Source organism: Onychomys torridus, chromosome 10 (genome assembly GCF_903995425.1).
Source record: "Onychomys torridus chromosome 10, mOncTor1.1, whole genome shotgun sequence".
NCBI lineage: Eukaryota > Metazoa > Chordata > Mammalia > Rodentia > Cricetidae > Onychomys > Onychomys torridus.
In genome coordinates, this window is record NC_050452.1 from 64,879,686 (window position 1) to 64,940,633 (window position 60,948).

The 60,948-nt window shown below is 42.4% G+C and overlaps 1 protein-coding gene across 1 annotated transcript; it reads left to right on the forward strand.

Annotated features, from left to right (window-relative positions):
- Positions 1-616: 616 nt before the first annotated feature.
- Tapt1 (transmembrane anterior posterior transformation 1) lies at positions 617-53,856 on the forward strand. The gene is made up of 14 exons (XM_036201150.1): positions 617-851; positions 8,670-8,800; positions 22,007-22,125; positions 31,090-31,252; positions 31,988-32,123; positions 33,015-33,112; positions 33,280-33,349; positions 40,616-40,696; positions 43,437-43,546; positions 45,010-45,069; positions 45,384-45,452; positions 47,067-47,143; positions 50,081-50,241; positions 51,815-53,856. The coding sequence occupies exons 1-14, from the start codon at positions 662-664 to the stop codon at positions 52,042-52,044; spliced, it is 1,695 nt and encodes a 564-aa protein (XP_036057043.1). The 5' UTR covers positions 617-661; the 3' UTR covers positions 52,045-53,856.
- The last annotated feature ends 7,092 nt before the right edge of the window (positions 53,857-60,948 follow it).

The window sequence follows — 60,948 nt, forward strand, 5'->3', positions numbered from 1 at the left end:
CTGCCACCGCCGTCACACAACCCTATTCCCGAAAGGCAGCCCAGAATGTCCGCGGCGCGTTAGGCGCATCCCGCACACTGCCCGTCGGGCCGAGTCCCCCACCTGTTGGCACGCTCCCCCGAGCTAGTCTTTGGACACTGTCCACGGACAGGGAATGTGACAGACGATCATAAATATGCAGGAGAGATGCAGCCAAGCCAGCAGAGCCACCGGGCCGGCGGCGGCGGGAGCCACGGAGCTGGAGCCCGGCCTCAGTCGCCGCGCTGCCAAAGCCAGGCGGGTCGCGCCGGCGCACTCGGGCCACCGCAGTGGCCCCAGGGGCTCGGACCGCGCGGACAGCCACGCCGAGCCCCGCCGCCGCCCGCCGTCCCCCAGCGCGCAAGCCGGCGGCAGCATGGAGCCCGGCGCGGCGGCCCGACCCGCGGAGCCCGCCGCGCGCCACGGCGACAGCAGGAAGAAGATGGCGGCGGCCGTAGCGGCGGCCACCGCGGCCTCCCACGCGCCGCTGACGCCAATGGCGCGCGCCGGCCGGCGGGCTGCGGATGGCGGCGGCCCGGGCTCGGGCGAGGGGCGGGGCGAGGCGGCGAGGGGGCCGGCGGGAGGCGGAGGCCGGGCGGGCGGCTGGAGGGAGGTGGCGGGGACAGTGTGTGGCGCTCGGAACATGGCGGGCGTCTGCGACGCGGCCGCCCCGGGAGAAGGCGGCGGCGGCGGCGCGGACAGCACCGAGCGGACGGGCCGCGGCGAGGCGGAGCAGCCGGGCGGTGGCGGCCACGGGCCCGCGCCTCAGCACACCGAGACGCTGGGCTTCTACGAGAGCGACCGGCGGCGGGAAAAGCGCCGCGGCCGCGCAGGTGAGGCGGGCGGGCGGGCGAGCGAGCGGGCGGGCGGGTGGCGCTAGGCCGCGGCCGGCTGCCCAGGGGCCGACGCGGGATTGAGGTGGCGGGGACGCCGCAGTCTCCAGTCCGCGCGCGGAGCGGCCGCGGCTCCTGTGGCTCCCAAGTCCCCGCGGCCGGTGACAGCTCCCCCGGCGGCTGGTGCGCGCGGCCCGACGCTCCCGCGGCCATCCCCGAGCCAGGTGCGCCCTGGAGCTCCACTGTCCCTGGTCACCGACTGCTCCCGGCCGGTCTCAATAGTGACAGGCTTCTCCCACCTCCGAAAGAGGTCAAAAATGGGAAGCGCTGGGCTTTCTAGATGATGTCCATGACAAGGTGACTTTTCCCCTCCCTGTGTTTTATGCGAAGTTGAGCCTCGGAAACCTGTTAACTTGCCCTCCGAGTACATTTTTCATAGACTCAGCTGACAGTGTAGCCGTGACCGTGAAGTTTAGTAGTTTTCTCCCGCTCAGAGATGTGCGGGGTCCCTTAAAATGTTACATGGGGACTTTTCCTAAAACTGAAACTTAAGCCAGAAGAAATAGTTTTGCCACACAAGAAAAAATGCCCCACTTTTGAGTCCCACCGTCCATAAACTTTAAAGCGTACTGTTAAAGTATTAGGAATCCTGTGTGTTCTTTGGTCTTACTATTTTAAAAGAATTTTTAATAGCTTTGGTGTTCATACTGAAGCTTCGTAGTAAGCCCAGAAGAAAAAGGAAGATTTTGATGTGTCTGTTTCAATGGGTATATGAATGATTACATTTTAATTCTTACATAGTAAGTCCAAGATCTTGGACAGCAACGTGATGGCATTTCTTCCAACTTTATTCCAGTGGAATAAAGGCTGTATTAGCCTCTAGGTCTTGCAGCTTATATAAACATACATTCAAGTTACCATTCACTGTGGGTGTTGAAATTATAGGAATACCAAAAGATTGGTGGATAGATCCTGATAGAGTTGCTGCTTCTCAGAATTGGATGTAGAGTTTTGCATGGGTCTCCATGTCTTTGAAAACTTGAGTGCAAGCTGTGCCTTGTTTGGTCTTTTTTGATTAGCCACTTAAAATTTTTCCAGCCTTCTTTATTTGGTTTAGTTGTCAGTTAAACACCGGCCTGCAAGAGTATTTGCTTTCTGAATTGGCAGGACCTAAGTAAGACAGAGTCTTCCATCTCTCAGCTGCTTGTTTACTAAGACTACTTAGTACTGCAAGCAAATATGACCAGGTTTCAGGACAGTTTCTTTGAAATAGTTTTGAGCTCCGAGAAAGCCGTTACTATTGAAACCTTACATTGTTTGCATGAAGAAAAAAAAAAAAAAAAAAACTGAGAAAGAGCCTTTGGTGAACACAGACCTTGAACCTCTGAAGAAGTGGACTTTTCTGGGATGGAGCTGGATACTTAAACTTGGACTTACATAAGCTTAACATCATAGCAAGGTGGTACCCTGAGCAGAGTGTATATTTAACGGGTTAAAAGCTGGCGTTTTCAACCTCTAATGCAGAAAGTCCTTACTAGGGAGACACACAGCCTTAACTATTGGGATGGCCCTTCTTCTCCCCCAGTCCCATCAGTCTTGTATAAGGGAAGAGATGGTGATTACTCCTGTTTTGGTAGGTGACATTAGGGATCTAGGCAAGCATCCCAGGAACATTTTCAGTTAGAGACACCAGCCAGTGGTTTTCCTGTGTGGGTTCTGTGTGAACCACCCTCTTCTGTCCTCTGGTGTCTGTGTTCTGAGATTCAAACAGCCCTCACTGTTGCTGATGCCTGCCCACCTGTGACTGGTGCTTCTTTTGGCGACGGCATCGCCACTAGAGTAGAAATCTAGGCATTCTTTCTTTGTTCACCTCCAGCGCTCCTTTCTTCCACTGCTGTTATCTTTTTTTGCCTCCTTTCCAAAATATAGGAAACTTACTGGCTAGGCTAGAGGGCACCACCTAGTGTCAAGCTGGAAACATCTCTCTCCAAGTCAGTTTCCTAAGACTGGGTGCTCACGCTGAAAGCATTACTTACCCATTCTCTGGAAAGGTTCCTGTGGACTTGCTCTGTCTGTCCTCTGCAAGCCAGGGAAGTCTTTGCTGTTCCTTTTGAAAGTCATAATCTTGGGGTCTTGATGGCCCCAACCATTACTTAGTTCCAATGTCCCCTTTATCATTTTCCCCAAGGAATTCGGTTCTTCTTTATAAGACATTTGTTGGTCAGTCCTAACAGTCTAGGATTCTGTTTAAATGAATATCCAGTTAAGGTGCTTATTCATACTTTGAATAAAATAAAGTGAAGTATAGTGGTCAAGGTTTGTTTTGCTGTTGTATTCCTGCCCTTCCTAATTAATTCAACATATATATATATATATATGTTGAATTAATATATATTAATAATTATATTTATATATATATAATATTCATGCATTGTCTAACAGATACTAGTACTTACACCTTAACACAGTTAGAAATGGATACCCTACTCACCCTTTCTGTATGTGGACGCTGACCTCCAACTCTGGGAATAGTGATCACCAAGAACTGCAGTGTCACTTTGTTTCTTTTTCATACTCTTAAATTATGCTATTTCATGTTATACTTTTGGACACAGACCAGATAGTAAGTAGTGCATAGTTCCTATGTTGTTCCCTGTTGGACTCATCCACAGTTCTAGATGAGAGAGAGTCTATGTAGCTGTACTTGCCCTTTTGGAATTGATGCCCAGCAAGTCAACTTTGGACTAAAAATTAGGCAATCTGTGTTCTTAGCTTGGTTCAGTTGTTGGATTGCTTTTATTTAGACGGCTTGCTTAATCCACTTGGCTGTGCTTCATCAAGCCACTACCAAATAGTATCTAACTTAGTTGTCTTGCTCTCCATGGAGACTTAACAGAAGTTTGGTGTGAGATAAACATGACACCTGCCCAGGAGCATGAAACAGTTCCCAAGAAGGCAAGTGTAGGAGGTGAGCAGATAAGCATTGCTGGTAAAGTGAGGCGCCTGCTGTCAGGTGTGGCCAGAGTGGTGTTTGCGATGGAGCAGTGCTGTGACTGCTGTTCTCTCTGTAATGGTGACTTGGGGAGCTCACCTTGTCATTGTTTCCCCTCCTCGCCTTCACACATCTTGCTGGAGCTCCACAAGAAGACAGAAAACTGAAACAGAAAAGCCAACTGGTTTTCTGTTACAGGTTTCCCACAAAGATTGTCAGTGGATCCAAACAATTCATATTCCCTGCATCCTATTGTTTGTGACCTGGAAATTTAAGCTGGCTGCAGGATTATTGATACACTTCTCACACTTTTAATCCTTTGCTTTGTTAGTGTTAAGATGTTGCTTTCATTTTTATAACTTTTTCCATCTCTAGACATATGTGGCTGCTCTTCTCCTTACTGTCCTAAATGAGATCATAAACATTTTTTAAAGGGTGGGAGGCAGAAGTAAGATCCTGAGTTCAAGTCCAGCCTGGGTTACATGGAGTACCCATGTCTTCAAAACAAACAAACAAACAAACAAACAAAAAGAACTTGAATATAGTATGCAAAATGGTTCTCTTTCTTGCATTTGACTCAGGCGGCAACACTCCTATTGTATTGTCTCCTAGAAAAGTTGATTCCTAGTTCCCCTGTACAAAAGTATGCCTGTGTTTAAGAAAAGTATGTTCAAGATTTCAGGTATGTGTTTAACTTTATAAACACTTCCTTTTCTTAAGGCTGGAGACATGCGTGTTCCATAGTTTCATAACAATCACCCAGTATTCCTTTCCAATTTGCCTTTTTCATGTGCAGTGCTATTTTAAGGAAGATATATTTAGACATATTGCTGAACATATAAATATATGTATGATTACTCATTACTTTTAATAAATACTTTTTGATCTTAGCTTCTAGTTTCTAAAGCAAGCTGTCTCTGATGAGGAAGATTAATAGTTTGTGTTTCAGGAGTGAGGAAAAGAATTTATAACATTTATTTCTCAATTTAAAGTACAGGATTACAGAGCATTTCTGTGATAGGAGGTGAATATTGATTAAAATACACTGGTGGCATTGATTTGGACTTTGGTGTTATTTTACTTTTATTAATGTTTATAATCTTCTAATATAGATACACATGATTAAATAGTAAAATAGCTCTATTTTCAAAAGACTATACTCTAAGTTATAGTACAATACAAGTAAGCTCAGATAGGTCTGTAGAACGCTAAAGAGAGTTTGGCAAAGCCACAGTGCACTAGGGTGCTGAACATCTCCAGAGAGTGAGGGGTACCAATGCAGTACAAGCAGCATGGCCAACATAACAGGTCCCTTCCTTTGTCATGGATCAAAAGCAGATTCTGGCCAGGTCTTTTTCCCTCAAATAACTGGGTGATTGAAGGTAATCATGGTGAGAAGAGAGAGCATGCTGCATTTGCAGGTCAGAGTTCTGGGCTTCGCTCTCACATATGTCCTTTAAGTGAGTCAATAGTTCTGTTAATTTTCTTAGTTTCTTCATTTGTATTATGTGGATACTGTTATCTCCCCTTTTTAGTTATAATTGTTATAAGAATTATATGAAGTGTTGAACACAAGACCTTTGTAAGCTGCCTCAGAGTGGAAGGATCCCATCCCTTTAGACAGGGTCTTATCTCTTAATTGTTGATAAGAAGGCAAGATAAGGCCTTGAAGGTATTTTATACCATGAATCTTTGGTTTTTAGTTTTTAGCGTTATTTTACTGTGCCTTGAAAACCAATCTCCATCCTATTTCATGATATATGGGTTGTGTGCAGAGACTGTTATATTTAGAACTTGCTCAGGATGGACATTAGAAAAATATGGTACACTGGCTTAGTGTAGCTGCACAGATGTGAACTTGGGTTCTGTGGACGTACAAAGAATGGGGACTGATGGGGTACTAGACTTTTCCGAAGGAGTACAGGTGTCTGTTTTAGAAAGCACTTGAGAGCTGGGCATGGTGTCTCATGTCTATAATTGTAGTAACATGGAAACAGATGCAGGAGGATCACTGCAAGTTTGAAGCCAGCCTGGTCTGTACGTGAGTTCTAGACCAGCCAGCCATAGCAAGTCCCTGTCTCTCAAGAGAGAACAGTACTGGAATGTGTAATCTAGTAGTGAAAAGTATCCACTTGGCCAGAACTCTGAATCTGGTCTGTCACTTGGTTTGGGTGTAACTTTGGAGATGTCCTTTGCTTCTCTGTGCCTTGGTTTTTTCATCTGCAAGGCAGCCATAGCTACAAAACTGCTTTTTACAGTTTTGATGCTTGTAATTAAAGTGTGTTCTTTGTTGTTTAGTGTTTTAGCATTATAGATCTAACTTGATGCTTAGCACTAAGAGTCTTGTATTTCTAGAGGTAGATTACTCACAAGTCCTCTTTTGTATTTATAATAGAGTTGAACCCTTTTTTGTTTATATCATAGCTTGTTTATGAAATCTCATTAATTTAAGTTATATTGTTTGTTAAATGTACTAGTGATACTTTTCACTATAGAACCAGGATTGCAGAAATAGCATTAGTAAATATTAGATAGCAACCATACCAGAAATGGCTAATATTACAGTTAATATATAGAAAGGAATTGTAGTTCATGACACTGCATCATGCCTTGTGGTTTTCATCTGCTTTCACACAAACACTGTCAAGTGCCTCAGAGATCTGTGTGGAAGGCAAGACAGAAACAGGTGTTACAGAGCTGGCGGTAGGCTGTTTTCTCATTGGAGAACTTGAGGTCTGTGAGTTGACTGGCATGGGCCTCAAAGGTGGGAGGGCTGGTGCTGGATCCCCTCTCCAGATGACCCCACATTCTTTTTATGGACCAGAACAAAACACTAAATGTGTCAAAAACTAGCCTCCGCAGTCACTAAGGAAGACACCACTCTGGCAGAGAATTTCCCCAATAAATAGGTATATCCAACCCTCTTTGTTTAGTTTGCTCCTTTAAAATATAAAGTATAATGACCTGTCTGTGTGTCTCTTTCACACAGATGACAGACTCCTGGTATGCCCAGCTTCTGTCTCTTGTTGGCACAGCTCTCAGGGGTTAGGCCCAGGCCCCTTAGGCTGTCATTTATAATCATGATCACTGAGGACCACAGCTGAGGCTGGAGAGCCTTTGCTCCCTGCTAACTCCCCAGTCTCAGAACAGTGCCAGCCCTAGCACCCAGCAGCCCTTCTCTTCTAGGGACTTGTATTCTCGTCTTTCCACTTCTGAGTTGGTTGTCTTTTAAAAGTGAATCATTGATATTTATTAAGTTCCACCACTGTTGAACATTTGGATCAGTCCTACTTTTGTGTTTATATGTCATCTTAAGTAAATCAGTATTAAATAAGACGAGATAGAAAGTGCCAAAGTTGGCACTGAACTCTGTATAAGCATAGCTTTACAGTGTTACATTTCTCTTGCATAGCACATAGGGCTTTCTTTTTCTCTTAAGATTTTTCTATAGTCCTAGAAAGTTTCCAGTCCACAGTTATCCTCTATGAATGAGGTTATATGGTGCCTTTAAGTCATTAACAGATGCTAATACAAACAGAAACATTGTATCTTGAGTCTGCTTCACCCTGTGACTTAACTGCAATACCCTGAGAAAGGAAAGCAGGGTGCCTGGGGTGCACAGTGACCCTGCCTGCCCTGTACCAAGCAGCTATGGGGAAATGGTGGCATTTCTCCCCATGAACTCTTAACCTCCCCCATTTCAAGCCCAGATACTTCTTGGTATATCACCAATTCTGCAAATACATTATTAGCTTTATGTTTAGAAGTATGTGTGTGTGTGTGTGTGTGTGTGTGTGTGTGTGTGTGTGTGTGTAAGCAAAACAAGCCAGGCATGTGATGTGGAACTCCTGGAGCTAGGGATTTGTTCCAGTGCTGTCAGAAGTAAGCTCTTCAAGGTGTACTGCTCAGACCCTCAGCTAGGCCTGCTTCTGTCTTTGCAGGGGCCTTTGGAGACTCAGTTGACTGTCCCCACTTGCCAGTGCTTCAGTACTACATCTGTTAGATCACAAAGTAGGCTTAGAGGTGATTTTGAAAATGTTTCCTATCCTGGAAGAAAGTTTGGCCTCCTGTAGAGTGAGACAGGGATGGTCAGGTCAGGGGTTTGGAGAGAATGTTGAGGTGCCATGGGAAGCATAGCATACCAGAAAGAATGGGGTCATGCATCTCCACCTCAACTGCTTACCTGAAATCCAGCAGAGCGGAGCATATCTCAGCTGCGTTGACCTTGCCTTCCTCTACTGCTATAAACTAGATGAATTTATGTTGGAGGAGCAAAGGAAACATGGACAAGGGAGCCAACCCTAGGAAAGGAAGGTTCCGCTTTGTGTAACTATTGACTTCAAGACAGTGGGAAGTTTTTACATAGCCTTCATGGAGAGGAGTGCTGCTGTTGGCCCGCTTCTGCAGGATCTTGGGGCTCACCTGAGCAGGAGACAGCTGACCTGGGTCTGCATGGCTGCCCTGGCATAGTGATGGGCTGATCAGTGTCATCCAGGGCTCTGGGCTACTGGAAGGCTACTCTTTCTTCTGTGTGTGCCATCCAGGCCTGTAGCACCATGAAAGCCAGGACTGGTTGGAAAGATGTTCTGACTTCTGGCTCTCAGTAACCATCCCCTCTGTGCTTCTCTGGTGTTTTCAGTGTATGCAACAGCAACCATTCCCCAACAGTACCCTCCAGTCATTTGGGTGACGCTCTTCTAGGCACAGACCATCAACTGTGGCATTCTCCTTCTGTTTTCTGTGTGTTACCTATGGCCCCAGCTCACCTGTGAGTTCCTTGATAAACACTGTTCTTTTTGTTTTGTGTCGTTTTCTTTTTTCTGTAGACCTTTCCTTACTGAGGTTCCTCAGTGCTGAACTAACAAGAGGGTACTTCCTCGAACATAACGAGGCCAAGTATACAGAGCGAAGAGAAAGAGTGTACACTTGTATGCGAATACCAAGAGAATTGGAAAAGGTACTTTTTTTCATTTCCAAACATCATTTGAAAGTTTTAATTATGAAAAAAAAATTGTGAAGAGCTTCCGTTGAGGTTTTAAAATATTGGAAGTAACATGGTAAGTAATTGAATGGGTTTGGGGATATAGAATTGCTTGTAGAGAGCAGCTTATGACAGCTGGTTGTAGTATGAGGGGATCATCACTGAATCTCTCCACACCTTCATTTTGCTAATTACTAAACTTCCCATATTTTCGTCTTGTCCAAGCAGCTGTATCCCAGGATTTACTCTTTCTCTGAGCTCTTCAGCTCCCTTCAGCTGGGTGTTTCTAGACTAGCACTTTCTTTTTTTCCACTTAAGGTATTTGATTTCAGCCTTCTCTGAGGTTCCAGTTTCTTAGAATAGCCACATGTTTGAACACAGAAGTGAGAGACCTTTGAAGGAAAAGAGGACTTGTGTAAGCCTTGTCACAGAAAGCGTCCTGTTAAAGGGCTACAGAAAAACAGCACTAAGTCTTTAGGAGCTTGTTGTGAGGTCAGGCAGAGGACAGGAAAGCCCTTTTCCTCTAATGCTGCTGGCGTTAGGAGTCCTGAGAGATTCTAGATCTTACTACAAGGCAAGATGTATGAGCTTCTTCAGGGATTTTTATAGTAACACAAGGCCTCTCGGCCTAGCTGCTTCCTCAGAACTGTGCTTCCCTGCTTGCTGGCTCTGCACACTGTGAAGCAGGAGGTGTGGCAGGCAGTGGGAAGCTACCAGCCAGCAGCTGTGGCTGGGGAGAAGCAGCCAGTGCAGACAGCCAATTTCAGCAACTTCACCTTGTATAGCTCTCGATAGAGTACCACCTGCTGAGGTTTGAGGGGGGGTCGGTCCTGGGTTAAGATCTAGAGGACTGCTGAGGAGGCAGTGGCCCTGTGCATGCCCAGTGATCAACACATTGTTGTCTTTCTAAGGAGGATGAAGGATCCCATGGAGGAGCCTGAGAGACTGGTGGATGAGGGGGAGTGGGAGGACTCTGCACCAGAGTAGCTGCGTTTTCTGTTGGGGGATTCTGCTAGAATTGTGTCTGGGGCTGGCAAGGTGAGACAGAAGAAAGTAGAACATGAAACCAGTTCTTCTTTTGGTGCCTTTTAGACCTCACTATTTCTCTTTTCCAGTGATAAACCGTGGGCTAGAAGTGTTTGGACACAGTGCAGAGGCAGAGGGAAGGCATCTGCTGACATCTGGTTTGTCTGGGATAAGACCAACATGTACTCACCTAGCTTTAGCCCTCTGTGTGGGGAAAGTTTTTCTCTCAGTGAGCAGTCCCGGACAGTTTCTCTCCAGAAAAAGCTAGGAGGGATTTATCTGCAAACACAGGCAAACCTCATAAATGCATCCACGGTCTTTCTTCCAGGGGCCTATGTCTCTGATCCCTTTGTTATAACATCCATTACTTCTTTAATTCATCAGAGCAAGCGCAGTGTACACACCATTTTCCTTCATAGCAAGCAGATGGCATGTTTCATGGTGAGGAAATGCCCACATGTGGTGATAGGTTGTGTACCCTAATAAAATTTGCCAGAAGAGATAAGACTTAATACTGTGAGACCACTGTTGGGTTAAGTAATGCATGAGTGTGTTGCCATCAGGATTTGCCTTTTTAAAGAAAGAATCTGTACCAGGAGTTAGTATTGTTCATAAAACTGCATTTATTTGTGTGAAGGTTAAATGCATAATATCCCAAACTTGAATTACCATTCATTTCTCAGTGGTTTTGCCTTCCACAAACAGGACTGCTGGCTATAGGTCATGAGGAATGCTTCAGAAGAGGGTCGTATTTTTCAGTTGAGTATACGTCTCCTTGACTGCTAATATGAAAATGGGACCTCACTTAAAGCCTGGGAGACTGCTTGGCATTCAGGTTAATCTAAATGATTTCCTCCCTTTTTGTTAATATTGTCTGTACCAACATATATTGGCCACTTTCTTGGTAAATGCTGTATTTTCCAAATAACATCTAGAAGAGATACTTTGCAATTAGAGAGCTCTGTGCTTCTCTGAAATCTGCAAGGAGTATAAAACATTACTGTTCATACTTTAAGGCCAAGGGAAATCAGCTCAGTATCTTTTACCAAACCTGTGAACTAATGTGGAACAAAATAATCCCAGAAACTGCATGATATGTCAGCAGACTGACAACTTTACACTTGACCTCCTCTGTTTCAAACCGTGCTTCCGAGTTTTCATGGGCGCTCCTTTCCAAACTCCTTCCCCGGTACACGGCCCAGACATTTTAGAGTACTTCTTGGTCTGGGTGAGGATGAATTTCTTTCTCTCTGTCTGTCTGTCTCTCACTCTGTCACTCCCCTCTCTCTCTCTCTCTCTCCCCAAGCCTCCCAGTCCTGCCCAACTTTGGGACTCTTCTGAGGTCTGCTCCTGAGTGCTTCTGGTCCACTTTGGCAGTGTTATTCTGTGTCCCATAAAACTGAGGAGTCTGGCATTCTCTGTGAGAAAACTCGCGAGGCAGAACAGAGCAGCGGCTCTCCAGCCAGGCTGCCACACTGGCTTTAGATCCCAGCCCCACAGCTTCCAGCTGTGACTCCTGGGCATTCCCTCACCTTCCTGTGCCTGGCTTTCCTCTTCTGTATCAGTGACATACTGAACCTCGTAGAATGTTTTCAGATTTTTACCAGTCCTTTCTAGGAGTGCCCTGCTGTGGAACAAGATGGATTTCTTCACCCACAGGTTTCATTCCTAAGCTTTCAGGACACAACGGGAGGTGCTGGGGAGAGGCCTGGTTCCAAGGTACCCCTGGGCCCCTCCTTTATTTCCTGCTTTGCTTTCATTAAACATGACTTTCCAACTGTGTAAGAATGATTGTCGGTCAGCCTTTCTCAGATTGCTAACCACGGATAGAAAGAGAACCTAAGGAAAGCCGGATATTCCTGCTTTCCCTTTAGCCAGGCTCTCTTGGGATAAACCTGATCTTGTTCATGAAGGATTTACCAGACAGGCACATTAGGTAACATGGCCTGTAGCTGGTTCATAGTTCACAGCTTTTGATGCAACTGGAGACTAGTTGAGGACAGAGTCCTGTGTCTTCTGCCCTATGTGGCAGTTCCTATGCTGACTTCCAAACTGAGTTCATGCACCTGTATTTTGGTAGGAGCAAGTGCTAGGGAATGATTTGCCATGAGTCACATATGCAATTATCTTTGTCCAAAGGCCAATTTTGTTGTCTCTTTGAACCTAAAATTGTAATAAATAATTTTGCAAAAATTAAAATTTGGCAAAAAATAAAATTACAAAAAAACTGTCTATCATAGCATTTTCTAAAATTCCCTGACCAATGTATATGCTAATTTAAGGAGATAAAGACCACATAGTTATTGATTAATTTGTTTTCTCTTAAATACTTATAGTATATCCTAGGCATTTGTAGCATAGAAGTAAATAGATAAATATAGAACTCATATTTTAGCATGGTGGGAAATATTGTATACAGAAGTAGTTATAATTGAAGATATAGAATGGTAAGTGCCATTAAGCTGTGTAAGTAAAATCCTGCTCCCAAGAATTTCAAGAAGAGAAAGTTTGCGTAGAAGGTGAGCTGCAGGAGACTGAGGCAGGGCCTGGGAGGGAAACTCGTGTGGCAAAGCTAGAAGAGAGAGGGGTAGATTTTGAAGGAGCATCACAGGGTCTGTGTGCACGCACCAGGTGGTCTGTGCGAAGGTGCTGCAAAGAGGCAGAGATGGGCACAGAGATGGCTGTGAACAAGGAGCCACCAAGAACTAGAAGATGGGCTTCATCTAGATTTTGCCTTAGAGTGTAGAATGTAACTTCAGGAGGAGACTGCCAGGATGCATTCCTTAGGAGTGCTCTTGCTGTGTAACAAAGTCAGGCTAGTAGAGACTTACTCGACACACTTTCTCTCCTTGCCTTTGCGCAAATGTAGTCAGAGGAGGTCTCAGTTGGTCCAGCAGGCTAGTGACCTGCCACGGCTCCGAGACCTTGTTTCACCCAGTCTTCGTTACTTAGCTTTTGATCTTCCTGCTTCCTGATTTTAAATAGAAAGTTGACAACAACACGTTATTAAATCTGCATTTTGATCAGAAGAGAAAAAAGCATGGCTGGTACTGCCTGCCCATTTTGGCGCCCTTCCTAGAGAACTAAAGCTTTCCCTGAACTCTCATCATTCCACTTGTGCCTAGTTGGCTAAATAAGCCCATGGCCACCCCCAACCGTGTGGGGACTAGGGTGATGAATGTTGGGTTTAGAAACAGAGGAAAGGATTGGGAACAGTTACTGAGTTAGCCTCAGAGCTCTGCTCCTGAAAAACTAGGACAGCAGCAGTCGGTGTAGACTGGCAGTGAGCATAGAAAGCTCACAACCCTTCCTTACGTTATAGATCTTCTATATACCATTATCTACAGTTGATTTCTCTACCTCTTATCATTTATCCCTCAAGGTGGACATATATCAGGTAAAAGTTACAATAATTATTAGTGTGAAACTTTTACAAAAATTACTTGATAATGGACCTTACCTGTTATGAAAAGTTAAACTAAAATGAAAGTATATTTTTACCTTGTAAATGCATGCTTTGGGTAGTCATTTATTTCAGTTACCATACTTTGTACATTACAGTTTTTAAATACATCTTAATGCAAACTGAGCTCCATTGTTTAGTCTTCAGTGCAGCTACTGATCTGAAGAAACCACATCAATCACTTATTTATTCATTATAATTTTTTATTTTGTTGTACCAAGGTTTAAGCAGAGAGAGGTGTGATGAGGCAAGTGCCCTACCACTGAACCACCCAGTCCTGTTTTTGCCATCTAAGAACAGATCTCACTAATGTGTAGCTAGACCCTCCTCCAAATTGAGATTTTCCTGGCTCTAGCAAATATCACAAACTTTTGTGAGCCTTAAATTTATCAGGTTGAAGGTTAAAAATAATGGTATTTATGCGTGTTGGTCAGATTTTGACACTGACATAAACTAAGGGGAGACAAAATTTACTTGGTTCATATTATTTCAGAAGTGCAAGTACATAGATCTTGACTCTATTGCTTTGCAGCTACTGGTGAGGCAGAACCTAGTGATGGGAGTGGGTGTCAGGAGCAAACAGGAAGCTAAGCGAGAGAACAGAAAGGTGTCCAGGATAGAATACAGGTTTATTTAAGGATGAACCTTCCATAACCTACCTCCTCCCTAGGCTCCATCTCCCAGGGTCTCAGGGTCTCCCAAAATAGTAGCATCACCTGGGAACCAAATGGTCAACACTTGAAACTGTTGTAGACCCTTCATATTCATCACGAGAGGCATGGAGTTGTGTTGTTACTAAACATGGACTGTTAACAGGAAGGGAGAGGGGTTCCCAGAATACCAGAAGCATGTGATCCACCATCAGCTGCCTGCTCCTCTAAGTCTCCTTAGGACTTTACTTTCTTCTTCTAAGATGAGAAGATGGACAGAGTCATCTCAGGAGACCTAATAATATATGAACCTATGTTAGTGACTTTTCTACTGCTTTGAAAAGACACCATTACCAAGGCAACTTATAAAAGAAAGCATTTTGTTGGGGGCTTGTTTACAGTTTCAGAGGGTTAGTCCATGACCATCATGGTGGGGAGCATGGCAGCAGGTTGGCATGCATAGTGCTACAGCAGTAGCTGAGACCTTATATATTACTTGCCAGTTCAAAGCAGAGACAGAGACTGGGCCTGATGTGGACTTTTGAAACTTCAAATCTCAAACCCAGTGACTCACCTCCTCCAACAAGGCCACACCTCCCAATCCTTCCCAAAACAGTTTTACCAACTAGGGACCAAGAATTCAAATTCATGAGCCTAAAGGGCCATTCTCATTTGAAATGCCACAGACCCTTTAATGAGTTTGCTTCTGAAAAACAGGGAAAATAGATGGTAACAGATAAAGAAAGAGGAGGTTTCATTATCTATTAGGAGAACATAATTCTTGTACTCTTTTGAGAATAAGCAAGGTTAACATTTAACAGAATAATTCAAAAGTTCATTTCATAGTAATAAACTTAATTTGACATCATGTAAAGCTGTTTTTGTTTCATCATAAGACATATATAAAGAAAACTTAGTAGCTATTGGTTCACTTTATTTTAGTGAAACAGCTCTCGATTTCATTGTGAAACTGACATACTCCTTACTCAGACCCCTGTTTGTGTCAGTGACTTCTTGGTCATCCTCTTGGTTTCTCATTCCATGATAATGCATAATCCTTCTAAACTCACGTTGGGATGCAGCCTTTCTTTGTCTGGGACACACTCTTGCCCAGATCCCCATTTATGGAGCTATTGGGAAGATGGAAGGCCTGGACCTCAGCATTTTGGCAGGCCTTCCTGCTCTTCTTCCCAGGGTATATCATCCCTGCCTGAGGCAATGATGATAACACCACCAGCCCCCTCAGAAATAAGGCTTGATATGATGGGACAGCAGCCAGTGAATTTCCCAGCTACTTAATTGTGAAGTTGCTATTACCTGCTGGGCACATAAGACCATCCAGGAAATTAAAAGATGACTGCTTGTAAACTTACAACTTATGGGCTATTGTTCAGGAACTTCTTTTTATCTTGTTAGCCTTGGACACCTTGCATGATGCCATTTTGGTGCCTCATTCAGGCCATCTTGATTCGACTGCCTTGACTACTTACTGCCAGCCTAACAAGGCTGATCTCTTCCTGAAAGTAGATCTGAGCCTAAAAGATGTATTGTTATCTTGCATCAGCTGCCTTCATCTGCAGGAGCTGTGAAGGCCTCAAGTATGTGGGTACCTTTCATCCTGTTGCAGCTTTAAGGGCACTCTCACTGTCCTGCATCTGGCCAGCCTCTCAGGAAGACCCTCTTTGTCCCATTAACAGTAATAAGTAGTAATTCTGCCTTGTGTATTGTGAAGATTCTAACCAAGTTAGCATAAGTGGAGTGCCTAGGACATACCATCAAATAAGAGAGGCCAGAAAATAGTAGGGTCATTCATTGTGCAAAATCTTTCTACAGATGGAATTCTACCTTGTATGAAATATGTCTACTGTTAAGTGTGTACCAGATGTAGATTATGATGACTGTGATGCATTGATTGAGATTCTGTTGCTTCCTCGGTTTACAGATGTGTATATAAACTTGCCCATCACATAAGAACCTGACTCAGCAGTCCTTTTGTTGACCATCTGAGTATAGACTTCTTAGCGACATGAAAATTACTTACTCTGGAGATGTTCTTAAATGTGCAGCAATTGCTTCCAAAGTCAGATCCCTACATGTGGATTGTTTGAGAACTTCTGGATAAGAAGTTGAGCTCCTTAGCTATTAACTGAAGATAGTACTATCCCTCTTATATAACTGAACCCACAGCCTACACCCCACATTGCATGAAGTACATTTTTTTTGTGTGGAATTCTGGTTCTCTTGACTCTGCCTGGCAAGGTCTAGTCCCTGGGTTGCCCCCTCTGTGGAAAGCTTTCTTGACTGTCTTGTGCATATGATTCAATGCCCCCACCACTTCCAGCACAAATACCACACAAACCTGACTCTTCCCCGGGGTTTCCAAAATAGTTACTTTAGTACTTAATTTGTAGAAAGGATGTGCCTAGTGAGTGGTCCTGAGGTTCCCTGGCCTTTGTTACTATGCTGTTGACCATTGCTGTATTCCATTAACCTCTGCCCCAAGGATCGCCTGACCAGATTTTTATAAAAAGTGGCATTTGGGGCCAGAGAGGGAGCTCTTCCAGGCTCTTTACCCTCTTTTCCAGCTAGCACTCCAGCCTTCAACCCATTGACACAGTAGATGGTGTTTGCTAGCTTCAGTAGAGGAGACAGTGCTCAGAATTCACATGAGCTCTGAAAAATACATCCCACAACTGTTTTTGCTTCTTTCTAGCCATAGTCTTATTTATTTTGAAATGTCAAATGACATTAAGGGAGGGGCCCTGGAGATTTTTTATTTTGAACTTTAAAAAAAAAATCCCCATGGATAGAAGCTATGCTTTTATTGTTTTGAGACAAGTATTTTTCTAATGGCTAAGAGTAATGTTGGTAGGTTCTGTGTAAATGCTTAAGAGCAGCTGTAGAACTTTCCATGTTTAATATTTAATGTTTATTGCCCAACAGTGTTACAGGAACATTACCGCTCTATAATGTCCTCAACATAGAATATTGGGTGTTAACAGCCTACAGTGAATCGTTTTGTAGTATAGGAGACTAGGACTTCAGCAGTGAGTTTGAGCATAGACCATGGTGCAGTTTCCTGCAGACTGACCAACATCTTTGCCATGCCCCTACTGCTCAAGAATGTGTCCTTAGTGTCACTGTAGAGTTAGGTACTGCAGCCTGCCTGCCTGCAGAGGTGGTGAGAAGGGGCTATACCTGGTGAGGTTCAATGGGCCTGACGGACAAGATCTCTGGAATCAGACCAGCAAACACTCCTGTCCTTGGACTGCTTTCACTCAAGGAATTGCAGGGGCCAGCTCATTAATTAAGCCCACAATTGCTTTTGAAGTTTTTTGTTTTTTGTTTTTTTTAAACCCACAGTTGATCAATCTGGGCTCTTAAGAATAAAATTGAAGAGATTATTTGAAAATGAGGTGTCTGCAGTTTGTAACTTGTAATTCACCTTTGTAAGAAGAACTTCCCCTGTACTCGAACACTGCTCTCAGCAAAGGCCTACTGCCTCCATGCCTGCAGTGTCTGCTCTGGAAGGAGCCAGACTTTAACTTGCCTACCTTCGTAGCTGAGTTTTACACTGTGAGCCAGCATCGATTAGTGGTTCATGGACTCATTGAGAACATGTTTCAGTTTTATTTTACATGTATGGGTACTTTGACTGGATATATGCCTGTGTACTACTTGCAGGCATGGTGCCTGTCGAGACTAAAAGAGGGTGTCATAACCTGGAACTGGAATTACAGATGGTTGTGAGCATTTATGTGGGTACTGAGAATGGAACCCCGTTCCTCGGAAAGAGAAGCCTGTGCTCTTAACAGCTGAGCCATCTCTTCAGCCCCAACTTTGACTTTCTTAAAGCAATAAACGTATTTTTTTAGTTAGTTATTTAGTTAGTTTGTTTGTTTGTTATTTGCTTGCTTGTTTTTTGTTTGGTTTGTTGGGGGAGGTATTTTGGTGTTTTTGTCTTTGTTTGGTTTGGTGCTGTTTTGTTTTTAAGACATGATCTTGTATATAGCCCAAGCTGGCTTGGGATTCAACATGGAGCCCCAGCTGGTCCTGTGCCTCCTTCCTCACTCACTCTCCTGAGTGCTGGGTGTAGGCGTGCACCATTGTGCCTGGCTATGAGCATGTACTTGATTCAGTCATCAAAATCTCTGGCTAGGCAAAGCTCTACAGTGTTTAATTAAGGAAGGATGAAGGGATAAACTAAGGAGTGGCCTGGCCCAGGGAAAGTGTTCGTCACCTTTGTCTCTTTCTTTCTGGGAAAACGTGAGCAACTGAATACAAAGAATTAAAAGCCCAAAAACTTCTGTATGTGTTTTCTTTTTTATATATTGTCCTTACACTTTGCTTTGGGGGTTCTTTTTTCTGCAGTATTTTTAGTTTCTTTTTTTATCTTATAAAGCAAGTGCAAACAGATGACATCTTTGCTGTAAAGGTGAGACATAGGTAAAGTAAGAGTCCCCATTCTTTAAGATGGGCAAGGTGAAGATGGACAGCAATAGCAGGGCTGAAGAAGGAAACGTGGGAACGAAAGGATCCAAGATTTGATGTTTGGGCCTGGCCGTGGTACTATACACCTTTAATCCCAGCACTTTGGAGGCAGAGGCAGGCAGATTTCTCTGAGTTCAAGAATAGCCTGGTCTACAAAGCAAGTTCCAGGACAGGACAGCCAGGGACACATAGAGGAAACCCTGTCTCAAAAGAACAAGGGGGGAAAAAATCACTGCTGGTTTTGTGGTGGTCACAGCATTGCATTTGTTTTGAAATTTGGATGGATTGTTCAAGAAAGCCAGGAGATGTTTGTGTCTCAGAAAAAAAAGCTGCATATGTCACTGGTGTCATTCATTACTTTACAGTCATCCCTTGTTTGTGGAGAAGGAATTCATTCACAGTTACTTATGATTGGCTAAGTAATTTATAGTTAGTCTAAATAAAAAGGAAATAAAAATTTCCTGCCTTCCCAAGATGTCACACTAAGATTTGAAAGTACATATTATTTATGTTGATGTGTTCTCAAAGCTTTTAATTTACAACATATTTTAAAGCTAGCAGCCAGTCACAATATGTGAGTCATTAAATTCTTGTGTGTTTTAAAGATAGTAAACAGATTGCAAGGTAAGTTAGCCTTAGCCAAAAGAAAACCCAACCTAACCCATAAGACTACTAAAAATCGTGGAAACTCTGCTTGAATTGCTTGAAGAAGCAAGAACAGGACCTTTGGTCTGACTAGACAGACTTGCTAGTTCCCTTGCTTGATGCACATCCTTGGGCCAGCATTCAGCCTTCACATCCATGGTTTCCAAATATGTCAAGCAGAGGAGATCATTTCCTCAGGAGCCGAGAGGAGCCTGAAGTGCTGAATCCTACCTCTTGCCTGAAACACTGTAGACACTGGCAGGAAACCAGAGCAGCCTGAGTTACTGTGTCCATGAAGTGGATGATGGACAGATTATATCCTGCACAGGGCTAGGCTCAGCTCCACTCATCTCTCTAGTTTCTTTACATTTGGAAGGAATGTAGAAGAATACTGGTTAGGAGAAAATGTAATGCCGGAGTGATAAGGACTGTTCTATTTCTGCCTTTCCAAATTGAAGGGCTTTGTGTTGGTTTTCCTTTGCATTTTGTATTCTCACATTTGTGAACATGTATCCTCAGCTGAAATGGCTTTAAATTGCAGCCATATGCTCTGCTCTATTTTTGTGATGATATCTTTTGCCAGCTCCAGTGGTCCAAATATAGGGCCTACACAGTGTAAGAAGGATATTGTCCAGTGACTTGGTTTAAGGCACAGACTTGGCAATGTGAAAGGCAGGCCTTTAGACTTTTGCTACAGCTGTGCACCATAGACGGTACTAACACAAAATCTGCTGAGCTGCTAAAGGAGTTTTCTTGTTCTCCTCTTTTCTGTCCACCTCTGTGCTCCTGCTGGCAACTCATGGCCCAGAAGGCTTTCTTCCTACTCCCTGTGCCAGGCCATGTCTTCTGCCCAGTTCATGTTGTGTGTGTGTGGCACATGCTCATCTCCTCACAAGTTATTTAAGGGCTTTTTCTAAATCTCTCCAAGGTGGTTTGGCCATTGGACCTTTCCTGCTCCTGCACATGCAGCTGTGTTAACCCTGCACTAACATGACTGCTACCCTTGCTGATAGTTAAAAAACTCCTGAGGGAAAAGCCACATCCTGCTTCCTGGTGTTTTTGTGCCCACTGGGCTGGGCATGTTACATACCTACATTCACAGTTTGAGGACTGTTAACTAAAGGAATACCGTGTTCATCCCAACATGAGCTCATGAGACAGGCACACAGTCCTTAGTGTTTTATGTTCTTGTGTAGACATACCCGACATTCTTCTTGGAATCTGCAGACAGGAAAGACTTCTCAAGGGCTGGAGAGTCACAAATAAGGACTACTACTCAGTCAGTAGTACTCCTTTGCATAATTCAAAAACATGAATGAAAACCAGCACTTTACACCAATAACGACATCTGAGTGACTCTCCTGGAGGGAAGACTTAAAAACTATAGACTTCCACATGACTTAGGTTAACATTGTGCTTTCATTGTTCATGAGTCTAGATTGTTGAAGAAAGCTGTATATTCAGATTAAGGAATCTAGAGTATAGATAATGTATTTATTTCTTGGACTTTGTCAAAAGTTAATGAAATATAGACTTTCATTTAAATATGTATATATTTGTTGGCTGAGACTACCATAACAAAGTATTCCACACTGTACAGTTTAAGCAATAAGGATGCAGAAGGGGAAGCCTGACATCAGGAGTCAACAGAGTTAGTTTCTCCTGGAGCCTTTCTCCTTGGCTTGTGGGTAGCCACCTTCTCCAGAGGACCTCACATGGTCATTTTTCTGTGTTTCTGTGTCCCAATCCCCACTGTTCTAAGAGCACCAGTCTGGGCTGGAGCGCTACCTCAGCCATTAAAGGCTAAGGCACACAACTGGCATCTCCAAGGTAGCACTCATGTTGGATCAGGACCTAGCCTAATGACCTTTTCACTTGAATCACCTCTTTAAAAATTCCATACCTGGAAGTTAGAACTTTCTCATGAGTTTTGTGAGAAACATCTGCTTATAGATAATGCATGCAGGCCGGGCAGTTTATTGTCTGAAGTTATGAAGAGTAATGTGGTGAGAGCATATTCATCAGACCATGTTTGTATGTCAGACATACAGAAAGTCACCACTGTTTGAGTAGCCGAGTTTGGTAAACTAGGTCCAGTTACCTCAAGCTACAAAAAGACCTCACCTTCCCCTTAGGAAGTATCCTGCTAAATTTAATGGGTGAAAATAGAAAGTATAAATCCATAAGAAACAGGAGAGAGGTTAAAAAATTAGTAATTATTTTCTGCAGTTAATCAGAATAAGGCCCTCCAAGTATAGCTAGCAGCTGTCCATGCATTCAAGATTATGCTAAACTTAGTAACCAGTTTACAAAACTGTTCAGATTACAACTGTATCCATCTAGTCTCTTGATGAACAGGACGTGGAAGAATAAGGGTTAAGGTCGGAAGCTTGTCTCAAAGACTTTAGTCTCTAATGTTTGAAGAAGAACCAGAAAGTCACATCGGTTGAGTCCGAGCAGCTCATCTTTTGAGTAGTTGGCTCCTGTGGGCGGTAAACTGCAACTGAGAAGAGTCCAGAAAGCCAGTCCCAGGGCCTGGGTCCTAGAGCAGGGCTCGGGGGGGGGGGGGGGGGGAGAAGAGCCACTGCCTCTTGGTCCACTGAGAGCTGGCCGTTAGGTTTCCGTGTCTCAGGAAGTGACTTGGGTCACAGGCAGATGGGTATTGGGGCAGGGTGTGGAACTCGTAGATTGCAGGGTCCGATGGGGGGTTTTGGTGGGGGAGGTGCTTCCTGTAGGAGTTTTCCCTAATGGCCGGCAACTGGGGCCTAACATTGTGCTAGTTCTTAAACCAAATAATCAGGAATTAATTTTTCATAAAGTTTAGACAGTCTGAACATTTGAATTTTGTATCTACAGCCATTTAAAGAATATTTCTCTTTTTTTTTCTTCTCTCCTTTGTCAATGTAGCTCATGTTTTTTGGAATCTTCCTGTGCCTCGATGCCTTTCTGTATGTGTTCACCCTGCTTCCTTTAAGAGTCTTCCTGGCGCTGTTCAGGCTCTTCACTCTGCCTTGCTATGGCCTACGGTAAGTTTAGCTTTTTACTATTTTTAGTGTGCAAACGATTTCATTACTTTTAGAACTTGTAGGGTTGTTAGAATAAAGATGACTCATATAGTTTCATTCACAGGTCTTTAAACTCTGCTGATCTATTCAATTTATATTATATAATATTATACGTTTTATATATGCCTTCTTTTCCAGAAGTTTTGAACTAGAACTGCTTTAGCCAGTAAACTGACACTAAGGTGGAGGGCTGTGTGGGTGAGCAGAAGAGAAACGACTACAAGTAGAGACTGACTGGCCGTGTTCTTAACCCTCCTGTATGTGGGTTATGCGGCCTTCTGGGCTTCATCTGAGAAAGGTCCAGGTTCTAGTCTGGGGCGGTGGCTATCAGAATCCCCTAAGGAGCCCTTACTGCAGGCCTCCTCCTCTAGTTCACTTGAGAATCACTGTTTTGGTGCTCTTTGAACCCTTAGTCACAGACTTTGGGTTGATGGCAGTAGAGAACTCTATGATGCCATCATTCAGATAGGAAAGACAAGGCAGCCCAAACCAACTTGGATTGCTAGTGGGTTATGGTGAGTGCCTGCCTCCGCTAAGCTTGTTCCCCATCTGTCCAGAGAGGATATTGAGAGCTCAGTACCTGTCCCCAGAAACCTGGAGATAGAGCAAGCATGTTGGCAGAGGGCCTGCCTACAGCATCCAGGAACAAATGCCAGTTTCTTTCACTTCTGCCCCACCAGACAGAAAGGTGGACTGTTAAGCCTGTGTGAAGCCTGTGTGCTTTTATTCTTCAGGAGAGTAGGAAGTTTGATTTTACAGTTTTCTTTCTTGACAGTCGAGCAGCATGCCTTCACTCTACTGTGTAGTGATCCTTTACAAATCACTGCTTAGCTTTAGCAGAGTCTACCAAATGTCACCTTTGTAACTTTAAAAACATTCTCTTTCAGTTTGAAATTTTAAAATGCTGAAATGGACAATGATTTGTGAAACCCACTTAATTGTAGTGAATGTTCAATGGAACATAATACTTGGAATTATAGTTTAACCACCGAAGTTGAGTTAAGAAATTACTAGTACATAGTCAAAATTGTAAATTTTGTTTAAAAGACTAAGTCACAAAGAAGTTTCTTTTGAAGTAGAAAATGAGCGTATACTTAATAATAGTAATATTAATATAGTCCTTTCAAGTGATCCTTAATCCATTTTGATAAGGAAGAAATGCTTCTAATGTAAATAGAAATACTATAATGATCAGGTTGTGAAAGGAATAAAAATTACTCTTAGCAAGGTTGCAGAGAATAAAACTATTGTAAGAGTTCAGCTTACCTCAGTGCTATAGAAGTTATTACTTTGTATCTATAATCTTTCTCATCTTCCAGAGTGATATGAATTATGTCACATGTTTTATTAGCCATAAGTTAACCAGATGAGATTGTCTTAGGAGTTTAAGCACCAGTTTAGGATCTGTCAAGTATTTCTTTTTACTTGGAGGAGAGTTTTCAAGGATGCTTATTCTCATTAGTAAGCGTTTGAAGACCTTTGTAGCACAGTCTTTACTGCTCACAGCTTCACCTTCATGTGCTGGTTTCTCTATTGAGAGTTTGATGAGGTCATGGCATATTAGTTACCTTTTCCAAAGCCAAAAATAATAATAATCTATAAAATGCTACCAATTTGCAAATCTTTATGTGTGGCTGAATAATAAAGAAGGTGGATACAGGCAAATTAGATTAATCCAATGCAACAACCTGACATAAAATAATTTGCAGGGATTTCCCATGGACTTTGTGAGTGAGATTACTTCTTATTTATTCCTTGATCAGCAGTGTTAAACAGGTTCATATTCTATTCATGGCATGTTCTGGTCAGCTGTTGGCACACTTGGGTGACACATTAAAAGAGTTTATAACCTAGAAACTCTTTCTTCTGAATTGGTTCCTCCCTTTCTATGTGGGTAGCACATAGGTGACATAAGTACACTGATAATGGCATGTCAGTGTTCTCAAGAGTCTCTCGAGGGTGAAATTCATCTTATTTGAAGATATATCTTGTTCTTCAGGCATCTAATACTGTTTTCTGCTCAAAGTCATTTCTGTGTTTCTCTGGCAGTTGGGGAAGCAAGACATGTAAGTAGCATCTAGTATAGCCTTTCCATTCTGAATATTAAGAAGTGATGTAGCAAATAGGAATTCTTAAATCATCTACTTGAGTTTGTTTCACATAAATGATTGGTGCTTCCTATGGTCAGCCTTTTTATCGTAGTGTAAGTTTTTTTTTTTTAAACCACATAATGATAGCTTTAAAAATTAGTTTGAAGCATTTTCAGCCTAAATTAACTTTAGTGACATTTAAAAAGTACTTTCTCTTTCCGTGGTTTTATAGCTAAGAGGACTGTAGGGGGCAGCCTATTATAAACAATTTCTAATACTCCGTCTGCAGTGTAGGTTAACTGAAGAGTTACATTTCATGCTGTCACTTACATTTATATGATAAATGATACACAAGAATACAGTTCAAATTGTGTAGCAGCATTTCCACCATCTTGAAACTTCTATATGAGCAGGCAAGATCACAGAAAATATGAAGTACTACTTTAAATGTCTTAGCACCTTCAGTATTCTATGAGTTAAATAATGTGTGTCTAGAGTAATGTGAGGCATAGTTTATTTTCTCTGAACAGTGAAAACAATGTCTCTGTTGATTTTTTTTTTTTTTAAAGCATGGAACTGAAAACATATTATACTGTGAAAAGTGACTCTGAACAAAACTGTCATCAATATTATGCCTATGACCTTTCAAGTATTCCTGAACACCTGAATACATTTTATTTTTACAGAATTATTTAGAACTAGCCAAATTTTTCTGTCTGTAGCCCCCCTCCAATGTCTCTGCTTCTGGCAAAGATGCTTTTGTTTGCTTTGCCGGTAGCTGTCTCACGTTCCATCTTTTTCAGCAAACAAAAAGTGCTCTTTCCTTCAGTCTGACTCGAAACCTGCAAAGACGTTGTTGATTGGCTGCCTTTTCAGAGCTGTCGCCATCCTCATCTCTTCTGTTTCGATATTCTGTCCAAAAAATCTTCCTAGTCTCTTTGTTAATTTTTTCTGAAAAGAGAAGGAAGCTGTGTTAATTAACCCCGACATGGCAGCAGTGGTCTATAGCAGGGCAGAGGACCAGCAGTAGTAGGACGATGGCTTCTGTCATCGCTACCTTGAGTGAGTTTTTCCGCCTCCTCTGCCTGCAGTTCTCTCTGGGCAGCATCTGTGGGAGACTTTAAAGCAAAGGGTGTCCTGACCCAGAGTTTCTGCTCTGAGCCTATCCCTAGATCTTCTGCTATCTTGATGTGGTTTTTGGCTTTGGTTTGAGGTTTGGGTTGTGTTGCCATTGATAACAATTGAGTGAATAGAGGCATTGCCTTTAACAAGGGGTGAGAACCAGGAAGATTGTGTAGCCTGTCCAGTAACTCAGCCTTCCTTTTGACTGCTTTGCCAGCTCTCAACCAGCTAAAATTGTGTTCATTGGAGCATGTTGTTGGGGTGTTATTGTGAGTCTGTGGTGGGGTGTGCTGCTTATAAAGGATGCTGCACTGCTCCTGTGGAAAGTTTATACCACTTCGAAGTGATCTTAGAAAGACTTGGTTGAATCTGTTTCTAATGAATTAGCAGTCTTAACCCCTGCTACCCAATGTTGAATGAGAGAGAGAGAGAGAGAGAGAGAGAGAGAGAGACAGAGAGAGAGAGAGACAGAGAGAGAGAGAGTATGCATCTGGGGTCATGAGAAGCAAATTCTCTCCTTTCCTAGATAGGTTAAGATAGCTTCCGTTCAGAGATTAGGATGATGTTTTCAATGACTGAAGACATGGAATCAGAATTGGGTTAGGATCCATTTTGTGAGTTATCTTGGCTTATCAAATATTATCTTTCTAAGTTTAACATATTCCAAGTTTGTGAAATATGTTAAAAATACCAATTATATGTATAATTTATGGAGTATCTGTGGGGATACTGTCTTTTTCTAAAATTTCCATTATATTGTGCTTTAGAATTTTGGCACACAAAGTTAAATGTTGAATGAGATTGCAGAGGAAAATGGCCAAATCTAGAGCCCAGAACTGACAGCTATTAGGAAAGGAAGCTCTGTAGAACGTTATACAGTGATAAATGAGTTGACTAGATTTAGGAATATGAGGGTGTTTTTCTTTTACAATTAGAGTAAATAAAATTCAGGCAAACCAATTTTCTGATTCCTTGTCTTCGTTTTAGACATGACTCTTATTGAAGGCTTCATTGACTTCTTCTTTTAGGAAAGGAGAATATCTTTCCTTTTGAGAGTTGACCACATAGGAGAGTTCTTATCTCCCAAAAGAACTATGGATTTCAGATTCTTGAGTTTCTTCACCTGTTGACTTTCCTCTATGTGCCTTACTTCATTCAACATAGTTATGCTCAAATTAACATTATATGTGCAGCATAAATAGGCAGTTCTCTTTCCGTACAAAATTAAGCCTTTACTCTGGCCTGAGTAACTAATGCCACCACAAGAGCATTTATAGAGAGCTCTTGGTATCTTTGTTGGGGAAACAAGTACGTCCATTATTTCCTCTTACCAGGGCTGATGGTGTGGTTCACCAGCGGAGAGCAGTATACTGTTACATAGGAAGCTTTCATAGCATCAGGTTTTGTTGCCCCGTGTTCTTCAGCATGACGACGCTCGAAGTAGCGTAGCAACATTACAACCTCTCTCTTTCTTTCTCTCTTGTAAATCAGACCGAAGGGAGGAGCACTTTCACTTCCTTTATAGGATGGAGTGTGGTGGCACAGGGACTCCTTGTGGTGAGTAAACCCTGATTTTCCTTCTATACTCTTGGCCAAGTTAACCTCCACACAGAAGCAAAAGCACCAGCATAGGCCACCATTTGAGGACGGAGGCGCTGAGGGAATATGATCCCCTGACTTCAGGAGCGCCTCCCAGGGTCTTAAATTTTATCCACATTTACCTCACAGTGTTTGACCACACTGTCCTCCATGAAAATCACCTGTGATGTAATCTCTAATGACTCAGTAGGTCTCTGTGGCATCAAACACCTCAGTCCTTGCCTCAGGGCTCAGCCCTGCCTCTTGTTTCTAGAAGCACCTTTTATTTTGTGTTGTTCCAAACACAAACAGCTTCATAAATCAGCCACTTCATTCTAATATAATTAATTTAAGGTACAAGAAAAAATGTTAGCCATCAAGTATAAAGTGCTAAGAGATTATTTTTTTTTTGCTGTGTGTCAGTCAAACTTCAAAAATATTCAGTTTCCGAGGTCAGGAAAGCATCTTGATCTTAGTACTTTATTCTAGTTTACTTTAAGAGTATAAAGGGACTTACTTCTCTGTTTAAAAACGTGAGCCACGTGAAGCACATAGTGTTTGAAATCGCAGTAGTGCTTGTCCTCCCCCTTTCAGTTACACACGTGTCTTACAGTGAAGTGACCCATGCTGACACCTGGCCTGTGCCAGGGCTTGAAAAGAACTGGGCAGCAGGGCTCCGCTGCCTGGGTTCAGGCTTGCCTCTTCTTCTTGGTCTTGCTGGTACGGTTTCACTTTCACAGCAGGGTATCAAGGGGGAGGATGCCTCCCAGTGAGCATCATTCGCTGCCATGTAATTCTACTTTCATGGGTCTATGAGACTTTAAACAGCTCGGAGATGTAAAATGTATAACATGAAATTGTCATTTGTAGTAACTGCAGAAGTATAGTGGAAGTATTTGTAGGAATTAAAGGGTGAAATTTCAGGATGCAGGGACTCTACTTTCTGTATAGGTGTTTAACTTGAATATCTTTTAAATTGTGTTAAATATTTTTATTTTAAGTTCTACTGGGTATCTTATTTAATCTTGTCATGCCATGACATGTAATCAAACTATTATTCTAAGCTAAATTAGATTAGTGTGGGGTTTGGGGTTTTTTTGTTTTGTTTTTACCTTGTGCAGCATGCTTTAGAGATTTCCAGCCTTTGCTAAAGGAACTGCTCTTGAACAGCTGCCGTCGTCATCACTGAACGTCAGCTGAAAGATTATTCAGATGCCCATTCCAGATTGATTGGCAGCATTATAGATAAGCTTCTTATGGAGTTTGTAATGCTTACTGATAGTCATCTAAAAATATGCTGGCAGAGAGGAGCAAGTGCTGTGATTGGTTCAAGTTGTTTTAGTTAGAGAAACTCATTTGTGAGGTTAGATCTTGGAGAAGCTGTGATACATACAGGCATCTTGTAAGAAGCCACTTGAGGAGTGGTTTATTTTGGTTTTGCTGCTTTCCTTTTTTATTAACAGGCACATGTGGAAAGAAGATCCTTGTTTACAGGGACTGCGAAACAAGTTTGATGTTGTGTTTGAATAGCAGTCCTTAATTTTGAAAACCTGTGACCACCAGAGCAGCCAGTTAAGTTAGCAGTGAAAGATTTCACAAGAGCAGGCAGTGATGGAGAGCTAAGGAACCGGTGCAGTATCTTTTGTCCTGTTTTCTTTTTATTGTGTATTTTGTAAATTAATAAAATGAGAGGTATGTTTGTTTCTTAACACAATAACTTTTCCTAAATTATATAACATTAAGTTTACTGACAAGTAGGAATGAATTGCTGATTTGTTTCAGTTTGCAGGATCATTTTTAAAGTCTCCAAAGTCAATGGTTGTTAAGAGCCATGCCTGCATTGATGCCTTTCAGTATGATCCCTGGCTGTCAGTGGGGCAACAACCACCCATAGCCCAGGAGTGCAGGACTATTCACTGTGTCTCCTCTTGGTATTTAAAATAGAAACAACGTGTTTGCTCTTGACAGAACAATCACTGCTCCCAGTCCTAGCCTTGTGTGGAGTGGACCATGAAATCTCCTGGATTATCAGTTAGCCTTTGGCAGAGAAGTGTGCTCTAAGTTGGGTGTGTGGGAAACAGAAGATAAAATATACCCTGCTTCCCATGAGAATGCGGTCACAATCTTTATAGGAGGGGGAAGACCAGCATTGGACATTGGAGAAAGGAAAGTTGGGATAGAAGTAATGGTGGTGAGTGTGTGCTCGGTGTATTTCTGTCCAGAGCTCTAACCTGAGCTGCAAAGAAAAATCAGTCAGAATTTTACATCTGTTGGAGGACCTGTGATCTGACTAACAAAGCCAGGTCTGTCTCCATGTAGGATCACTAAAATGTCTTCCCATCTACTTACAACCCCTTCCTGGATGTGTCTGTTTCATACCTGCAGTGTCCCACATTGTATCCAAACTTACTGGTAACCCATGGAAATGCAGTCCTGTGACAGCTGCTTTCAGAGCCAGTACTGCATCCTAGTTATAGAAACAGTTTAAAAGACTTACATGTGTTTTTGGAAAACCCCTGCTCATATGGGCAGGCTGAGAAGAGCTGAACAGAATAGTTGGCAAGAAACTCCCAAGAGGTAGGTGTGTGGCTCAGAAGTCAGGGGCCCAGAAACAAATGAGTTCAGCTCACACTGTTGCTTGGAATAGTCACTGTTGGTGAAGATGAAGAGGCCACAGCTCCTAAAGAAAGCACTTAGTCCTTACAGTTGAGCGTGCTGCGGGTAGAAAGCTGCCACAACAGAAGTCTGAACCTCGATCCAGAGGAGTAAGCCTGCAGTAGACTCAAATGTACTCATTCTTGTCATGAAAATGTTAGGTCCAGTAAAAGGAAATCCCAAATTTCTTTCCTGTTTGTTTTCTCCATCTTGTTCCTTCCTTAACTTGGGCTTAACTTTTATGATCTGGTCTCAGAAGGAAGAATTGATTCATTTTTTAATTATGAAAAATTCAAGTCATCTTACAAAGAGCTAACTTCTTCTACAGTAAAAGATTGTCCTTCAAACCAGTACCAAAAAGGGGGAGAGGGAGGAAAGAAGAAAAGAAGATGAGGAAAGGATTCATTGGAAATTTAAATAAATCTTAAATATACAAATGAGTCATTCAGAGCAAGACCTGATAGCATAGGCCTATAATCCAAGCTGTTTGGGAGGCCAGGGCAGGAAGATTGCAAGTTCAAGGCCTTCCGGTGCACCTTAGTGAGACTTGTCTCAAAATATTGTTTAAGATTATTTTAAATGGAGGTGTGGTTCAGTGGCAGAGCACGTAGTTAGCATGAGCAAGGTTTGATCTTCACCTGGTACCAACTCTACTCCTGAGGTAAAGTAACATTGAAACTATATTGGGTTCTGTTTTTCACCAGGGCAACTGGCAAAAATTCAGAAGTTGAACATGTGTTGTTTTGGAACTCATAGACCACAGGCTTGTCAATATGCTGCTAGCAGAAGTGTAAATTGACACAGCCCTACAGAGGCCACATTGGCTGTTTCTATCCAGAATATCGAGTGATATAACTTTACACCTAAAATTTCAGGATTTATAAAGCAGATACATTTTTACTTATGAGACATGTACATTGTGCTAGCTTGTAGTTGAAAAAGAGTAGAAATTTGTCAAGAATAGGCTGGAAAAATTATAGAATGTGTTCAGGGAGGAACCTACATTATGGTAAAGATGTGAGGTCCTTTGAACCACTGTGAACAATCTGGAGCTAGCTAGGCATGGCTGTAATACCAGCACCGGCCTCAGACTCTCTATGTAGTCAGTCAGGGCTGTTGCTGACTACAGTGGACAAGGTGCAGATTGGTGTGCACAGAACACCCACTGGGCTGTGCAGGCTGATCCAGTGGTCATGAGTAAAGTGAGGCTGCCTTCCCCCGGAAAGCTGCTACTTTAAAGCAGCAGCAGCAACAGGTGCAGGTGCAGGTGCCTGCTCTCTTCAGTCCTGACCCACTTCTAGTTTAACACCTTTACATTGTGTATGCAGCAGAAAGTGTCCTGTCCCACAGCCTTCTGGGTGACAATGTATAACATCAGCTGATTTTCAACTATGAACTTGGGATGCTGTAATATGTCCAGTAAAGATAACTTGTTTGAGAACACCAAGAGAAAAAGCCCTATTTCCATTCTGTGTTTCAGGGACAGACGTTTGCTTCAGCCTGCACAGGTGTGTGACATTTTGAAGGGTGTCATTTTGATAATCTGCTATTTTATGATGCACTATGTTGACTACTCCATGATGTACCACCTGATAAGAGGGCAGTCTGTCATCAAGCTCTATATCATCTACAACATGCTAGAGGTAAGGCCACTTGCTCCTGCATGCTCGCTCTGGTCCTGCTGCCTGCAGACTGACCAGTACGCAAGACTTCAAGTCTAACAGTACAGAGGAAGTGGGCAAAGAAGGTTTGCTGCAGCTTCTGGGAAAGGGGCATCATTCACTGGAGGGTCTTGGGACAGTGCAGATTTAGTGGGGCTTGGGAGCTAAGCTTTTATTGAAGTGATGCCTGAACCACTGGTCCTGGATCATGCTTGAAGGGAGCAGCTCCTCAAAGATAGGTGTTTCCTCCAATTAGAGGAAAGTTTCCTACTACCTGCACAGTTCTGAGAACATACACTATCAAATTGCAAATCTGTTGCAAACCCACTTACTTATTGGTTTTTTGTTTCTTATAAGAACTTTAAAGATTCTGAGTGACTGTTCGCTATGTTCTTGGTATACTAAACATAAATTGTTTTGATCTTTTTAGTTCAAATTTCCCAAATTTTTAAAGTTTTTGTTTGGTTTTGGTTTTGGTTTGTTTGTTTTTTTATTTTACAAATGGCTAATTTGACTAAGCCAGTTGTGATTCCGCATTTGTATGGAGTACTCAGCATAAGCCAGGAATAAAAGTGGAGGAAATAATAAGCTTTGTTCTTCATCAGCTTCCCTTCCAGAATCGTAAAACTCAGGTTCCCAATATTTGCTTTTCATCTGGTGGCTGGTGAAACACTTAACTGAGTAGTTAAGAAACGAGTCTGCTATTTTTCTCTGCAGGTAGCCGACCGTCTGTTCTCCTCGTTTGGACAAGATATCTTAGATGCTCTCTACTGGACAGCCACCGAGCCTAAAGAAAGAAAAAGAGCACACATCGGAGTCATCCCTCACTTTTTCATGGCTGTTCTCTATGTCTGTATCCTTTTAGACATGGTGAACATTCCAGGCACCACTGTGATTCTACCCTATTTTATTTGTTTACCTATCCCTGCATGAAATGTTATATGTGTGCAGATTAAAATGAAATCCTTGATTTCTTTTGGAAAATTGCTTGTAATATCCATGGTAAATTAATTTAAGGCCTTTTGGATGCACAACTACTTTTTCTTGTGACTGATTGATTATAAGGAAACGTTGATGTCTGCCTATAGTCAATATTCATAGCTGTGTGACTCTCAAGTTTTCTTTAAGGTTGCAGTTTGCATGATACAGTTTTGGAGATTGTATTTGTGTGTCTGGGTGCACATATGTGTCTCTTGCTTCAAGTTTTTCTTTTGGAGAACGAGTGCTTTCTAACATGTGTGTGTGTGTGTGTGTGTGTGTGTGCCTGTGCGTGTGTGCTTACTTGTGTTTACACTCACGCAGATTTACATACATGTGCGTATCTATGAAAACAGGACTCATTCACAGGACTCTATCATATCTTTTCCTTACTGTCACTGACACATTGAAGAAATTAATACTTGGGAGTAAAACTTTGAATTATCATAATGCAGAATGTGTATCTCTTACCCTTTCCTCTCATCATTCACTATAATTTCTTCAATTTATTTAACACCTTTTTGAAGGCTTAATTCTTAAGCACTGTGCCAGGTGCCAGGGGTTCAGTTCTAAGTGATGGATATCTCCCTATGCTTCTGCTTGTTTCCTATGGAGTCCACACATCTTATCAAATCTATATCAAATAATAGGAAAATTGTGACTATATTTGTCAGTCAGATTTGATCTAGAAAAAACGAGATCATTTCTCCCATTTTTGATATTGTGTTAATTCTGAAAACAATTTTTTTCCTTGACTTACTCTTAGTTCTACATGCAATTCTCATAATGGTTCAAGCAACGACTCTCAATGTGGCTTTTAACTCTCACAACAAATCACTGCTTACCATCATGATGTCCAACAATGTAAGTGCAAAATTGTACTTTGTATTGTTAGTTTAGGAAGGGCGGTCACTAATATTGTGCATGTAAGAAGAGTCTTTGTTCCCTCTTATCCTAAGAAGCTTTTTGTGGAGAGATTGATTTTTACAACTATTAAAGTGACAAACATGGTATTTCTGTTGCTATTTCAGTTTGTTGAAATTAAAGGAAGTGTTTTCAAGAAGTTTGAAAAGAACAATCTCTTTCAGATGTCAAATAGTGGTAAGTAGTCAGATTCAGATTGTAGCTCTAATTAACATTCATTGAAAGTGACTCATTACCATGAACAAATGTTGAATAACATCTTAATGAAAAGTAATTGTATTTAAAACATTTTTTAAAGGTTTAAAAATTGTGTTTTAGTATTTACTGAGGTATTTTTCACCTAGTAGTGGTAACATCTGGATAAATTTTGAATGAAAGAACTTTGACCCCTGTCCTTCTCCAAAAAAGTTAATTCAAAACTGTTGCCATTAGCATAAGTGCTACATCTTAAAATTTCTAAAAATAAAATATAGGAGACTATATCCACAAGTTTTATATAGGGGAACATTTTTAGAGACTACACAAAAAAAATTACTAACCATAAGGACAATATATAAGTTGAATTTCAAAATTTTAAAAATATATGCTGATTAAAAATGAAAAGGCGGGGACTGGAGAAATGGCGCACACAGCTTAAGAGCATTTTCTGCTCTCTGAGAGACCTGTGTCTGTAACTCCAGTCCCAGAAGATCCAACCCCCTTCTGGTCTCCATGGGCACTGCAAGTATCTGGAGCACAGACATACTTGCAGGCAAAACACTCCTACACAGAAAATAAAAATGAAGAAAAGGCATTTCTAAAAAATGAAAAGGCAGGTCACTTTTATGTTAAGATAAAAAAGTTGAGGTTTGTGTGTGTGTGTGTGTGTGTGTGTGTCTGTGTGTCTGTCTGTCTGTCTGTGTGTCTGTGTGTCTGAAAAAGGAATTTATCATCCCTGAACATGTGTTGCAAATTCTGCCAATTAATTATAAAAGAGTGATCTGATTTAGAATAGTAAAAGACTTGGATTTTGAAAATGAAAATTTATGAATGGCCAGTATGTTCACACAAAGGTGCCTAGCATCATTACTAGGGAAAGTATCACGAAGGAAATACAAAGGAAAATCAAATGAGCCATTACTACATGGGCACCAGAATGCTCTGGTAGGCTGACACTGCCAAACTTGGGAAGATAGGGACTAACTGGCTCTCTGTGCTTTGATGGTGAGTCTGAGTATGAACATTGCAACTACCCTGGAAAGCTTTGGGATAGCCTCTTTTTTGGTGTTCACTACCCTGTAATTCATCACTGGGAGTTACTGTGGCAGCTCTACTCAGAGTAGCCCCAAAGTGGAAACAACACAGGATCAACAGGAACATAAATAAATGATCGTACATACAAGCCATGTAATACTGCTCAGCAAATAAAGGAAAATGGAGGCTGGGGAAGTTGATATTAAGGGATACTGAATGCCCACATAAAGAAGCTGGAGAAATCTCACGCTAGTGACTTGACAGCACACCTGAAAGCCCTTGAACAGGAAGAAGCAAAGTCTCCCAGGAGGAACAGACGCCAGGAAATAATCAAATTGAGGGCTGAAATCAATAAAATAGAAATAAAGAGAACAATACAAAGGATTAATGAAACAAAGAGTTGGTTCTTTGAGAAGATCAACAAGATAGACAAGCCCTTATCCAAACTAACCAAAAGACAGAGAGAGAGCATCTAAATTAACAAAATCAGAAATGAAAAGGGGGACATAATAACAGACAATGAGGAAATCCAGAGAATCATCAGGTCATACTTCAAAAACCTCTACTCCACAAAACTGGAAAATCTAAAAGAAATGGATAGTTTTCTGGATAGGTACCACATACCTAAGTTAAATCAAGACCAGATAAACCATTTAAATAGTCCAATAACCCCTAAGGAAATAGAATCAGTCATTAAAAGTCTCCCAACCAAAAAAAGCGCTGGACCTGATGGTTTCACTGCAGAATTCTACCAGATCTTCAAAGAAGACTTATACCAATACTCTTTAAATTGTTCCACACAATAGAAGCAGAAGGTATATTACCAAACTCCTTCTATGAGGCTACAATTACCCTGATTCCTAAACCAAACAAAGATGCAACAAAGAAAGAGAACTACAAACCAATCTCCCTCATGAACATTGACGCAAAAATACTCAATAAAATTCTGGCAAACAGACTCCAAGAACACATCAAAACAGTTATCCACCATGATCAAGTAGGCTTCATCCCAGGGATGCAAGGGTGGTTCAACATACGAAAGTCCGTCAATGTAATACACCATATAAACAAACTCAAAGAAAAAAACCACATGATCATCTCACTAGATGCAGAAAAGGCATTTGACAAAATCCAACACCCCTTCATGATAAAGGTCTTGGAGCAATCAGGAATACAGGGAACATACCTAAACATAATAAAGGCAATCAACAGCAAGCCAGCAGCCAACATCAAATTAAATGGAGAGAAACTCAAAGCAATACCACTAAAATCAGGAACAAGGGAGGGCTGTTCCCTCTCCCCCTACTTATTCAATATAGTACTTGAAGTTCTAGCCAGAGCTATGAGACAACATAAGGAGATTAAGGGCATACAAATTGGAAAGGAAGAAGTCAAGCTCTCCCTATTTGCAGATGACATGTTAGTATACATGAGTGACCCCAAAAATTGAACCAAGGAACTGATACAGCTAATAAAAACCTTCAGCAACATAGCAGGATACAAGATCAACTCAAAAAAATCAGTAGCTCTCCTATATACAATAGACAAACAGGCTGAGAAGGAAATCAGAGAGACATCACCCTTTACAATAGCCACAAATGATATAAAATACCTTGGGGTTACTGTAACTAAGCATGTGAAGGACCTATATGACAAGAACTTTAAGTCCCTGAAAAAAGAAATTGAAGAAGATGTCAGAAAATGAAAAGATCTCCCATGCTCATGGATAGGCAGGATTAACATAGTAAAAATGGCGATCTTACCAAAAGCAATCTACAGATTCAATGCAATCCCCGTCAAATTACCAACACAATTCTTCACAGATCTGGAAAGATTAATAGTCAACTTCATATGGATAAACAAAAAACCCAGGATAGCCAAAAGAATCCTGTACAATAAAACAACCTCTGGAGACATCACGATCCCTGACCTTAAGCTCTACTATAGAACTACTGTAATAAAAACAGCTTGGTACTGGCATAAAAACCAACATGTGGACCAATGGAATCGAATTGAAGACCCTGACATTAACCCGCACACCTATGAACATACAATTTTTGACAAAGAAGTCAAAAATGTACAATGGAAAAAAGAAAGCATCTTCAACAAATGGTGCTGGCATAACTGGATGTCAATATGTAGAAGGCTGCAAATAGATCCATATCTGTCACCGTGCACAAAACTTAAGTCCAAGTGGATCAAAGACCTCAACATAAATCCAGTTACTCTGAACCTGATAGAAGAGAAAGTAGGAAGTACTCTTGAACGCATTGGCACCGGAGAGCACTTTCTAAATATAATACCAGTAGCACAGACACTGAGAGAAACAATCAATCAATGGGACCTGTTGAAACTGAGCTTTTGTAGAGCAAAGGACACGATCAACAAGACAAAGCGACAGCCTACAGAATAGGAAAAGGTCTTCACCAACCCCACATCTGACAGAGGGCTGATATCCAGAATATATAAAGAACTCAAGAAATTAGACATCAAAATGCCCAACAGTCCAATTAAGAAATGGGGTATAGAACTAAACAGAGAATTCTCCACAGAGGAAGTTCAAATGGCTGAAAGACATTTAAAGAATTGCTCAACATCCCTAATTATCCAGGAAATGCAAATCAAAATGACTGTGAGATACCACCTTACACCTGTCAGAATGGCTAAGATCAAAAGCACAGAAGACAGCTTATGCTGGAGTGGATGTGGAGCAAGGGGAACTCTCCTCCACTGCTGGTGGGAATGCAAGCTTGTACAGCCACTTTGGAAATCAATATGGTGCTTCCTTAGAAAACTGGGAATCCATCTCCCCCAAGACCCAGCTATAGCACTCTTGGGCATATACCCAAGGTAATGCTCAATCATACCACATGGGTATTTGCTCAGCTATGTTCGTATCCACTTTGTTTGTAATAGCCAGAACCTGGAAACAACCTAGATGCCCTTCAACTGAAGAATGGATAAAGAAAATATGGTATGTATACACAATGGAGTACTACTCAGCAGAGAAAAACAATGACATCATGAGGTTTGCAGGCAAATGGATGGATCTAGAAAAAATCATCCTGAGTGAGGTAACCCAGACTCAGAAGGACAAACATGGTATGTACTCACTCATAGGAGGATACTAGATGTAAAACAAGATGACTAGACTGCTACACAACTCCAGGGAGGCTACCTAGAAAACGGGACCCTAGAAAAGACCCAAGGATCACCCAATGACAGAGAAATGGATGAGATCTACATGAACAACCTGGATGACAGTGGGAGTAATGAAGGGCAAGATTTGAGGGGAAGAAAGCTTAGGGGAGCAGGAGATCCCAGCTGGATCAAGAACAGAAAGGGAGAATGAGGAATAACAGACCATGATAAATGAAGACCACATGAGAACAGGAATAGGCAGAGTGCTCGAGAGGTCCCAGAAATCCACAATGATATATCCTCTGTACACTGCTGGCAATGGTCAAGAGAAAGCCTGATCTGACCTAGTCTGGTGATCCGATGACTAAACACACTAACAGTCGTCTTGGAACTCTCATCCAATAACTGATGGAAGTGGATGCAGAGATCCTCAGCCAGGCCCCAGGTGGAGCTCCAGGTGTCCAACGGTTGAGAAAGAGGAGGATCTGCAAGAGCGTGAATTGTTGAATCCAAGATTGCAAAAAGCACAGGGACAAATAGCCAATCAAATGGAAGCACATGAATTATGAACCAAAGGCTGTGGAGCCCCCACCTGAATCAGGCCCTCTGGATAAGTGAGACAGTTGAATAACTTGAACTGTTTGGGAGGCATCCAGGCTGTGTGACCCGGACCTGTCCTTAGTGCATGAGCTGGCTGTTTGAAACCTTGTGCTTACACAGGGACACTTTGCTCAGCCTGGAAGGAGGGGACAGGACCTGCCTGTACTGAATCCACCAGGTTTAAATGAATCCCCAGGGGAGTGTTGGCCCTGGAGGAGATGGGAATGGAGGGGAGGGACTGGGGGGAAGGTTGGGGGAGGGAGCAGGAGGCGGGAGGACAGGGGAACCCATGGCTGATGTGTAAAATTAAAACTTATAATAATAATAAAATTTTAAAAAAAGAAAAAAAAATTTACCTTGTCAACTTTACTTAATATTAAGATCTCCATTTTTCATATTATAAACTTGTATTTATCCATCAAATGGTTGGTTTTTGTTCATTTTCTCATAGTTTGGATCACCTGATTTCTGAACTGTTTTCTTCAAGAGCCCCTGAAGAGAGTTTTCCCTTCCCATAGGTGCTCTTCCAGCTGAAATGGCTATGGGGTTGTGTGTCGCAGCTTCTGTGTGCTTGAGTGGAGACGAGCCTAAATACTGCTCTTGCCCTGGCCCCATTTGCTCAGAAGCTTGCTTGGCTTGCTTCAGATGATATGCTCAGTTTCCTTCCAGATAATTGGGTTAAGAACCAAGTTGGTCTTATACAGCCATTCTTAGTAGGACAGTTAAAATGAGTACATTGCTTTGTTAACTTTGTTAGTGAAAATTAGAAAGAATTTAACATGCATACAGAGACAATCTGTGAATAACTGTATAGAATTCCAGTTAAAGGTCCATTAAGAAAAGTACCCGCATGAATTCAGATCCACCTCTAAGGAGGCACAGAGAGTATTTCCTCCTTTTGAGCTGACTTGGCTAAGAACTATGCTAGGACAGAGTTTAAGTTACAGCTCCTTTGAAATCATCCGAAAGAGTATGCACATGTGTTGTAAGCTAGTCAGAAGGAGCACTTGAAAACCCCCGCATATGCTTTTCCAGCTCTGTTATGCATTTCACACGGGGTGTATCTGTACTCTGCACCTCAAAACTCATTGTTATCTATACCTTGCAAATGGTATTGTTTAAAAAGTCACACTCTGGTTTCATGGATTGCACAGCATGTGTGTCCACTGAGCTCAAGGGTTAAAGATGCAGTTCTGACCCACAAGTGAGAAACTTGGAGGCTCGGGAGCGAAGGTACCGGCTCTGACTGAAAGAGTTTAAGAATTTGGGGAAGGCACAGACAGTAAGGTAGCTCACCTGAGGGGGTTTGCAATGGAGGGAAGTCCAGTCATGTTGTGGAGCAACAACTGGGGAATGGAGAGGAGGAACGGTCCCACAGAGGACACTGAGGTGACATGGTGGTGCAGGGTTCCGATCAGGCAGTGTCACAGTCAGGTGGGATGGAAGCTGTGCTGTGTGAGTGACAGTTTGTAGCCGCAGCTCCCGGCTTACACAGACCCACGCATAGTACACACTCACTGTCACAGGTACTTATTTCTTGACTACATGGTATCTTGGACTCCTAAGAAGAAAACAGCTGAAAAAATTAAATATATAAACTGTCTCTGACAAGAAGTCAATTCTTTATTTTCATTAAATTCATTCCAATTAATCAGCCAGTTACAAACTTAGGGCAAACACCACTGTGAAACCTAATTCTTTATAAACACACACACACAAAAGAAATTCTCCAGCTACCACCAAGCAATGCTATTACAATGCAAGTATTCTCTTAAGTAAGAAATTACATACACATTTCTTACCAGGTTAGATATTTCCTGGAAACACACAAGTTGATTTTACCAAAAGTCTTATATTTTATTCTATGATTCTATTTTTTTATTCTTCTATAAAAAATGAAAACACTCGTCGTATATTCCCAAAGACTATTGAAAGCATTTAATGACCCAATTTGAACATTTTAATTTTTTTAAATCCCATACTAGAAATATGTTGGAAACGAAGTAATGGCTTGCATGCATGGGTATATGTGCACATACACACACACACATACACACAACACACACACACACACACACACACACACACACACACACAGTTAGCTATGAGTCCTCTATGGCTGTAGGAAATATTCTAAACAGAAGTCACATCCTCATTGAACATGTGAAGACTTTTCTTGTCACCACTCCCTACATAATGTATCATAACAACTATGTACATTGTATTTGATACAACTTAAGATACAAAGATGACTTAGAGTATATGACAGAAGGTAATAGGTTATGTACAGATAGTGCAGTGTTTTGTATGAGGGACCTGAGCACTGTGAATTTTGAGATCTAAAAGGGAACCCCACGGGTTCCAAAAATCACCATTTTTTTAAACAGATGTTTAAATAGAGTTACTTAATTATTTCCCTATTTAATATATTTTAGCACTTAATGTTCAATTCTCTCTCTTTTTTTAAAGATATTAAGGAACGATTCACAAATTATGTGCTTTTGCTAATAGTGTGCTTAAGAAACATGGAACAGTTTTCTTGGAATCCAGGTAAGTGCCTCTTGAATCAAATATGGTGTCCTTTAAATTTACTTTTGTTGTTGTTGTTGTTGTTGTAATTTATTTGTTTGTTTGTTTGTTTTTGTTTTTGTTTTTTTTTCAGAGCTGAGGAACGAACCCAGGGCCTTGCGCTTGCTAGGCAAATGCTCTACCGCTGAGCTAAATCCCCAACCCCTATTTTTATTTTTTGAGACAGAGTTTGGAACTAGCTCTGTAGACCAGGCTAGCCTTGAACTCACAGAGATCCACTTGTCTCTGTCTCTCAAGTGCTGTGATTAAAGGTGTGTGCCACCACCACCTGGCTAAGTTTACTCTTAAGACAAATCAAGGCTGGGTAGTGGTGCCACACACCCTTAATCCCTGTACTTGGGACACAGAGGCAGGCGGATCTGCGAGTTTGAAGCCAGCCTGGTCTATAGAGCAAATTCTAGGACAGCAGGACTACACAGAGAAACCATATCTTTTTTAATTTTCAAAAAAACTTTTAAAAAAACATTCTTTCACATGGAGTAAAGTCAGTGCTGAAGTGCCTATCTGTACTGATGTTTGTGTATTTGAAATGGCTCTTCCAGGGGAATGGATGTTTCATGCTCTGTGGAGTGGGACACTGTCATTTCTCATGAGACCCGTGTCTCTGCAGATGTTCATGTGGCTAAGCATACTCGAAGTGCAGCAGCTCAGGGCCCTCTTGGAGCTGTAGCTACTGTGGTTCCTCTGGTTCCCATTAGGTTAGAGCCTTCGCTCTTCCTCCCATTTACCACTTTTTAATGAGGGTGAATTTTAGAAATAGAATAAAAGTCAATAAATTGTGTTGCTTATATTCACTCCCTAATCTGGCTGACAAGAAGTTGTCAGAATTCCACAAATGTTCACCTGTTGGTTAGCAGCCAGGCTCAGCTATGCCCTGTCCCAGGCAAGTGGTTCAGCCCAGTACAACTGTAAAAGTGCCAAGGCTTTCGCAGGACTTGCAAGCTGATGGGCTGGAGGTGACTGCAGCGCAGAACTTGTTCAGATAGCTCAGGTCATTTACAGGCTTTTTTTCTTAATATACAGTTCGTTCTTAATGGAACAGACAATGTTTCATATTTCTTGTGTGACTTCCAACATTGTGAATGTCCTAAGCATCTGAAGCCTCTTGCTACCTTACTTGACTTGTGGTTTGTTTTCAGGGACATTTGAAGAATTAGGACCACACATAAAGTGATACTAAGTTTGGAAATACATTTCCAAAGTTTACTTTCTTACAGAGCCTATATGGTCAAATCATAGATCTTAACAGCTCTAATCTGAATAGGTCTAAAGGCCACTTGACCTGTAGTGGGAAAGCCTCTCATGCTACACACCTGACTCTGCGTTTTCTACATGCTTTCAAAAGTATTACCTTTACACTAGTGTGTGTGTGTGTGTGTGTGTGTGTGTGTGTGTGTATGTGTGTGTGTGTATACACATGCTCACTTGCACACTCATGCAGAGGTTAGATAACAACTTGTAACAATCACTTCACTCCTTCCACAGTGGTAGTTCTGGGGCATGAACCCAAGTGGTCAGGCTTGGCAGCAAGTTCCTTTACCCACTGAGCCATTTCTCTGGCCCCTACCTGGATGCTTTTGGTGCTTAGTGTTGACAAGATCAGCTAACAATTTCCACAAAAGACAGTGGGCATGTGTGGCTGGCCCCAGAAGCCCAGATGGAATTAATCCCAAAGGAACAGGATTGTTATGCCAGAGGAAGGCCAGATGGATCTGTCTGAGAACTGGATGTGTGAATTCCCATAATCATACCTTGAATCACCTTTACCACCACTGTGTAGTGACAAGGGAACACCATGCTTTGATGCTTTCACTCTTTTGGACATCATGCTTTCATACTTCTGTTTTGGTTTAATTGCTTTCCCTTTGTGCCCAGGGTAACTAACAGCAAAAATACTATTTTGTATGGAAAGCACATTGCTGCATTCCAGTATCTCAGTTAAATCTTAGAGTAATGAAATGTAAACATTCTATTTATTCTCATTTTGTAGATAAGGAAACTAGGATTTAGATGCTTAGAAAATTTGCCCAAGAGCATAGCAGGAGCTGGCAGTGTTTGCTTTTAAGAGTCCTAGGAGTCTCATAGCTTCAGCGAGTTGTTAGACTCAGAAGAGCTTCCCTCTGTTGTCCACATAGGTAGCCCTGCCCTCCAGTAGTGCATGATGAGTTTCTGTAAGCCCAGCCAGCATTTCTAAACGTCTTTGCTTTGCATTTCTTCACTTCTTGTTTGGGGCCTGGGAAGGATGCCTGTGGATGGGTTTATCAGTTGTGTAGTACTTAACTGAGATCTTACTAAAATAAGCAGATATAGTAAGTTATGTCTATGTGCTCTGAAATAAAAGAACCAGCTCTTTAATCCATGGTGATCAGGGAGGAAAGGGCTTCAGCACATCTGCTAGGTGTTCTGAGGACCCACTTACCTAGTCATCTCTCCAGTGTGTGGTTTCCTCATAGGCAAGGGCCTCTGGACGCTGGCCTGCATGTAAAGTGGTGCTAGGACACTGATAAACATTAATTATCCTTTAACTCGGTAAAATGTTACTCTGGCAGTGAAGCTTATGATTAATAGAATGCTAGTTCTCCGTTATTCATTGAAAACACTGGAGTGTGCCCTGTTGGAGGTTCCAGGCTGCTAGGATCTTAAGGTACAGGTTCTGTTTCTATGAAGAGGTCTAATTGTCAGTTTCTTACCTGCTTTATAGATCATCTCTGGGTGTTGTTTCCTGATGTCTGTATGGTGATTGCGTCAGAAATTGCTGTGGATATTGTAAAGCACGCCTTTATCACCAAATTCAATGACATCACTGCAGATGTATGTATTTCTAGCAATTCCTATTTAATGTTTCCTTGATACCTTGTCATAAGGTAACCTTTGGTTTATTGTATTTATGAAAAAAGAGTTATTAAAATCACACTTGGTCTGTTTTAAAATAGAACCATCAAAATATTTCCTACTTAGAAATTGAGTTTTTGTTGTTGTTGTTGTTGTTGTTGTTTTTCTGTGAATATAATCTGGTACCTAAGTCCTAGGAGACAAGCTGTACATTTTACTTGTGAACTCACTTGAGGAAGCTTCGAGAGGGATTTGCTTTATGTTGTAACCATTTTCTCTAGTATTTTTAGAAATAGCTCTGCAGCTATAAAATAGTACACAGGTATGTGAAGGTGGAGAGTGTTGTGTCAGAGCCTCATCCTTAGTTCCAAACAGAGAGAACTGGCTCAGCAGCTTCCTTGATTTTCTTGAGTTATATTTTTGACAATCATATTTGACAATTTATTTATTGTTCAGCTCAAAAGTGAATGCAGTACCAGTTGCAAAATTCTGTTTCTGGTTTTCTAAATGCTTGAAGCATGTTTCTGTCCTTTCAGCAAAGCAGGAATTAAAAATGAATTCACCATTTTCTCTCTTGGCTTTGTCAATAGAGATGATTTTCTTTTTATAGGGTATTTTCTCAGTACCTGAAATTAAAATTAAAGGTTTGATTCAGGTAGTTCATGCTATTTTTAGTGGGAATACAATTGTCACACTCCCTAGAAGCTGCTACAATGGCTCTGATAAGGTCCAGCCCATTTCTGTCTCACTCACTATCAGCATCCTTTTTTCGGAAGGTTAGTTATTGTTGTGGTTAAATACACAGTTAAAGTACTTAACTCTGCACTCAAAGTTCCAGAATTATTTTTTCAATATAGCACTGCTTAAAACGGCCACTTTTCCCTAAATTCCAAACTCTGGGAACTATAGTCATTGGCTGTTATTCCTCTTTAAAGCAAAGCCTTTAAAAGCCCATGAATGTAGCAGCTCAGGGAAGCTGATCGTTTTCCTCAAGCTGTAGATGTCTGGTTGCTCATTAGCATCTTTCCCTGAGTAGGTAGGTGTGGGAGCCCATTTTCAGGTTCCTAGTGGCTTTACCCAGCAGATCTGCATAGAGAGGATGATTGGACCACGGGCCTGAGTGCAGGTGTCTGAGATGGTCTGCACTTGGCTGTGCTGGGGGGAGGTCTTTTGCTCCACCCCTTGGCATTTCTATAAATACCGTAGGGCAGAGATGGAGAGGTTCCAGGCCCTCTCCATCATGTATTTTCTGTTTATCTTCACATTCTAACTCCTTCTATCTAATATTTCCTCTTGCTCACACCCAAGAAAACTCTGGGGAACTGTGGGGTTGGTGGGTAGCTGCCCCGCAGGTAGGAAGCATTTTTATCTACAAAGTCTAAACCTTTCCACTTTGTGTATGTTGTAGACTGCATCTTACCTTTTTTCTTATTTGCCTTCAGGTCTACAGTGAATATAGAGCCAGCCTTGCATTTGACCTTGTCAGCAGCCGACAGAAAAATGTGAGCATTTCATTTAAAGGTGTTGTCTGAAATTAACTCCCCAGACTTGAACTTGTCTTTTTCTAGACATTAAATATTTATACAGCAATAACATTAAATGTTGTATGTTTCTGCAACATTGTAGCAATGATATGACTTCTTATTTGAAATGTGTAGTAATCACTTAGGTTCCTGCATCCTTCTGCTCAGTTACAAGGCAGGTACTGTGTTCTCTTCAGTTCATATCGCACCTGTTCAGAGCTTCTGCTGATGAGTAAATGGTACTTTCTAGATGCTAATTAAACTGAATGAGTCCTTTTCTCCCTTCTGTGCAGGCATATACAGACTACAGTGACTCGGTAGCACGGAGAATGGGATTTATTCCTCTCCCGCTAGCTGTCTTAGTAAGTTCATGCTTTTCTGTTTTCATAATGAGATGGCCATCATCATAAAACAGCAGTATGTATTATCAGTAAGTCTGTTTTCATAATGAGATGGCCATCTTCATAAAACAGCAGTATGTATTATCAGTAAGTGTGTTCCAACAGGTCTTTGTATTTCAAAAAATGGTAAGTAACCCAAAAGAAGTTTGTCTTAAATTCTAAATTCATTTCACTATTCCTTTGGATTTTGAGCTATCCAGCAGAAAAGTGACATCATGGGGACTGCTTATTCAAATAGCTTTCCTAACAATGAGGTTATTCTTTTGCTTATCCATTGAGTAAAGAATTTTCTCTCTAATGGATACACCTGGATGTGGGCATTGCTGTGTCTACTGGAACACAGAGGTGGCTGCATAGCTCATCCTGTTTCTAGAGGGCACTTTGACAGTGAGATGCTAGATGCCATCAATATACTGGGAACATGTGCTAAGGAAATAAAAGCAGGTCTGAGCCCTGCCGTGTGGTTACACCTTCCACACTCCTGGATCCAGCATCAGAACATGGCCTGAAGGCAGTTGTGTGCAGGTCAGTTGACAAATGTACAAGAAAACTGGAAGTCGTAGCAGCTGTATTTAGGTTTTTCCCCAAGTTTTTAAATGGTGGGTGATGATCAGTTTCATGTTAAATTTCAACAACTTAACAGATAACTATAACCTAAACATGTTACGGTTTTAATTACTTATGATATAGTAATACAAATTTCTTTTACTTCAGAAAAACAAATTTCAGAGAAACTCAGATTTTTAAGGTTATTTAGTAAAAGTTAAAGAAACTGAAAAAAATAGCATGTTGAATTTTTCTACTTGTATTTCTGTTCTTTTTATGTGTAGCATTTCAATTATATTTAAGGCATCACGATAGAATCTTGACATTGCTGAGTGAGGCCAGTTATCTCTGCTTCATTTCCATGTAGCTGCTCCCAGGAGCTGGACCTGTAATGTGTAAATGTACATTTCTCTTGGCTGCTCCCACCAGACTCATTCAACAGGCTTCCAGGGATAATACTCCTGTGTCTATTTTCTCTTTGATAAGAAGCTAGGTGTTACCCATAACTAACCACAGAGACAGAGCAACATGCCTTTGAGTGATTGATTGTGTGCTTAGTTTCTTAAACAACCTAAGTCTGCCTTTGCACTCTGTTCCCTGCAAGTTATTAGGGACTCTTAAAGAATTTGAACAGTGGACAGGAAAAGTGAAGAAAATGCCCAACCAGGATTATCTCTAGCAACAACTAGATGAGCTTCCTCAGACAGACCTTTTAGGCTGAGTTTCCTGCACCTCTGCTAGGTGTAAGTAAAGCGCCATCAGTGAAGTAGGCTGCAGGAGACTTCTGAGAGTCTGTGGGAGCTGCGCTGTGTGCTGGGTTTGCCTGTGTAAACCCAAACCAGCACTGATGCCGTAGGAGGCAGATTGGCAATGAATTGGAAAGTCTAGACCCAGCCTCTTGGACTTAGATGCAAGTATACTCTAAAATGTTAAAATAAGGAAGAAAAAATACTTTTTAAATATGAACTAATTAACTCTATGGTTGTATTTTGTCTGTGTGTTTTTGTGTTTTGGTTTGTTTCTGGCTAGCTCATCAGAGTTGTAACAAGCTCAATTAAAGTGCAAGGAATCCTGTCCTATGCCTGTGTCATACTCTTCTATTTTGGGTAAGATTGACTGTTCTTGATTATGTTTTGACTTTAAAGTATTTATAACTGCAAGATGTAATAGAAGCTAATTGCACCCAAAAATATTTCTCCTATGTACTTAAGTTTGAATTGTTAACCAAAAGTTTACAATAAGGTCTTTTTGTTCAAGATTTATATTCCACCTATACATTATTTTGGGAGTAAAGTCTTTCATCGCATTCATTTTTTCATATTTAGAAACACCTTTAATTTTCCTGTGTGCTTGCCAAGCTTAATATTCAGCACACTGGGCTTGTATTACATCCACTTAATAATGCCAACTGAATCTTCTGTGAATTTGTTGATCCCAACTAGCTTACATTTCTGGTTGGGAAACACAGGCAGGAGGTAAACAGTTGAGTTTATAGTAAGCATAAATGGTAACAAGAAAATGGTGATGTCAAATGTTATTTTGACACTCTTTAGTTATTTTGCCACTCTTTAATTTTTCAAGAAGTGAACTAAAATAAATAGCCCGCCTCAGTTCTGATGAGTTTGCCCAAAGGGAAGTCTGGGGTACCCAGAGCTGAGCTGGCTTATGTGGGTGCGGGGGCATGTGTGTTGGAGAATGCTGTCTGGGGATAGACAAGCAGAGCAGGACTGATTTCGGCCCTAACTTCCCAGAGCCTGGTTTCCAAAGACATCTGTGATGGTCCAGCTTCACGTTTGAGTGTTTGGTATATCCTCCTGGTCCCAGGTAATACCTGGCATGTGACGGGTATCCACATACTGCCTGGAACATGACAGGTACCCAAGACTATCCAAACAGCTCAGACATGGTCACTCCCGTGGGCTGCACTTAAGAACGCTCACTCATTGTAAGTGCTTCCCAGTGCCTGTCTTAGTCCTCCTCCTTCAGAGCTGTGTCTGGGTGAGGTGACTAATTGCAGTGACACCAGAAATAACTCTGATTGAGTGCTGTGATTACAGGTGTGTACCACCGTACTTGGTTTATGCTGTGCTAGACATTGAGTTCAGAGCTTTGTGCATGCTAAGTACATGCTCTGCTAACTGAACTACATCTCCAGAACACACTTTGTTGTTGTTGTTGTTGAGACGGGATCTCACTTAGCCCAGGCTGGCCTTGAGCTCGCTCCATAGCAAAGGCTGGTCGTGAACTCCTGTTTCTCCTTCCTCTGCTCCTGAGTGCTGGGATAACTGACAACGTGCCACCATACCCAGCTCTCTTATGTTATTTGACAATAAGTTTTGTCACATGAAATTATACATACTAGAAATTGTACTGTATACTTTCTTTTCCAGGTAAGAGTTAAGGTTGCTATCCTAGGCAATTGACTTTTGTTTTCATGTCTTCCGCATTTTCCCTGAGCTGTTTCTTCCTTGTCCGTGATCACACTGGCCTTTCTGTCTCTCTCCTTTTACTAATCTGCCAGAGGTCTTTAGCCGCACACTGAAGACCATGATAAGACTTTACGTACTATTTTTGAGGAGTAATATTTAAGGAGATTTCTTTGTACTTAGACTGCATGACAATGGATACTGAACTATTTCTTAAAAATAGAAAAGAATCCTGCTGCTTCTGTAGTGCAGGTTCCCACACCCTGCCGTTGGTGTTCTTAGCATAGTTTCCTGTTCCTACTTGTGCCCATCTTCGTTTAAAGCTAATTGCTCTCATAGTTTGACCATAAATCAGGAAAGTAAGCTTGAATAGAGCATACTTGAAAACCCGTCACATGCCAGGTATTACCTGGGACCAGGAGGATATACCAAACACTCAAACATGAAGCTGGACCATCACAGATGTCTTTGGAAACCAGACTCTGGGAAGTTAGGGCCGAAATCAGTCCTGCTCTGCTTGTCTGTCCCCAGACAGCATTCTCCAACACTCATGCCCCTGCACCCAAATAAGCCAGCTCAGCTCTGGGTACCCCAGACTTCCCTTTGGGCAAACTCATCAGAACTCAGTTTTGATGTGTGCTTGTCAGCTGTGGAGGGAAGATGTGACCACCATGTCTTCCCCATCCATTCAGCAGTCTTGGCTACCAGGGTGCATGCCGTTCTAAGGGTCAACCAAAAAGAAGACAGACAAGTTCTGTCCCCCAGTGTCACTAAAGTTGCAAAGGGACTGACGGAGACACATTCTGAAGAGACGGTTGTAAGCAGGGTGAAGAACCGGGGGTGGGGGAGAGCTGGTGAGTGATGGAGGACTGCTTCAGCTGTGCGCGCAGCCGGAAGCCTGGTTGACCCAGGGGATGAATACAGGGTACAGGCCTAGAGGGTGGCTGTAGGAAGGTCACTGACAGAGGGAGATAGCTCCAGATTCTCCCAGGAGGGCTTTCTGCAAGAGTCCTTCAACTCCTGTGTGGAGGACGGCCGAGTGTAGCAGAAACAATGAGTCGGAAGCAGTGAAGCGAATCAAACTCACTTACCGTGATGGAAGCTTGCGGCAGAAGGAACATTTAGGAGTGGAGAGATGAGGGCCTGAGAAAAGGGTGATTGGAATCTAGAATTGGGGATTTAGTGAGTTTGGAATTCTCTTAGGCAGAAGCACAGAAGCACAGAAGCACAGAAGGAAGGAAGGAGGGAGGGGAATGGTGCGGGCAGCCCCGCAACTGGCAGTGAATTTGCACCTGTGGGGCTGTGGGACCATCTGTGCCGTGTTCTGAAACCCTGTGTGAAAGGCCTGAGGACCAGGCAGGAATCCTCATCTGTTTTGCACGTTGACTCACATGTTAAGCCGCTGGTGATTCTCACTGGCTTGTAATTCCTTGTTACTGACAGTGTTTCATCTCAGACACCAAAACAGCAGCCTACTTGTTCACTCATGCTAAAGCTGTCGGTCACAGCCCACAGTATGTGAGAAGATGTGAATGGGATACTGTGATCTCTAAGTCATTCTGCCAATTACAAACTTTTTATTTACATGAATTCCCACAACTCTGTTCTCTGTCTAAGGTTGATCTCCCTGAAAATACTTAATAGCATTGTGCTGTTGGGGAAGTCGTGTCAGTATGTGAAGGAAGCCAAAATGGAAGAGAAGCTATTTAATCCTCCCCCAGCCAGCACTCCTGGAAAACCCTCCAGTAAATCCCAGAGCAAGTGTAAGCCCTCTCAAGGTATGTCAGCTCCAGAGTTCATCTGAATTCTTCATTCTAATTCTTCCTAGTAAATCAGCACTCCACCATGGTGAGTGATGCTTAGAGATGCGCTTCATTCTGCTTCACTGTTGGGTTCTTGAACAGTTCTGTCTAAGACAGAACCACATCTGGACTGTTGGGAGGAGAGGAAGAACAGTAAGTAGAGCATGTCAGGCCGCAGTGATTGCTGTCAGGGGCAGGAAGTGCTGCACACACAGCCAATGAAAGGACTTTGGTATTTGGAAGGATAACAGGACTGAAGTACCTCCCCAGACCCCAAGGCCCTATTGCTCTCCAGAGGTCATTGCCTTAGTCTTGAAAGGGAGAGGAGGCCAGTGTATCCAGACAGGGCCCAGCTATGCTGGAGAGGGTAAAGCTTATTCCAGACAGAACAAAGGAGACCAGCTGCTCCAGGGTCTGAACCCAGGTCATGCTCCTGTGGGTCTTCTTAGAAGCTAAAGTGGAAGCTCAGGTTTTAGATGGTAGTCACTGTAAGAACGTGTGAGTGCTGTTCGTGATTCAAAAGATCAAAAGTGCATCAGCATGCATCCTCTGACTTACATGAAGAAGTTAGTAAATGTGGAGCCGGTCTAATGGAGGATGTTATGTCAAATCCTTACATGAAGTACATGCATGTAAGAGGAGTGTCTGTGAAGGATGCCCTAGAGGTTAAGAGACTACAAGCTACCGATGATTCAGGGGGTTGTTGAAGTGAGGCAGGCCCTGAAGATAGGTAGAAATCAACACTCAAGACAGTGTTAGCTCTTCACCTTCTCAGAGTCACAGAGGACTGCACATGTGGCAGAATCATCAGGCTGCATCTTAGTGGCAGTTTATGTACAGCTCACTCTGTTTTAAAGCTTCCTTAAAAGGATCAAATTGGTGTGGGGGAGGGGGGAGTTTGAATGGAGTTGAGGATGTTAGCTCAGTGGTAGAGCATTTAGCCTAGCAAGCCCTGGATCCAGTCCCCAGCATCTTGGGGCAGGAAATGGAGACGGAAAGGGAAAGGGAGTAGATTTATAACTCAGAGGTCAGTGGGTCCCCATCTCACTCAGCTGCCTCCAAGGCCAGCCTCCTAGATTCCTAGGCTGGGGCAAGGGGCTGGGGCCTTCCTTCAGATATGGGCTTCCTGCAGGTGATGATGTTGGTCTGAGACTAGCCGAAGTGTACAGACAGGAGATGGGGCACCTTAAAGTGTACTCAGCCCTTCCAGAGGGAGTCCTGAGTGCAGAGCAAGGACTGTTTTCCCTTCAAGCAATGGTTTGTGGTCATGTAAGAGGGAACTATAAAGACAGAGAGAGAATCTTTGCAGAATCACGTGGTAGTGTTACCTATGGGGGTGGGTAAAATTTTGGATGAACAGAGTATGACTAGCCTCTGAATTTTATTATAAATTACAGCGTACACAGTATGCATTTAGTTTTCATTTGTTTTATCTAAGAGGAAAGATAATGGTTACTTTTCATCACCCCTGAAAACATGGTGTTTGATAAGTGTTTTCTATAACTGAAGGGAAATCATTTCCTAATCCAGGGGGTCTGCTTTCCCACAGGCCTTTCCACGGAAGAAAACCTGTCCACTTCCATCACCAGCCAGCCTGTTCATCAGAAAGAAAACGTCATACCCTTACTTGTGACCAGCAATTCTGATCAGTTTCTGACAACCCCAGATGGCGATGAGAAGGACATAACACAGGAAAATTCTGAATTAAAACACAGATCCTCAAAGAAAGATTTGCTAGAGATAGACAGGTTCACAATCTGTGGAAACCGGATTGACTGAGTTTGTGGCTAATGAGGTGAAGACGCCGGGCCCTGGGATCACAGATGCTGGTCCGCCAGGACACACTTGCTAAAATGGCACTTAAATATTTATTTAAAAACTTAAATTATTAATGGCAAGCAAATCTTAGTATCTTTCCTCCAGTACTGTGGCCTGGCCGAAGAGCAGATCACGGAACAACGCTGGCCTCTGGCCTTGACTCTGGGATGATGGTGGATGAGGAACACTTCTTCCTGCTTGGCCAGCAGCAGCAGCGGCACTTCCGGCACTCAGCCAGAGCACTGCAAGAGTTCCTACAAGCTATCAGCCTGGGCTTCCAGATGTTGGATTTTCCTCAAAGCCTCTTCAGTATAAGGACCTACCTGGGAAACTGTGAAGCTTTTACCATGATTACCTTTCCAGTCTCATACAGTTTTCACAAACACTTTCCAAACTTGACTCCATCTGCCAAAGCATTTAAAAAATTATTAAATATAAGTCCAGATAAATGTTCTTACCACCAGAGTCATACTTGGCAATACATCTAAACTAAGCAAAATAAAAGGCTACTTAAAAACACGTTGACTAACAGCATCTTAGAGGAAACAAAGCTGTCGGCCCTTTCATTCTCTTACTTCATGAAGGTCATGTGTCACTGAAAAATGCTTCCTGCTCTCTCAGTTACTCTCAGAGCAGTGTGAACTGTGTGGTTCCTAATGGCGGTGGCACAGTAAAAGGCAGTTATAATGAGAGCACAGAGCAATGTCAACTGTAGACAGCCAGCTTCACTTTAAAGTTACGTCAGTTATTACAAGTTAATAGAGTTGGTGTTGAATTGGTTGAAAAGCTGTTGATATACAAAATCAAAGTGGTTGCCATCGACAGGCTGGTTTATTGGTTTTAAAGTATTCACAGCAGGTTGAGCAGCATCACCTTGCCAGGCTTGTAAAATGCACATGTCCTTCCATTGCTCTGTGTTCTGTGTGGGAAAGGGACAGTGGGTGCCTTTGCTGGGAGAGTCCCTCACATGACTGTAAAAGGGTGTTTGGATTACAAGAGGATACTACAGTTGGATACTGGGAATAGCAGCCAAAGGGTGCTTTGGGGTTTTTGAGATAAAGATGCTGTTCCTGCTTCATTACTAGCTGGTGGCATCCAAGGGCAAGTTCTCACCACCCCATTTTTATCTTGAGAACCTTTTCTGCACTTCTCTTAAAAGAAAATTGACCATATCTGATTTCTGAACTGTCTGGAAGATGGTACTCTTAACTGATTTCCTTTGCTCTATCATGAAACTCTGCTCTTATTCAAACATTTCGGGCACAGATGGCAAGTTTTAGATGTTTTTCCTGTATCCTGGATAAATGTAAAACTAGTTTTGATGCTTTGGCCTTTGAAATAAAGGAGGGGTTCTAATGATTTGCACTAACAGAATCTAAAGATAGCTGTTGGAAATGATATATATGCCTTGTGAAACCAGGAAGCAGTTTTAAGTTTAAAATGAACATTTTCATTCTTTGGTGTATGTTTGTTTCAGTGGGGCCCCGTTTTTTAAACTATTCTTATTACCAACAAGAAAGTGCCCGTTTCAGCTAGGAGCAGTGTGGAGTAAGCTTTGCCAAACTCAGCCCTCTCAGAACAAGAACATGGCCTAGATGTCTCCTTCAGTTCCGCTTGAATTTTCTGTTTCTGTGTTGTTTTCTGAAGAATGCATTTCCTTTACAGATGCTGGTGGGAGTGGGGATAACACTCACTTCTGTCCTAACGGCATTCAGTACTAATTTTATAAGTGCATCTTGTGTGAAACTCAATAAATTCAATTTTGTAATCTTTTTTTAAAAAGGTCAATGAATTTCTTTTAGTAACAATTACTATTATGTTTGATGGAATGAATGTCTCATTGTGCAAAACTTATTTCTAGTTTACAAATACTAGGACTGGGTTAATTATGTTTAATTACTCTTGCCCTAAATGATAAGAAAAAAAAAGTTGCAATTTTTTTTTTGGAAGAATAGCCTGCATGGTGGTCATAGACTATTTAGTATCTTTCTACATGAAGATGTTTGCATTTAACAGGGATCTTGATGTCACAGTGTCAGTATGTACTTGTCTTATATGGGAATCACATTCAAGACGGTACTTTGGTTTTTAAATAGTCTAGTTAAGGTGAGACATGTCAGACCTATTTTAGCTTTTCCTGTAGATCAAAGTACCAAATGCTATTAATGAATTCCCTGGCTCCCTGTGGTCTTGTGCAGGCATTTGAAAGAAGCATGTTAGAACTGACTTCTCAGCATCTGCCCTGCCACATCTGTAGCCTCTGCCCTGCCACATCTGTAGCCTCTGCCCTGCCACATCTGTAGCAGCTGCCCTGCCACATCTGTTAGCAGCTGCCCTACCACATCTGTTAGCTCAACAGAGATAAGTTCACAATTGTTTTAAATTACTACATTTTCATATGTCTCAGATCTGTGGTTTTGTTTTGTTTTTTTTGTTTTTTGTTTTTATTTACATGTCTGCTGGTCACAGCTGGCCAGTGACCAAGTGCCCTTGTCAGGCTTATGGCAGCCAAGGATAGCAAAGTTGACGTTGTGGCATCAAGCTGCTCTTTCCCTGTTCCTTCTGCTTAAGGTCATCTGATGGCAGTTTCCCAGAGCTTCTAGAAATGAGAGAGAGAGAGAGAGAGAATGATTTTTCACCACATACTGCTAGTTAACTTGCCAGAACCTGGCCTTCCTGCATGCTGTGTAGAGGACTGTAGCCAAGCTTCTTGGCACTTAATGGTATGAGCCCAAGTGCCAAAGGCAGATGCAGGAGAAGGGAATATGCCATTTTCAAGTCAACACACATAGTACTGTGAGTCCCCTTCACGTCTATCCCCTTCCTGCCAGCTGGTACCCAGCGAAGAGGATGGCTGGTCCCAACCATTGGTATATTGTACCACACCCTGGAGTGGCAGGGTCATGATGAAGGAACTGAGGCCCAGGATGCCTAGGAAAAGCAGATCAGCTTAGAAAAATCAGGCTGTCTTGAAAGGGAAACAAGGTCAGGAAAGGCCTGTGTTCTCAGCCTGGGATGGGCAGGTCTGTGCTGCCACAAGTCCAAGAAGAACTGTTGAGACAGAATTAGGTAACAGGAAGTGAGAATGAGACTTAGCTCTGAAACTCAGGTTCCTAAAACACTCCCAGCAAGTCCCCTGTTCCCTGTGAGTTGTCAGTAGGGGAAACGGGAAGGTTCATTACTCCCCACATTTTCAGAGATGATGCCCTGCATGCCCTGTTATTGAGCAGGTATTTCTTGCCCCTTACCTCAGGAAGGTGTGTAAGGGTTTACTTATAAAGAGCCAGCAAGAGGGCTCAGAAAGCAAAGGCACTTGCTGCCAAGTCTGACAACATGAGTTCGATCCCCAGATCCCATGTTATGGAAGAAGAGGAACAATTTGCACAAGTTGTTCTCTGACTTCCATACACAGAAGCATGCCCATGCACACAAAATAAAGTTCAGAAAAGTTACTCATAAGTACAGCCTAACTGCAAGAAGTAGAAAGAAAATTAATCAGCCAAAAGAGCAGCAAAAATCTCGAGGTCAAGGATACCATTCCAGTGTTTGTTGAAGTTAGCCCTGTGGTACAGTTCAGTGTGCTATGTGGTATTCATTAAATGCCTCAGACATCCAGGACGGTTTAGAGCAGTGGTACTTAACCTTCCTAATGCTTCGACCCTTTAATATAGTTCCTCATGTTGTGGTGACCCCCCCCCCCAACCATAAAGTTGTTTTTGTTGCTTCTTCATAGCTAATTTTGCTGCTGTTATCAATCATAATGTAAATATCTGATATGTGACCCCTGGGAAAGGGTCGTTTGACCCTCAAAGGGGTCGTGACCCACAGGTTGAGAGCCACTGGTTTAGTGTTTCCCTGTAAAACACCTAAGCCGGGGAGGACTGTCAGTGGTGGGGAGGAGTTTCTCAGAAGAAATGGGCGCACTGAGGAGGTTTTAGTGATCCTCAACATGTGCTTCACAGGTAGGGAACTGAATGCCCAGGGGGTGCTGAGCAAGCAAGGCATGACTGGTCTAAACTTCAATAAGAAGAGGAAATAGGAGCAGGGTACTGAGAGGCAGGGCTTTCTGCTGTCTGCTGAGGCCACCCTTGAGATATAGCTGAAGTCATGAAAAAGAAGAGTGGGCATCAATCTGTAGGCTTTGCTTTGAACAAACAATCTCATCTAACAGAAAGGAAACCAAGCAGTTTGTGAGGGTACATCTGGCTTTCTGTGTCCGTGTGTGGTGTGCACGCGTGTGCATGTGGGTGTTCTCGGGGGGGCGGGGTGCACATGTGTGCTGGTATGCATCTGTGTGGAAAGGCTGAAGCTGATGGCCACTTAATTCATTGAGGTGGGGTCTCTCACTGAGCTAGCCAGCTGGCTGACATCTTTCTTAACCTAATTTGTAGACAGCAATTATTCTGAATAAGTATATTCCTGTTTTAACTATGTCTACACAGGAATGTAAATACTGGGAAGATCAGAGATGTGTGCCACATTAGAGTCAACCAGAACAGGGAAATGCAGACAGGAAAACACATAGGCATAAATTGCCCAGTCCCTTTGAGGCACGAAAATGAAAAAGTTATGCTGTATGCTCATGCGGAGGAGGGGGGGCAGTAATTGTCTAGTGGGTGTGGGAGGTACCAGCTAAATGCACATAGTGGCAAGTGTTCCTGTCACACAGGCACTAGTCACAGGAGACCACCTTCTTCAGACAGGCCCTGCCACACTGAGTGCCACAGGCACACTCAGCTCCTGACCGAGGCAGCGGTATTTGTTGGGAGAACTTAAAAGATGTGCACTCAGGGTGCTTGAAAGAATAGGACTTAGGGTAAGGGGTGTGTGTGTGTGTGTGTGTGTGTGTGTGTGTGTGTGTGTGTGTGGCAGTTGTCACTGAAGGAGGAAGAGCACACAGTATGTCTGCACTACAGCCTGAGCCCCTCCACACACACACTGTGCCTGTTGAGAGCCAGCCTCTGCTGAGGGCACAAAGAGCGGGCTCCAGATGGAGACAGGACTTTGAGTGCTCTTAATGCCTTGCTGAGGATCCTGCACCTGACTCCTGGTGCAAGATGGAGAAAGGAGCTCATGTGGGGTTTTAAGCTGGGTTGTTATACATAGGGTAAGTGAAGAGGCTACTTTGTAAATTATAGAGCAGTGTTATCAAATTAATCTGTTCAAGCAGGCTGCTGGCCTTCTGAAGGACTGGTACCTCATAGCTTTTGGAGTTTTTGTGTAAAGGCACAGTGCTGTACTCGTCTTCCATACCATTTCATTCATTTTCATCCTCCTATGGAATGCATGCTGTTGTCCTGTCCTAACCCTAGAAACAACCTAGAAAGGAAGAGTCACGTGTGCCCACCACACAGGTAGCAGAGCAGAACATTAAGGCCCTTGCTGCAGTCCTGACCTGTGCCATCAGCAAGAGGAGAACTGGGGAAAGGAGATCCTGTAAGGAGGCCATTGGGGCTATTCACACCAGAGTAAGAACCAGAGAAGCCAAGATATGGTTGGTCCAGGGACCTAGTGCAACTGTCATGGGATCAGGGAGGCTCAAGAGTTAACTGTGTGGAATGCAATGGGCTCAGACAGACCTGGGGTCACACTAGGGCAATGCCAAGACTCCAGACTGTCCTGAAGGTACCTTCCAATATCCTTTGGTGATCCAGACCTAGACAGAGGATTCTGAACCCAGACTTGGTTCATTTGCTTTAGTGCTGACACCAGCTGGTAGGCAAAGCTGATTTTCTTTCTCGTTGCGTGATCCCGTGATGAACCCTCTTCCAGTCTGTCACTCTGCAGGAGTGACTCCCAGAGTCAGACTGGCCTTGCTCCTGGGCCCTAGGTGGAAGAAAAACATTTCTGTGAGATCAAGGAAGGGGACATTGGTCTATGAACCCCATGCAGAGCACTACAATGAGCTGAGCTCTCTCCTGTTGGGTAGGACAGGTAGCTAAAGCCTTGGGGAGATGATGTAAAGCTGTGCCAGTTCAGACTCCAGCAGGGGCAGCTGGCTACCATTATCTACCTCAGTCATATATGCAAAGGTTTACTCTCACTTCAATTTTACATGTTCCAGTCCATGGTCAAGTGTCCCTGTTGCTTACTTGAACAGCCAGAGAGGAAAAACCCAGAGAGCAGGGTATGTGAGTCTCACAGTCCCTTGCTGGGACCTGTCTCCAAAATACTCAGCACCGCCCACAAAGCCGTGCATTGTGCAGTTCCCCTCAACAGCACCAGCTGGGGACCGAGGCCTTTGAGGGATGTTTAAGAGTCAGAGCATAGCACCATGTGGAATTGAAGAACACAAAAGAATGTGGCCTTCCTTCCCTCGCAATCATAATGGCTGTAAAAACATGATTCATTTTGCCTTCAAGCATAAGCTTAGAGATGATGTGAACTTTGAGCTGGTGGAAGTTCACCATTAAAATGGCCCTAACAAGGCATCCAACCTCTTCCCCCATGCGAATGTCTCCTCAGTACCTCTGATCAGTTGTCATCTAGCTTTGTCTTGCAGTATTAACAATGACGTTTAAACCAATACTTAGTGAACTTCTACCACCAACCACCATGCAAAGCTCTGAATTCCTTCCCTCATTTGATCTGCACTGTGTCTCTGCAAAGCCCCCATTTTGCAGATGTGGAAGTTGAGGCAAAGAACACCCTTTTCTCAACTAAGCCACAGAGGTATGGGGCCAAGATTTCACAGGTCTATCTGCTTACATAGTGGGCTACAGACCACCTTAGGACAGCCCTGGGCAAGAGTCAGTGTGAGAACTGTCCCCAGCACACACAGATCATTGTCCAACAAAAGCATGCCCAGATAAGTGGTTTTCTGTTCCTTATACTCTCCTGTCAGTTTACATTTTTCCAGATTCTCACATGATCCAAATTCTTCATAGATGGGCTTTGCAGAGTGTTATTTCTAGAGTTGGGTTAGGAATGGGCTGTTCTGGTTCCCTTGCTTCTGCAGTTGAAGTATCTTTTTTCTCTTGAAGGAATCATTAAGTAGGGGCAGAACAGCGTGGATTTTTATGTGATATCTAGTATTTTTCAAGTGGTCTGTCCTTGACTTTTCATTTGACACTACAGGCTGTGCACAATAGGGCTGATGATGATAATGTCCACATCAGCTGAGGCCATGGTTTTCCAATAGGTGCTAAGCCAGGCCTGGGGAGGAGGAGCACCATAAGAGCCTGGTACTGCTGACTATCAAGAGCTTCTGGTTCATGGGCAGAATATGCTCAGCACTGCTGTCTCTATGCTGAGAAGATGTGCAGAGAGCAAGCCCCTTTCTAGTTCAAGCAAATATCAAACATCCTAAAGGTGTTATTAGTTTAGATCCTCAAGTAATACTGATTTACTGTAGAAAATATCTAAGACCATTAAAATAATAGGGTGAATAGTATTAATAGTGTTTAAAGTATCTATTGATCTACCAGAGGACCCAAGGACCCAAGTTTGGTTCTGAGCACCCATATAAGGTGGCTCACCAACACCTGTACCTCCAATTCTGGGGGATCTGATGCCCTTTTCTGGCCTCCACAGGTACCTGCACACACACACACACACACACACACACACACACACACACACACACACACATATAAATACATAAGAAATATAGAGGCAGTGAGAAGAATACCTATAGCTTCACCATCTAGCTTGGCATCTGTTCCTCTAAACTGTTACTGGTAATATATGAACATGCTTTAATTAGGATTTCTATAGCTGTGAAAAGACTACATGACCATGGCAACTCTTATAAAGGAAAAACATTTAATTAGGGTGACTCTTTTACAGTTCAGAGATTTAGTGCATCATCATCATGGTGGGGAGCATGGCTGCATACAGGCAGACATAGCTAAGAGTCCTACATCTTGCAGACAACAAGAAGTCAACTGAGACACTGGCAGTATCCTGAGCATAGGAAACCTCAAAGCCCACCCCCACAATGACACATTTCCTCCAACAAGGTCATACCCACTCCAACAAAGCCTCACCTTCTAATAGTGCCACTCCCTATGAGATTATGGGGGCCAATTACATTCAAACACTATCACAAACAAGGCCAGGTGTCCACATGTAAATACATCTCAACAGGAGCCTATCATATATGCCGGCGTAGAGTATGTTCCCCTTATTTTACATGTGGTGAGCATTCATCCATGTCAATAATTTAAAATATTTTCAACAGCTGTGTGAAATTTCAACAGTGTGAAATTCCATGTATGGCCAGATCATAATTTGTTTGAAGAGTTCTTTACTTTAGGCATTTGTCTGATTATTTCCTTGGGGTCCTTTCCTGGAACTGGAATTCCTTCTACCAGGAAGTTCCAACATGTGCTACCTAACTACCTCACACAAGCAGCAAGGGTCTGAGCATGCCTGGAGTCCACATTCTCAGCAGCCTTGGGAACAGGAGACTTGGCTCAAGCAATATGCTTGACTATTTTAATGTATGTAATATGTATAGCAGATACTTTTTAATTTCTTTTACCTCACTTAATAGTGTCATTATACCTTTTTAAAGAGATTTTATGACTTTTATTTGTGTGTATGAGTATGTGCATGTATAAGCACATGTACACAGGTGTCTGTTGAGGCTGAAGAGGGTGTCAGACCCAGATTTAGAGGTATAAGCCTAAAGTGGGTGCTGCAAACCAAACTCTGGTCCTCTGCGAGAACAGCAAAATGCAAAATGCAAATCTTAACTATAGAGCCATCTCTCTAGCCCCCATCTTCATACTGTACATTTTTCTTTCAGTGTTAACTTTTTTTTGGATCATTAAAAAAATGATGAAGGTTCAACCCAACTTTTAGGGCATCAAAATGAATTCACAGAGGTAGAAATTCCTTGTCCCACCCAACATAGGCTAG

Coding starts and splice junctions, on each gene's coding strand:
- Tapt1 (XM_036201150.1), top strand. CDS start 662: ATGGCGGGCGTCTGCGACGCGGCCGCCCCGGGAGAAGGCGGCGGCGGC. Junction 852..8,669: donor AAAGCGCCGCGGCCGCGCAG/GTGAGGCGGGCG, acceptor TTTTTTCTGTAG/ACCTTTCCTTACTGAGGTTC. Junction 40,697..43,436: donor ACAGTTTTCTTGGAATCCAG/GTAAGTGCCTCT, acceptor CCTGCTTTATAG/ATCATCTCTGGGTGTTGTTT.